Below are 72,089 nucleotides of genomic sequence, written 5' to 3' on the forward strand. Positions count from 1 at the left end.
CAACATGTGTAAAGAAGCAACCGTGTGTTTCAGATTCAAAAGTATTGTGACACATTAAACTTACATTTTTGGAAAATATTTTTTTTCTACTTTGTATGTTTGACAAAACACAGAAGAGTAATGTCTTTTTACATTAGTAACGTTTTTAAAAGGTATTTTAAAAATCAGATTTCAGTCCACAGACATCTTATTTAGTTTGCTATGGAAAAATATTGTACAATAATTTGATTCAAATGTCTCATACATTTTAATGGCTAAAAATCAAATGTCCTTGAAACTGCGTTTATTTCTGTATCAATGCAATTCAATAACTTTTTGTGTAGTTTCTCATTTCCTTGGTTCATTTCATTTATACAGCAGTCTAGAGGAAAATCAGAATATCCTAGTGAGTCTGGTGCTGCAAGGCAGCAACACAGACCTGAATTTAGCATAGACCTGAGCCCAGAACAATAAAATGTAACATTGAGTGAAATACTAAAGTCTGAAACAAATTAAAATAAGGAAGCAAAACATAGCAAATATGTTAAGCTATTTCCTTACATACCAGCATCTTCAGTTGAAATACGCTTATATGTTGAGCATCTTCTGTGTACTCTGTAGCTAAGGCAAAGAATTATAATGATGCTGTAAAAATGTTTTCCAGCCTAATGTAGGCAATTATAATAGCTTTTTTTGTTTTTTTATATATATACTGAGTTGCACACAATAATTTATATGTACACACATTGCTTCCTATGTACATAACTATATATATATATATATATATATATATATATATATATATATATATATATATATATATATATATATATATATATATATCAAATGCTTGTTATCTATATAGTTTTACAGACTGTAGAATGGCTTGAACTAAGGCATAGCCAAACCAGACCACAGTGACAATTCCCCCTTCGCAGACTCAGGTCTATAATCAAAGTACGAACCAACTAGATTGTAAGCTTGCGAGCAGGGCTCTCTCCACCAAATGTATCGGTTTGTCTTAGTCTGTCAATTCTTGTCTTGTCATATCCCTTGAATTTATGTATTGTATTAAGCGCTGCGTAAACTGTTGGCGCTATATAAATAAAGGATAATAATAATAATAATAATAACTGGTAGAAAATAAAAAGTGTTTACACTAGTTCTGTGCTCCTTCCTCTTCGCTTGTTGGGCCAAGCACAAACAAGGGTAACAACACTTTTCAAGGACACATACACATTTCACTTACTGTTACTCAAGAGCTGTATAAAATCACAGAGAGGAATCAGTTACTTAGTTATACATCCTATATTCTGCAGGGGAGCAGAATGTGGTCATCCTAGTACACACTGGCTTGCCTTCATTGTATGTCTTTAATTTATGTATACATATGTATCCAGGGTGTATTTTACAATAAAAAGGACTGATCTGGGAGCCGTTGAGGGGAGTTGTAGGTCCTCATACCATAACATTAGTACAACATGTAAAAGATATTTTCAATTGTCCTGTGTTCTGCAAAACTAGCTGATTCATTTCTACTAACAAACTTTTTCATTTTCAGATCACTAATTATTTTTAAAATTTCCCCATGCCATTATATATCTTCACTAAGCATGAACCTAATTATTTTAGCCTTTAAAAGAGAAAGGCTATGCAAGCCAACCAGCATGAGTTCTGCATTTACATGTTATTTTACATTACAAACGATGTACAGAATTCTAGCTGTTTTAGATCATTACTCCTATCATGTAACACTGTCCTCTTGCAGTTCTTGCTATAGGGTTTCTAGTACCTACAGTGAAATATACTTGACACATCCTGCATGAACCTGCTTAGACTAGCTTTGCACCTTTATGCAGGTGCCCAGGTTGTCTACATGGTGATGTAGGCTTTGCTGTCTAACAATAACTGGCATTGTAGCACAAATAGAGTGAGATAGTAGCTGCAGTTACCAAGCTTTGCTATATTGATAAGGCACCCTATATAATGCATAGTTAAAAATTGTTAAGTTTGGTAATTTTGATTACATTCAGATTCCAGGGTCATTTTATCCTAAGTCCTCAGTCTTAGAGACAGTGGGTTAACACACATATATATATATATATATATATATATATATATATATATATATATATATATATAATTTGTTTTGTCCTGCTATAATACAAAAAACTAATGTATTACAGAGCTCAATATATACAAAGTCTAAAAGGCTGATTTTTATTCATTTAGTACCGGGGGACTCTTTTAGAAGGTGCTGTTGCCACCATTATTTTGTTTTGGATATTTTAAACACATTAATAAAAAATAGCCTTTTAGACTTTGTATAAATTTATATTGTATACTTAGGGATTTAGTTCTCACAATTAAATTCCTTGTGGCCATATACAGGGTAGGTGATAATTGTGTTGAGCTGTATTACAGAGTTTGCAGATGCCTCGTTAAATAGGCTTAAATATTTTCCAATGTCATACATATAACCTGCAGAGCTCTAAGTATATTCTCCATAGCAGTAAAATGAAAATGAATACAGTTCTAGGGGGTTCTGACATGCTATTATCAGTTGCCAATTCTGTACATATAAAAAAAATCTGTTTAGATATTAAAAGCCTCAATTATTAACATGAATACTGCATTATTATCCATATAGTGATTCAATTGTTAGATGGCGTGATAACAATGGCTGTGAAATTACAAAATATGTAATTACACTACATACTGCACATGTTACCATACTGTAATTGACTCCCCTTTTTGTCAAAAATTTCAGCTAACCAGAATCAGTCCTTAGATTGTTTGGAAATGAAATTGTGTCACAAGATACCACTATCGTAATATAACGTATCTGTTTTCATAAGCTCACATACATTTTTATAATCTAAAAAATAAAAGATAAATTGTCAGTGCAGTCCCCAGGACAGGTATAACAAAGATATTATTTTTCACGAAACAAAAATCCCAAAATATTAAAATGAGAACACAAGTACATTGTTATAGTCAATACTGAGTTGTTGTTTTTTTTTGTAGTGCATTAATCAAATGTATTCAAATGCTATGAATACAAGTTGTCCTCACCAGTTCCATACATATCAGCAAGTCTTTTAAAACGTGGGCCCCAGTCACTCAAGTAATCATAATTATGTTCAGAGTTTGAGCTGACTGACTCCAGTGAACTAAGTGAGTCTGCAACTGAGCCACTCCCTTCAAATGCATAGGTCTGTAGGGAGTCATAGGGAGGAGCACATGGATCCACATCCGCTTCTTTTAGTCTTTCCCAAATAAATTCTCTAAAGATCAAATTGTCTGGAGCACTTCTCATAGATGGTCTACTTAAAAACTGAATTTCTGGTGTTACATCTCTTCGTGATTTGCTGTCTCTAATGATGTTAAGATTTCTTAATGTAGTCATATCAAAGGCTTCGGTGTCTTCTTCACCTCCACCCTCATCGTCATACCTCACAATATTCTCTCTGATATCTCTTTCTTCATCAAAAATTAAAGGTTCTTTTTTTCGTCGTCTCATTGTTACAATGAGAAGGACAAGCACTGGAATATAAAATGTAGTATTAGAGTGAAGTACCCCATGTCTGATTTTATAAGCAATTGAATATGCCTGGATTACACCTGCTTCAACTTCAACACATGACTCACTCCTGGCTTGTTATGAAAGTAGAAAAATCAACCAATTCCTCCTCTTTCTTATGAACAGTGACTTGAATCGTGCAGATTGGGGTTGGGCCTAACTTGGCTCAAGCTACTTGATGGCAGACTTACCAACTTTTAGTTACTGTATATTCTGAAAAAATCATATAAGTATCCTTTTGCTGTTTTTATTTTTAGTTGAATTAATAGTTTATTACAGTATTGTTTAAATTGTAAATTTAATCATTTAGTATGTTTATTCATGTTGTGTTTACTTTTCAAAACACCTTTACAATGAATGAAAATTAAAAGTGTTAAGCATCTTACGTTTATCAACTTACCTACCTTTAATTAATGTCAAATATCTCTGTATGGGGAAAGCAGTTCAAATAATGTTTTTCTAGGTGTGCACATTTATTTTGCTCATTCCAAGATAAATGAACCTAATTTACCATGCTTACCTTCTGTATCCTCTTTTAAAAGTATTTTCTTTCTATGTTTAAGCCTATGGGGAAAACCTTTAAAAGTCGTCCAGTTTCTCCATAATAGGGTGAAATACATTTTTTCCTGCAGCTTCCCTCGACACATATAACAAGCAATAAATTGCTTGTCATGTCGTTGCTAGTAGGCTTTCTTCTAATGATCCATCTATTAGGAGATGTCTTGCAAATGTAAAATATTGCTACTTCAGCCTTAATGTTTGCTTGAAAAATAATGTAAACAGTACTTCTCTCAGTTTTAAATTAAATAGAGAAGACAGTGGTTTCAGGCATCTCAGAAAAAGTTTTCAGAAAATGTTTGTGGATAAAAATGTGACCTTTAAAATATCATTTAAATAGTTTGTTATTTTCTAAACAAGCACAGGCAGTATCAATTATAATTAAATGAAAGGCAATTTTCTGTGAAACTCTTGCCAATTTTTTAATATTACCAGAACCATAAGTGTTGAGATTTCTAATTTTATTCTGTTAATTTCCAAGGAAGACAAAATAGGTCCTCAATTGAATAACGATTCAGTCTCTTTATTCCAATGTCATGAATATGAAAGTGCTGTGACAGTATACATCTGTCAGACAATCTGCCAATGTGTAATTAGTATAAAATAATAAACAATAAGCATTAAGTTAGCCAAATAAAAATACCCATAAAAATGAAAACCAAAAATCAAGCAATATTTGTCATTATAATACATACAAAGATATATAGTATTTTTTTTATATTGCTCTTCTATTAATTTATAAAGATGGCAATGGAGCAATAGCAGACTGCCAATTAGGTCTGATTTGATTCCTTCTGAATCATATGTTGCTCTGTGGTTTCAAGGTCCCCAATGTTCCTTCTTTTGTACTTGAAGAGCAAGTCAAAATGTTCATCATTTATTCTGATAATTTTACTTTGATTCTATTACTCATTCACCCTAATAGTGACATAGTAAATATCAACCTCAATAGTGCTGGGAAATAACTGGAGCAATTTCAATGCTAAATTTGCAAATAGTCTACTGGTTTCTATGGCATTTGTCTTAACTTTCATGCAGGGTTTCTCACACCTATATTTAATTTTATAGGAATTCCTGGAAGACAATATAATTATATTCTAACAAAGTAGTAAAACCTTGGGCATCTCCATTTAGTTCTCTATTACAGTCCTATTACACTGTAATCAGAAACATGACAAGATTTGTAATTAGGTTGCTGTCCCTGTGTGTATTTTGTAATATTTATTATGAATGAAACAGAATAGTTGGATATCCATGTGTCATTTAAATACTGCTACAGCCAAGATTTAAATATATTTAAGTAACTCCTAAATTTGTAAATTTCTTTTTTTTTTTTTTTTTTTTATTATTTTTTATTTTAGATACAAAAGGTACAAAACATACAAAAAGACAATAAATTACAATACATTAGCAGCATATGAAATTGCTTATTGCTGGTCCTCATAGAGCTCCATTATAAGTAGAGGTCTATATAGTTTCTTCATTCATTGTAACTACAATTTTCCATGCATGCATATTACAATTATAAATAACATTATGACAAAAAAAAGGACAGAAATAACTTATGGTATCTGTAAAGTCCTTTCATGTATGTATCTCCAAAGTGGGTTGATCTTCTCTCCTCTAATTTTTAGATTTTTATAATGTAAGTCTTCCCCATATTTCCCAGTATTTATGCATAAGCCCATTAGCTCTATAATAACCATATTCCATATTCTTTTGATTAAGAATTGGATTTTTGACATATGTCCAGGAGATTATCTTTTTTTGCCTCCAATTTCTAGCTATAACTAACTACCAGCATCGCTAGGATCACATGATCTATCAGGTTTTTTTGTTCTAACGGAATCATCTCCCAATCTTGAAGTAATAATGCTCTAAGCGGTGACTTATCTATCTGTTTCTCCACTATACCAGATAAATTTGTAAATTTCTAATGGTGTGTGCTCATGACAAAATGTACTACATAGAAAGGACTATGCATCTGGAATTGGTACCTTTTTGGCCATTTGGCCAATATTATTAGCTTACATGCCTGTGGACATCTTATTATTTGTCAAAACTGATTTACCATCATATAATATCCACAACACCAAAAAATAAATGTAAATAAATTACAAAACTAGACACTTACCTAACAATGTCAGTACACAAGCTAATATTGCAATGAGAGCCCCAGTGCTCAAACCAGCTGGTAAGATGTACGCTTCCGCATTGCATGTTTGGGCTATGCCATCTGCATCACAGTCACAAACTCTAATAGTCAGGGTATTTGTACTGCTAAGAGAAGGAGATCCACTGTCCACAATAACGATGGGCAAATAAAATACTGACTGGTCTTGTCTCCGAAACCCATTTCTCCTTGTTAGAACTGATGCTGTATTATCTGTAGTTAAAAAAAATACTATATTTACTTAAACATTTTCTGTACCAAGTATTCTTTTCCAATATTTTAGGTATCAACACGTTTAGGTATCAAAATATTGAACAAAGCAAGATTCCTTTCAAAAAATGTCCATTTTGTATTCTAGAGAAGACTATATTCCTAGTTATCTGCTACATTGCCAAAGGCATCTATAAATCCTGAAAGCTTGCTTATGAAAAAAAAACTGAAAAACATAGGCAGCAGTGGTATACATTTGTCAAATGCAATTCAATTGAATAGGCTACAGTAGATACAGGTGCTTTTTCCCCATAAGCATTAGGAATAAATTAGCATTTAAGTGTTGTTTGGTAACATATTTATTACTTCTTGATACATCACAATTTCTGTCTAAATACAGGCATGATACAAAGTCAAGCAAATGTCACATTGCAGTTCTTCAATCAACGAAGTGAGAGAAAAGGGACAGCCAATTTAGCATTACTTTTGACTTCTCACTGGTTGTCAAAGATTTATTACCCTTTGGCAATGCCAGAACTAATCAAACAATCTATAATATGAAAAAAAAACTGTGTGAAAAGATTTCATAAATATCTAAACTCAGATTCTGAATATGTACTGTTATGTTCCAAAGAAGCCAATTAAAACCTTGTGTTTTTATTATTTTATTTTTTTTTGGAACAAATATATATAAATATTAAATTGTTAAATAAACATATATAAACAAATTAAATTTCATTCAGTTCTATTTATAGGGATCTCAAAACACAAAAACATTTTGAGGAAAAGAATACAACTATGCTGCGAGGACAAGAATGCAAGAATGATGATTTTTTTTCTTTGGGAAATTGATGTCCTTGAAGATATACTACAGTTGATCTGTGATAGCATTGAAAACAGTTACCATGACATTGCTTTATTATATGGCTGAGCAAGCTTCTGTTTGTACAAAAAAAGTATGCTAGAGAGGGTTAGCAAAGGAGCTTGAAGAACAAAATAAGAAAGACTATTGTGCTTTGATTAAATAATTTTATGCTGTCACAGACTGTACAAAATGTCTATAAATTATTTTTGCAATGACTTTTTCTATAGTTTCTGGATTCTTTTAAAATAGGCCATAGAGATTTGGCCATAATTTATTTTCACATAATATTTATCTATTTGAGTAGTTTGACTAAATTAAAGAATGGTAAAATATATATGCAATGATTAAATGCCCTCACACACCATATCAACATAATGTAAATGCTATTAAGACACTTTTGGCTTTTCCTTTCAGTTTAGAGACCATTTCATTACATTTGGGAAACTAATGTCCATTTGTGCTTTAGGCAGTTTCATATTACTTTTGATTACATGAAAAAGAATATATTATTGGGAACTATGATATATTAACAGATGACCTTAAGCCTGAATAGATCACAATGTGACATCAATTCCCTCTAGGTAAATGTGTGTCCTATAGCAAAATTTTGTATAAAAGATGATTCTAAAACACACATTTTACATACCAGTACTCATAGAAAAACTATGACTAAATGAATGTAATAAGATACTTTATGCACTTGATGATAACAGTTTATTCTGTTTTGTGGGAGAGTAAAAAATAAAAATCTTCATCTAATGGCAGCAAATTGACACATACACTATATGTACGTTTGTGCACTAGCGCCCCTCAGTGTTTAGAAGCTAAATTGCATTCTCTATTGAATTGAATGGGCACCATTTTTTTGGATGATTACTTTAGGGTGAAGATGAAAAGCAATGGCTTAACATAATGACTGGATGGTCTCTAAAAAATTAAGTGACTGGTTTATGCCTTAAAGATATTCATCCATTAAGGACAAAGGTGAGGGACATAGATTTTTACTGTCCACTCTTGTGGACAGTGCCTTCATACCAGGGAAGGTATACTTTATCCTCTCTCTCAGGAATAGAAAGGGAGTAGTCAGAGGATGGGGAATGTGCAGGAGGTAGGGGATTAGAAAGGATGTCCCTAAAGGGGTATTCTTTTATTTTATTCTTATCTGATATAATTACAAGTTTGTGCACCTTGGTAAATTAACGTTTGTTTCATCTTCTCTTTACATTTCACATGTTTGTGTTTCATTTTATATGGATATAAAATATAAATCTGCCTATAGGTTATTGCCCATGCATTTTTTTAAGAAGGGGCAGAAAGAAATTCAGAATGTTATACATATTTATTTATTTATTTTCAGTACTCCCAACCATGAAGCGTTTGTGTATGTATAAATGTATTTTATTTATGCACCATGAGAACCATGTAAAGTGTATGCATGTTTAGCACTTCATTCTATCTTTAGGTTTGCCAAAGATTCGTAGAAAGACCGGAACCTAGACTTTTTATACACAGCACAATAAATAACATTATATAATGTTCAGCATTCACAACAATCTCATGTGCCTCGTTTACAATATTATAGCAATGCAAGTTAATGTCAGCTTTCCTCTATAAGCAATATAATTGCAAATTTCAGATGCAATCATACTGAAAATTGTAAAAAGTGAATGTATTTAGAATAATATATTTTGGATTAATTATTAACAACATTGCCATGAAGTATCAGCTTGTGACTTCATTGCAGAGAAACAGCTCGGATCCTATTTTTTTTTCAAATTTTTATCAAGTTACTAACTAGAGATACCAATCTCATGGTTAGAGACTTCAACGAACCCATGATTTAAAAGAAAAAAAATGAAAAATTATAAGATTGCTACAACACAGTGTGAAATTATCTTCTATGGGAAGATTTAAGGTTACAATACCATAAATCTGATAAATGTGGATCAGAGGTTGCATGGAGTCTCAGATCTTTACTGGTAAACATTATGGGACCATCATGTGCCTCTTCAGTACTATTAATTGGGAGTCTCAAATACTGCATTCCACACAAGAATGTAAAAAATAACATTTAAATTCGAATTCTGCCATTTTGTCCTCTACTAAAAACTTGAATGAACTACAATATAATAAACAGGCAACATCATAGGCTGTGTGACAGGGCTTATTTTATGAATTTGCTACTAGAATTAGAAACAAATTTGGTAAATTGCTACATCAGTACACATGGATAAACATGCAATTCCTGGCTCCGCTAGGCAGATATTTAAAATTTTACTATCTTGGTTGCTGTTATCTTTTTCCCCTTCAAAGAAAAATCAATGAAAATATTTTGGTTTTTAACTATATGGGAAATTCTATGTCGTAGCAGTAGTGTGTTTATAAAGAGACATTTTGTATATGTGTACCCCATCAACCCATTGTATTTTAGCTAAAAGAAACAAAGCCAGAGGGAGAAAGTAAATATTTTAGTAAAAGTAGACCAGGATGAACAAAGTAAATACAATGGTGTCTCCTTGAAACAGATTTATAAGTAGAACAAATGTATAGTTAATTTTTGTTATCACAAATGGCAGTATTTATGATATTGGCAACAGAAAAATGGCATTTCCTGGTGAGGGTTGCTATATCCTAGCTAGCAACAGACATTCTCCTCCCTGATTGGCTGCTCACATAATAGCTTTTTAAAGCGTTCTAACATTTACATGGCAGTATCTTAAAAATGCCCATATGGCCTGTTAAATTTTAAAACAATATTAAGGCAATTTGTAATGATGAATTAAAATTTTTGATCAAGTCACTTTGAAAATAATTTAACCATATTAACAAATGTGATTTAATCTCTGCAAAATAATAATACATACCTTTATTGTCTCTCAGTGTAAAATTTATATTATTTGCTTCTGGTGGTACACTAAAATAAAACCAATGACCACTTGATGGATCATCTTTATCCACTGCACTTATTTCTTGAATTACCTTTGGAAGAGAAAAACATACTCATAATGTACAATCTATATTATTCAGCAATGCACAGAGAATATTTAAGATTCCACTGCAGTAATTCCACATTTATATTATAGTATGAAATAAGTGGCAGGAGACTGATATGAACATCCATCAAACATGACAAAAATAATTAAACCAATGGATCTTCCCCTAAGATTATTTCCAGATGAATGTCAGATCAAAACTGAGCTGTAGAATGCTTAGACAGAACAGACGTAATATTCATTCCAGGTTTTAAACCAATGCATTCGGCACATTTATTTATTAAACAGCTTGTCATATATGAAGAATGTCAATTATAAGCTATAGGGAACATCTTACTGGTTCAATTATGTTTTGCTTTGTTCTAAAAGATTGGTTGCAGATGTGTGATATATCTTCTGAAAAGTTTTAAGCAAGGATTCGTCAAACAATTCCCCTTGCATTGTTAAATACACGATGGAGCTGGGGTGGGAGGGTATGATTAAAATGATTCAAGTTTGCATGTGCATTGCATTGATTTAATAAGTCCAAGAATAATACAGAATAATACTAAGATGCACTAAAACTATAGTGGAAGAGATACTTTAAAAAGTACTTCTTAGAATAAATAGTTAATGCAAGCACATTTGTTATAGAAAAAGCTGCTTCAGCACAGTAAAGAGAATTAACAATAATTGGTTTAAAGTATGTTTAATGACATAAATGAAAACTTGAGTTAAATAAACACAGTATATCATCTAAGTCTGCAATGTTATTGTTTTACAGACTAATGATGTATTGCTGTCCTCCAAAAATTAGGAGCAGAAAACTAGACTATTCATAATGCAATCAGACCCTACCTTCATTGTGATTTGACCTAGATAAATTAGATTTGTGGCATTTTCCCTAATTTATGGACACATGAAGATCTACAGTTGCAAGTAGTTAACATTATTTAGATATCTTCCTGAAAGCATTAACGTACACACGAAAACTTTAGATATTCTGCAACACCATAGTAAAAGGAATTTAGATATCAATTCATAAACTGAGGTTTCATGAAAACTTACTTGACCAGGGGGAGAACTTTCACAGACAGTAGTCTCATATTCCATGGCAAATTCAGGAGCATTATCATTAATATCAACTATATTTATAGCTACAAATCCTTTCCCAATCTGTGCTGGATTTTCTGTAACAAGTAGAAAAAGTAGATTGAAATGTATTGTTCTTTACAAGCCCTGTCTCCCCTTTGGCTTTTTTGTCAATACTTTGATATATCCTAAATGTAGACACATGGTTAACCAGTCTTTCTACAGTCCAGTGAGCTGTTCTTGTGAATAGGTTAGACTGCATTCATATTTCTTCATGATTTCCTAGCAATGTTTTATGGAATAGGTTTCCTTTTGTTGAAAACATTTACTACAATCTAAACAAACACTGATATATGGAGATATAGATGATTAAGTATATACATTCACTTGCCACTTTATTAGGTACATCTGTTCAATTGCTTGTTAACACCTCAAACCTTGAGCCACACCGGGTGCCACTCCTGTCAGCTAAGAACAGGAAAGTGAGGCTACAATTTGCACAGGTTTAACAAAATTTGACAAGGAAAGACTGGAAGAAAGTTGCCATGAGTCTCGATTCCAGCTGCAACATTCAGGTGGCAGGGTCAGAATTTGGCATAAACAACATGAAAGCATGGATCCATCCTGTCTTGTGTCAAGGGTTCAGGCTGGTGGTGATGATGTAATGGTGAGGGGGACATTTTCTTGGCACACTTTGGGCCTCTTAGTACCAATTGAGTGTCGTTTAAACACGACAGCCTACCTGAGTATTGTTGCTGACCATGTCCATCTCTTTATAACCACAGTGTGCCCATCTTCTGATGGATAATGCACCATGTCACAAAGCTCACATCATCTCAAACTGGTTTCTTGAACATGACAATGAGTTCACTGTACTCCAATGGCCTCCACAGTCACCAGATCTCAATCCAATAGAGCACCTTTGGGATGTGGTGGAACAGGAGATTCGCATCATGGATGTGCAGCCGACAAATCTGCAGCAATTGTGTGATGACATCGTGTACATATGGACCAAAATCTGTGAGGAATGTTTCCAGCACCTTGTAGAAAGTATGCCACAAAGAATGAAGGCAGTTCTGAAGGCAAAAGGGGGTCCAACCGGGTACTAGGAAGGTGTACCTAATAAAGTGCCCAGCAGTGAGTATGTGTATGTATGTATGTATGTATGTATGTATGTATGTATGTATGTATATATATATACACGAGGGACGTTTGAAAAGATTCTGTACTTTTTTAATTTAAATTATATATACAAAAGTATGGAAACTTTTCAAATGCCCCTTGTATGTATGTATGTACACATCCATATATATAACATATACACACACACTGTACAAAGGTATTGCGATACATCTCTTACTTCAGGGTTTTCAATCATACCTGTTGCCATGGGTATATAAAATGAAGCACCTAGCCATTCACTCTGCATTTACAAACATTTGGGAAATAAATGGGTAGTTCTGTGAATTCAAACGTAGCACTATGATAGGATGCCACCTTTGCAATAAGTCAGTTTGTGAAATTTTATTCTTGCTGGATATTCCACAGCCAACTGTAAGTGGTATAACTGGAAAGTGGAAGCATTTAGGAATAGCAGCAACTCAGCCATGAAGCAGAATACTTGGTAAAGTCACAGAACTCTGCTGATTCCACAGCTGAAGAGTTCCAAATTTCCACTGGCATTAATATCAGCACCGGGAGCTTGATGGAATGGGTTTCCATGGATGAGCAGCTACATGCAAGCCTCACATCACCAAGTACAATGCCAAGTGTTGTATCAAGTGGTATAATGCACACCTCTACTGGACTGTCCTGTGGAGTGATGATTCATGTTTCCCTGTTTGGCAGTCTGATGAGTGAGCCTGGGTTTGGCAGATACCAGGAAAACGTCCTGACTGCATCTTGTGCCTGATTGCATTGTGTCTGGGGCTGTTTTTCAAGGATTGGGCCCCTTACTTTCACTGATGGGGAATTTGCTTTAGCATACCAAGATATTTTGGACAATGCTATGTTTGTTCCTTTGTGAGAACAGTTTGGGGAAGGCCCTTTTCAATTCCAGCATGACTGTGTCCCAATACACAAAGCAAGGTCCATGAAGACATCGTTGGATGCATTTGGTGTGGAAGAGTCCTGACCTCAATCCCTTCGAATAATACAACTAACCATATTTCAAATCTCCAGATTTAGAAAACAAACACCTATGGATGGAACAAATATTCTGTATAATAACTGTATTTTTCTGTCTGGTTACAAATTTGCCATCAGGTTCCAGAGAATATACTGCAGTAAACGTTAGAAGTGAAATAATATCAAATTAATTCATAGATCAAGTAACAATCCATACAATGTAAATATAAAAATGAACAACTTACGGCTTTCTATGGCAAGGACTGTGATATTGTGAACTGCATTGGTCTCTCTGTCCAAAGATCTTGCTATGGTAATGAGTCCACTGTTGGCATCAATATTGAAAAATCTCTCAAGGTCAGTATTGCGATCTATTGAGTATCTAAATTAAGACATTAAAGTAATTAGGTTGGCACATATTCCAAACTTGGAAGACATATGATGAATATATTTGGCCAAATGGACTGCATGCATTATGAATTGAATACCATGATCTGGGTTAGTGATTCTCATCATTTGGAGGTCCAAAGAATAACAGCTGTAACTGACACTGTAATACACCCTCATACTGTTCAGTGCTTATGTGTGAGACCTTAGTTGATCTAGAAAATGTATCTACACATTTATATGCACAGAGAAGAATCTGGGCAAATGTTTATATAGATATGCTCTTGATCAAATAACATCTCACACATAAGCATACAGAACAGTATGAGGGTCTGTTATCTAGAATGCTAGCAGCCTTCCCTAGTGATAACTATCCACTATCATTTTAAGCAGACAGGACAGGGTTAATGGGAACAGATTTAATAGATAACCATAGATAATCCTCTGCTCATGTTTAATCTCCTCACTGCCTCAAATTGTCCCGTTCATTTTTATGAATATATCAAAGTTTTATGTTTTATATAAAACTTTTTGCTTAACTATTATATTATTGAGAAAATCTTAGTTTTCCATGATAGTTTTTACTATAGAATCATGAAGATCTTGACTACACTAGCATAATAAATATTGCCTACATACTGTCAGAAGACAAGCTATATTCAAAGCATGCAAAACAATCTAAACTACAGTTTCTGAACCCAGGTTGTGTTAGTAATAGTTAGTTGAAGTCCCCAATTTTAATTCATTCTATTATAATGTGTGAACCTTCAACATGTTGAACTCCATAGTGGTGAATAATTTAGGATGACTTCACAGTATGTTGAAGGCTGCACAGTTACTGCTTTTGTCAATTTCACATGTCAATGTTTCTGCCATTTTGCAATGAGATGCAAGGTTTCCACAATGAGAAATTGCTTAATTTTCAACATGGGAACATGTCCAATGAGGCATTGAATTAATATTTGCCACATGAACACTACATTTCTGGAGGATAGCCTAAATGTAAAATGAGAAAGGCATGTGTGATATATATGATGCAATAGTTTTTGGCGTCATGATTGTTATACATTGGATTTAAAGAAATGTATTGTTTTGTTAACTCAGCTGCTACACTTGTGGAAATATATCAGCATCCTACAGTATACCCCACCTCTAATACTGTAACAGACTGTATAGAGATTATATCTATAGATAGAGAGTTTTTAAATTATACATATGCATTCCAGGGAACCATATTATGCTTTGCTTACCTCATTTACACTGACTAGGTTATTTTCAATTCCAACTATTGTAAAGACTTGTAAAATATATAACTATTTGGACCTAATTTAAATAATTGTTTCTCAATAATGTAAAATGAATAATGTATTGATAATATACAGGTGTTTATGGATAAGCAAATTAGCTAAATGTATGATTCTTCCTTTTTAAAACACCCATACATTTCAATTTATGTTCTGTTAAATAATGTTACTATTGGTTTGAGCAAGACCAAGGTTGCTTACCTCACTGGACTATTTGCTACATCTGGATCATGGGCAGATACAGTTCCAATACTAGTGCCAACTTTTGCTGCTTCTGACTCCACCATGGTGTATAAGCGCGAAGAAAACACAGGTGGCTCATCAACATCCTCTACAATAATCTTCAATGTTGTTGTATCCACAAAGGGACCTGCACTGATGAATCGAGTGTCCATATTTTTGTTTGATGCTTCTATTCTTAGAGTATAGCTGGTTTTTGTTTCATAGTCTAGTTCCTGTAAGACATGTATCCCAAAATGCTTTATCAGCGACAGTCACCAACTGTTGCATTAAAAAATATATGACGGTTGTGAGATATTAAATGTTTAAACTCTAAATGGTATTCTTCTTTTCAGACAAAATGTTAATTGCAAGCAACACAATAATTACATTTTTCAGTGTTGACTTTTGTGTCACACGACAATCATAAACTTAAGAAAGGTTTTGCTTGACTTAAGATGCTCTAGGTCATTTCTCCCTCATATTAGATATGCATGATATACTAATTTGTAAAGGATCGTTTATATATTTTACTAAATATATATATATCCAAATATTTATTTCATTAAATAAATATCACAATGTTTAAAGATCTCTGTATTATACCTCACCTAAACTGATTCAGCATGGTGGATGAAGACTTGACTATTAAAGACTGATTAGGGCCACATTTTGGGTTTCTAACACCATCAGTGAAATAGTTTCCTGTTCCAGCATACAGAAGCTTGCTAGCATACCTAAACATTGGAGATCTCTACCATTTTAGTGGCCTGGTCAAAGCTAAGATTAGTTGCCAAACAAAATACTCCAACTTCTACATTAAATCTCTTCAAGCATTGTGTCAGGACTCGGGTGATCAGGTCAGGTAGGAGCCCATGCGCAGGGGATACCTGGGGTTCAGTATGTAACCCACGGTGCATGATTATGCAAACAAAGACACCACAAACAGAAATCCAGGTAATGCAGTGTATTTCATGTATATAACAGGACCAGCAAATAAGGGTAATATAGTCTAAGCAAGTAACCGGATGTATGGCAAAATAAAATACAGGTAATAAGTCTTTTGGCAGGGAGCCCGCTTGGAAGGGCACGACAGACAGAGAGCCCGCTTGGAAGGGCACGAAAGGCACACAGCCCGCTTGGAAGGGTACAAAAGGCACACAGCCCGCTTGGAAGGGTACAAAAGGCACACAGCCCGCTTGGAAGGGTACACAAAGCAGGGAGTCCACAAAGCAGGGAGTCCACTTGGAAGGACACAAAGCAGGGAGTCCACTTGGAAGGACACAAAGCAGGGAGTCCACTTGGAAGGACACAAAGCAGGGAGTCCACTTGATCAGGACACAAAGCAGGGAGTCCACTTGATCAGGACACAAAGCAGGGAATCCACTTGATCAGGACACAAAGCAGGGAACCAGGAACAGTACAGGTGCAGAGCCACAGCAGGAAGGTCCATAGACTTAAATACAAAGGCCCTGACTGAAGGGCAGGGCAGGTTCATAAAGGCAGGGTAATCCAGGTAACAAGGCCCAGCTGGATGTAGACTAGGGCTCAACCCAGGTAACAAGGCACACCTGAGTTCTGAGTGCTCCAGAGGGTGGAGGGTGGCCACTAGTGGTCGCAGATGTAAACACCACAGGTATAAAAAAAGCCATGGTTCAGGCAGTGAAAAATTGATTCCTGACAGTACCCCCTCCCCAAGGAGCGGTCAGTGAACGCAAACAGACTGAACAAAATCTGTACACCTTTAATAAACTGAGCAGAAGGGTGTACTTAACGGGATTTCTTCTTCTTCTTTTTCGGTAAAGCTTGTTCACAGATCTCCAGGTCTTCCTTTCTGATTATATTGCCGTTAGAGGTAATAACACAATCAAAGGAAAGGTTATCTGTGGTGCAATCGTTGGTCAAAGTAGGACTGGATGCTGAAGAAGTTGATGAGAAGGTATGATTCAGTGCTTTCTCTTTCCATGTACCAGGGGTCACATAGCTGCCCTGTACCCAGGGCACTACTGGGGGCAGTACCAGAACTGCACTGGTTCAAAACTGGATTGGGAGACATGGTATGGGAAGCACTGATGGAAGGCCCCTTCTTCCTCAGAGATGGAATAGGGTCATGTATCTTTGCTATCAGTCCAGAGGAGATATTAGGGGCTATGGTAATCTCTGGTGTATCACATTTTGCTGAGGTAGGAGTGATAGGAGTTGCAATCATGGATGAACAGAAAGCAATAGGAAGTTCATCCATATGGGAGCAACCCACACTGCCACAGACTGTAGGATCACAGAAGCTGCATTTAATCACAGAACAATCATCATCATCAGGCTTCAGCTGGACATCCACTGGAGTTTGAGAAGCACCAGGAATCACCAGGGTTGGTATATACTCCATGGGTTCACTGTCCTGGGGAATAAAGCTACTTCCCCTTTTAGGAGAGGTCTGTAATTGTGACGTAGACTGTTCAATCGGGTTTCGGAGGTTTCAGAGGACATTGGGTGATCCAGTGTCCCTTTTTGCCACAGTAAAAGCAAGCCTCATCATCACGCCTTTGTTGCAATTCGGTTGCGGTAAGGGGTTCACGTTTCCTAGATGATTCCTTTTTCATACTGGTAACAGGCTTGTTGGATTTCTCAGGTGATGTAACAGGTGTAGGTGAATGGTCTTCATGAGAGTGATTGGAGTTGGAGTTCCAGATTTGCACAGTTCAAGCAAGCATTCTCCTATCACTTTGATGACTGAAAGTAACCCCGCTGACTCCTTGTAAAGGCCTTTGTATTCTGTCAGGACTCGGGTGATCAGGTCAGGTAGGAGCCCATGCGCAGGGGATACTTGGTGTTCAGTATGTAACCCACGGTGCATGTTTATGCAAACAAAGACACCACAAACAGAAATCCAGGTAATGCAGTGTATTTCATGTATATAACAGGACCAGCAAATAAGGGTAATATAGTCTAAGCAAGTAACCGGGCGTATGGCAAAATAAAATACAGGTAATAAGTCTTTTGGCAGGGAGCCCGCTTGGAAGGGCGCGACAGACAGAGAGCCCGCTTGGAAGGGTACAAAAGGCACACAGCCCGCTTGGAAGGGTACAAAAGGCACACAGCCCGCTTGGAAGGGTACACAAAGCAGGGAGTCCACTTGGAAGGGTACACAAAGCAGGGAGTCCACTTGGAAGGACACAAAGCAGGGAGTCCACTTGGAAGGACACAAAGCAGGGAGTCCACTTGATCAGGACACAAAGCAGGGAACCAGGAACAGTACAGGTGCAGAGCCACAGCAGGAAGGTCCATAGACTTCAATACAAAGGCCCTGACTGAAGGGCAGGGCAGGTTCATAAAGGCAGGGTAATCCAGGTAACAAGGCCCAGCTGGATGTAGACTAGGGCTCAACCCAGGTAACAAGGCACACCTGAGTTCTGAGTGCTCCAGAGGGTGGAGGGTGGCCACTAGTGGTCGCAGATGTAAATGCCACAGGTATAAAAAAGCCATGGTTCAGGCAGTGAAAAATTGATTCCTGACACATTGCAATGCTAATATGAAATAAAAGCAAGTACTGATCTGGTAAGAGGTTTCCATTTACATGTTACAAGGTCCCATTGTCTCAAATAAAATATAGCACTTTGTAGGGAACTGAAAACCAAGTCAAGTAGAAGCCAAGTACAGAAATGATTTTACATACAGCGCATATAGATTAAATAAAAATAAACAAGAGAAAAAAACAAACAATACTAGATACGGGCAGCATAAATAGGAATTAGTCATCTAAAAACAGGTACTTTATGCTTTTAGATGTTGGGAGAAACTCAGGAATTCTGAGATTTCAGGGATTTTAGACTATGTGATGATTTGATGGAACCTGTGAGGCTATTCCACATGTGACAAACTCTGAAGGAGAATGCACATAGTTTTGTGGTGGGGCTTATACTGGATCTGAGATTGTAGGGGAGTAAGAGTGAGTTTGCTGCTCAGTTAGCATCAGCCAGATTAGCTCTTTTAATATCCCACAGCGCGTTGTACAGCATGTGAAGTTTATCAAGCTGTGTCTACGGTGCAGAGTTACAAACCACGTCCTTATATTCTAAGACCGCCATTAACTGCACTGCAGATCTCCATAGGTGGTGATCCATGCTTGATTTTTTTCAGTACAGAGAGCCCATCCTAGGATAAAGCTTTGAGGGTATCTAGTTGAGTTGTTTCTGCTTGTTTGCATGTTGGTGTTACGGCTTTTTGGCCGTAAGTATTCCAGTAGACAGGCGTCCCTGTTTTCTGCTAATCCTGAGATGATGGCACTGCTGCACATCTTCCGATTGCGAAGCCATGTAAGCAATATCAGACACTGAGGATAAATTTCATCTGCTCCACTAAGTTTCCTCAGCTTACCACTACGGTTCTCAACATTGCTCAAAAGAGCTTGGACAGAACATCTGGAAACCCCTGCCCTGAAATTCCTGCTGGAGAGAGACCTTGCTAATGCAATATAACTACCTTGTGACTTGTTGCTGTGCTTGGTCTTGCCATGGTGTATGACTTTTGAAACTAAATTGTCTTCAGCAACCTCACCTTTTCAGTGAGTTTGGCTGTTCCTCACCTAGTTTTATTCCTCCTACACAACGGTTTCTGTTTCAGTTAATGATTGCATTTCACCCTAAATATTAAATTGATTATCATTTGGGCCTAACAATATATTTATAAAATACATTGTACCTAGAAGAATTGATGCTGTTTTGAAGGCAAAGGTTAGTCACACCAAATATTGATTTGATTTACATTTTCTTCTGTTCAATCAATTTGCATTTTGTTAAATGATAAAAATAAACTATTAATTAACGTGTCTGTTTTTGAACACATTCTTACATTCCAACACCAAATACTCACACACACTTTGCCCGCCATACAATAACACATTCTCATCATACACTTAGACACACACTAACTCTAACACCATACACTTACAGATTCCTACATATAGAAAAAACTCTCTCTCTCTCTCTCTCTCTCTCAAAAGCTCACCCCCACTTACCTTGCAAAGTGTACTGTCTTCATTGAAGCTTGCACTCCCAATGGCATATGTGTGATTGGGGTCATGTAATATGAGTGACATGACCCCACTGGATGCCTTGAACCAGCAGCACTCACCTTAGTGCCCCCTGTACTCTATGCCATTGATTTAAACAAAGTAATATTGCCCTACAGTAAATACTAAACATGTTCAAATGAATTACTTTTTTTCTTCAAAACCCTTCTTTTAAAAAAGACAGACACATAAATTATTAAAACATGTAATAATCCAATAATAAACTTACTTTCTGAATTGTTACTATGCCTTCTTGAGTATCTTGGTCAACAGATATTTTAAAAACTCCATTCCCATCACCATCCATAATTTTATAATCCATCTCTGCATTTGGTCCCACATCAGCATCAGCTGCTTTTATCTTGGCAACAACAGAGCCAATCGGCAAAGATTCTGGAACGTAGTATTGATCAGATCCTAAGGAAATAAAGAAAAAAAGTGTACAGTTTACATTTAGCATTTGTTAAAATACACTCTCCACATTATTAAAGACGCACTCTAGTGTGCCATGCAGCCCCACCAACAAGGATTGTAAGTAAAAGTACTTTAATATTTACTTTAATTTAACAATAACTGTAATGCAGGTCCACAATCAAAATGCACCACCCTCTTCGGCTCTGTTGTTTCACCACTGTTACATACTAGCACTGGAGTTGGCTTGGGATGAATACAGTATGGATGCACTTAAGTATTTCTTCTGCAAGTTTACTGCTGCCTCATGTATGGGCCAGCCGTCATGATCTGCCTTCTCTATTGGTCCAGCCTGTTATCTTTCAATAAACTTGAATCATATTTACTTAAGATGTAAAAGGACTGCTGGAGGATACAGTATGTTGTTCACAATGAATTGCATTAGATATAATCCAAATTTATATGGAAATGGTTGCAAAGTAGTTTTTAAAGTGTAGCTTACCACTGCTGCAACAGACAAAAACAGCAAAAATGTCTGGTTATATAAGAAAACTGAAAAATAAATTAGAGTAATATTGCCAAGTAGACTTGGCCATATCTAATATGTGGTCCTATATATACTGGGAATGGAAAATGTATAGTCATATTGCCAAACATGGAAACATTTTCTGGTTTAATCACTCACTAGGAAGTAGCAATTGCAAGTTTGCAAAGCACATGCGCTTCTGCACAGAATTTTTAAAAGAACCATTAAGCCCTTATATACATGTGTTTGACTGCATCGACTCACATTTTAATGGAAGTGTTACAGCATCTGTGCAGGAAAAGTGTTTAAGAATGCAGCCAGTGCATAAGAAAGCAGCCAGAAGGGAGGAAAAATGAGACATACTGACCGTCTTATTTTCAACCTCCAATAACTAAAGAATGCTTGCACCAGTTTGCATACGCTCAAGTGCATTGAAGTCCATGCAAAAGGCCCATTAAGAAATGTGGGTGTTAATTTTAAATGGGTGATATTACATACAAAATTAACTGTAAAACTCCAGGATAGGTGGCTTCAACTAGGGCTGTGATTGTATGACTCACTATGAACTCTTGTGATATCTTGTTCAAACTGTTCATAATAACATAACCTCCATCTGACGAAAGAGATCGCTAAAGTTCTTAAAGCTTATGCCTCACCTATGACTAAAGACTTTATGCTAGTAATTAAGAGAAAAGATGTAAGCATTTTTTGCAACCCTGACAAATTACACTGTTAAATGTATTCTACCAGCAAATTGTAAATCACAAATATGTAAAGTATAGACTGTAAATGATTGTAATATTCTTAATTATATATTGATTTCCATTTTATTCGATGCTTTTTCTGTGGTGCCAATGACATAAGGCTAAGGAAGGTCTGGGGTTATTTAAACATATAAACATACTTTAGTAAACCATGAGGCACATTCTACACATATTTTAAGTGGGATCAATAACAAATAAAGTAGTTTCTTGGATAAATCTATCCTCAGTGTCTGTGTATTGTTTCTAGTCCTTGTGTTTCTATAAAAATATACACTGTTGTTCAAAAGTTTGGGCTTAATCTTTATTTATCCTCTGGAACTGTATCTACAACCTTCAAACATGCTCTGATCACACCTAAATCTGTCTGACTAACTATCACCCTATCTCTCATTCTTTTTACCCCAAACTTAACTTTAACTTACGTTCCCTCTTCTAATTCCCTCCTTGACCCTTTACAGTCTGCTTTCAGACCATTTTACTCTGCTGAAATGGCTCCAACAAAAGTATCCATTGACCTGCTCTCTGCCAAAGCAAAAGGTCGCTTTGGCTTCCAGTACCATCTCATTTGGCTTCCAGTACCATCTATATACAGATGATACCCAAATCTACTCTTGATCTTCTCCTGATGTTTCTCTCTGTCTCACATGTCCCATATTACGGCCTGTCTGCTATTTCTTCATGGATTTCACAACGCAACCTGAGGCATAATCTTTCTATCTTTATCATTAGTTTAGAGTTAATTTAACTTTTATCTTTTGCTCTTGAAAATTGTAAAAAGTGAATGCAAAGTTATTTTAGGTATGAGGTGCAAACCCAGCACACACCAAGCAAATACTACAATAGTAAACACCAATCTGACGCATAAATATTTGGGATTACTTCACATTATGTGGCCAAATATTTCTCAGCCTGCCACTACGTCAAAGTACCCCAATTTTGGCAATTCCTTTCTAATATAATATGTGAATGACTGATGTGTTAAATTGTATTATATATTATTATTGTTATAATTATTATTATTATTTCATTGTAAGCTAGAAGATGAATTCTAATGATTATATATCTCTAACAAGTCTGGGGTCAGGAAAGTCCCTGTTTTGGACTTTATTTGCCAGCTCTCCAGTGTTAAGCTTCTTCTAAAATACATATATAACAGATATTTATTTGCACATATAACACTTGGTTAAAAGGGCTGTCCAATTTAGGTAAAATATTAAATGATCTAGCATGTTCAGGAAATAAACACTGACATATCTATTTTTTCTTTATTTGTTTAGTCAATTATACAAACAACAGAGAAGTGTTCATGAAGCATGTTCCTTTTTATTGCAAAAACCAATTAGTGCCTGCTTTTGTTTCAGATGACAACTAAGCATTCTCTTAAAAATATTCTGTTGGCAATGTTGCATTTTGTTATATAATTGATGAACAGCAACTTAAACTAGACTTGTGCATTCGTCTTCGGGCGAACATGGAAACGAACACGAAGAGTGCGTTTTCGTGTTCGTTCCGAAGACACGCCGAAGAGAAGACGGCGGCGGTAAAACGTAGGCGAAGACGAAGGCACACACCACGAAGATCTTCGTGATTGTCTTCGTCTACCATTCTCCCCCCCTCTTCTAACTTTGTCTTCACGGCTTCGCGGCTTCGCAGCAGTTCCCGGAAGTGGAAATCCGCAGTTTCGCCGTCACGGGTTACAGGGCAGTGCGAATGAGCTTATTGGTCGCCTACAGGGACCTCCTCTGGCATCAACCAATTGGTTGATGCCAGAGGAAGACCCTGCAGGTGACCAATAGGCTCACTCGCACGGTCTTTGTAACCCCTGACAGCGAACCTATGGATTTCCGCTCCCGTTAACCCCTTCGATGCTGCGTTATCTAACACAGCATCGAAGGGGTTAACGGGAGCAGAAATCCATAGGTTAAAGGGCCGTGCAAGCGACCAATAGGCTCATTTGCACGGCCCCTTAACCCTTTAAAAAACAAAGTTAACCCCTAACTAATTGAACAGGGAGGGAGACCAGTGGGATGTGCCGGGTAAGTTGCAGCATTGGGGTTTTAAAACCCCAATGCTGCAACTTACCCTGCAGATGCCACTGGTCTCCCTCCCTGTTCAATTAGTTAAAGACCAGTGGCATCTGCAGGGCAAGTTGCAGTATTGGGGTTTTAAAACCTCAATGCTGCAACTTACCCTGCAGATGCCACTGGTCTCCCTCCATGTTCAATTAGTTAAATGTCCGTACGAGCGACTTTATTGGTCGCTCGTACGGACATTTAACTGATAGAACAGGGAGACCAGTGGGATGTACCGGGTAAGTTACAGCACCAGGACCCTAAAAGTCTGTACGAGCGACCAACAGAGTCGCTCATACAGACTTTTAAAATCCCAATGCTGCAACTTACCCAGCAGATCCCACTGGTCTCCCTGTTCTATCAGTTAATAAATGATAGAACAGGGAGACCAGCGGGATCTGCCGGACAATTACGGCACCAGGAGTTTAACAGTCTGAACGAGCGACCCTATTGGTCGCCAGCAGGGGGCTCGTCTGCCATCAACCAATGGCAGGCGAGCCCCCTGCTGACGACCAATAGAGTTGCTCATACGGACATTTAAACTCCTGGCGCCAGAGCGGCTTTAACCCCGTTTTAACCCCTTAACCGGGGAAAACGAAGAAATCCCGAACCCGAAGAATGTCCGCGAATATTCGCCCGAAGAGAAGACAGGACCAGGCGAATATTCGCGGAATACAAAGTTTTTTTTTTTGCCGAAGACGAGCACGAAGACGAACACGAAGAGCCCCCTGGTGCCCAAGTCTAACTTAAACCATTAGCATGTGCTCTGCAGGCCAGGCATAGTGTTTTCTGTCATCAGATCAGCATACGATGATGAAATGTGGCATGGCGAGATATGCTGTTCATAGGGCATTACTCATTCTGGTCTCTAAAGATATCAGAATCAGCTATATAAAATCAAAGCTTGTCTCAAATTTTTAAATTCAAGGAAAATGAGACATAATATTAATATATGTTATTAATTTATTTTAAAAGCATTCTTCTGTTCTCAGTTATGAGATGTACATTTAAAATAAATCAAAGTAATGACTTTCATTTTTGGAGCTTAAACATTTTTTAGCCTTATGTATATTTAATACATTTAATATTACAAGTTAAACTCTAGTCAAGCCGTTAAAATAAATATAAGGAAACGTATAAGAATTCAAGTAACATTTATTAATTCAAAAAAATCTCAGGGGCTCTTTAAATAACAATGTGAGTACTTTTGAGATACACGTTATTATGAAATTAGTTAGAAACCTGTAACTACAAGTTAACCTTTTACCGATGACCGCCACCCAACATTTGTTTTTGTCTGCTTTTTTGCTGCAATTCATTCCAGTAATCACTGGGATTGGATCCACTAAAGGCAACAATGCAAACATTACATGCAGCCCACTATAATTGGTCATTTACGAAAATAGGAACAAAGTCCTTACGTTGCTCGATGAATAGCAAGTACTTGTAGTACTTAAAAAATCAATCATTGTTACTAGAAAGATCATCTCAACTGCAAATTCAGCCAGCAGATCCGTTTTGATGAACAATATTAGATGCTACTATTTAAAGATGTCTCTGCATGTCTGTTTAAAGGAAATCTGTCACAAATTTATAGCATGGCTGTACTGTAAATATCTCTATTTCTGACTCACACAGTTGATTAGCTAAAACTCTGTCAAATATATAAATCTTGAGATGTTTTGGAAGATTTTCTGTTTGTGGTTCTATACTGTTAGCACAGTATTATTCAGGGCACCCAAAGGAAATGTTCCAAGTCCATTAACGATTTAGGGACAGAACCCAACAGTCCATCGTGTTAATCCAACAATGTAATCTCCATGTTAAAAAATAAATAAATCCAACCCTCTCCCTCCAAGGCCTTAGTTCTAAATAATTAAAGCACCCTCTCTGGCCTTTGTTACAAATTCATATTTCTAATATAGCCCCCTGTTATAGCAAACATTGTTTTAGCTTCAACTAGATATTCAATTAAAAGATTCATACATTAAATAGATTTCAGTGCTATGCTGACATTATTGTACGACAGAAGAATAACAAAATATACTTATAAAGCACTAAAGGGTTATATATATAGTTGCATACAAATACTAAAGTATGCAAAATAAGCTTTAGAGGTTTTAGGTTTGATTCAAAGTTGCTAGAAAAATACAATATACATGCCAGCGTTTTGACTCTTAAAATCTATGTCTATGTCATTGTCTATGACCAGCTGCAGTAATGTCAATAACCATATGGTTACAGAGAAGATGACAACATGGCAGGAAATAATAACACATTCTGGTGCTCAATACAACAGGGGATAAGTAAGAGCCCTGGCATGGGCGAGTGATAACTATTCTGCAACTCACTACTAGGTTGTGACTGCAAGTTTGAAGAAAACCCTGGTCTATGACTCCAGATAGGCTACAATACTGATCAGTCTAGTTATTTTAAACCTGTATGCCACACATAATCAGGAATAAAGTTTTTACAGCACTGTATCATGAAAATTAAGACCATATACCACATTTAATTCTGTGAAATCTTGAAATGATTATTTAATTCTGTGAAATCTTGAAATGATTATTTACTGTAATTTTTATAATTGAAATCATAACATCACAATATATTGTATATATTTTAATTAATTACCTTAATGTTTTCAATCATGCTATCTTACATATCACTTGCTACTTAAGAATAAGCTTTGCTTATTCTTATAAAAAAAAAGGCTTACTGCGTGGAAATCTTGGCGGATTGTCATTGACATCAGTAAGAGTCACTGTAACAGATGTGGTTCCTGATAGTCCACCCATTTGTCCCACCATATCTTTTGCTTGGATTACTAACAAATACTGATCCTTGGCTTCCCTGTCCATATTAGGTAAGGCTGTTCGAATGATACCTATGGTTAAAAAAGAAATAAAATAATGAGACTCTGAATTCAGATAATTAATTTAATGTTGTGATAATACCAAATAATTAGTATTTAATAGCTTTTGTCTACTGTGAGGTTTTACAGGAAATATTTATCATCATGTCATTTGCGGAAACATGTACATTTTTTTTTTGTAACTAGCAAAAATACAAATTTTAATGTAGATGAATATGCCCTCATACATTATTTCTTTAAGATGATTTAGATCATTAAACGCCTCTTCATAAGGTTAAAAATAATTTAATTTTATGTCAGTGTACCTACTTTGTCCCAGAGTTCCATGTCCTATAGGAGTTCCTTGCCAGGAAGAAATGGTTTCTTGGAACTCATAAACCATAGCTCATAATTCCCATATTGAAAGATTATTCAGCATCAGCAAATCTTAGTAGGGAACTCATACAGATAAGAACAGTGACTGTCTGGTCCAGGCAGGTACTTAATACTATAAATAAATTAGACGCCTCAAAAATGAGAAGAAAATTACTTTGAAATAATTATTTTTAGTTCTGTTACCTACTAGGAACCTCTAGGAACATCTACTGTCACTTTACAAAAAGCTACAAAAAAGGTAATAGTTTTTCCAACGATAAGAGTCATGTTCATATATTTCAGGATATACAGATTAATGTTTAGACAGTAAAAAATATCTTCACTAAAGATTGTGTTGACGAAGTCATGCAATAATATGAAAAAACTTGCCTCATAATATTGACAGTACAACAGTATAACAGTCTTCTCTTCTCAGACCAGAACTAACTAAGCTAGTTCTAATGATATATATTATTGCATCTCGCCTACACCCAGACCCGGACTGGGACAAAAAATAGGCCTGGGCCTCTACGGCCGCATTAACGCACCTGCCCCTTAAGCCCGCCGCAACTGCGACCGGGTCCGCCACTCTAAGGGCCAGCCTTAGGGGTCTGCGGCCGCACAGGGCTTACATTAAAACATCGGGTTTTTTTTTTAACTTTATTTAACATCCTCCATGTTAAATAAAGTTAACAAAAACTTTATTTAACATGGAGGATGTTAAATAAAGTAAAAAAAAAAACCCCGATGAAGCCTGGTGGGGGCTTCCCGACCCCTTAGAGTGGCGGACCCGGTCGAGGTTGCGGCGGGCTTAAGGGACAGGTGCTGCAGCTCCATCAGCCCCTAAGTCAATCCGGGCCGGCCCACCGGGCAAACACCCGGTTTGCCCGATGGCCAGTCCGGGCCTGCCTACACCTAATTGTTTAATGAATTAACCATGTTATTTATGCACACAGATATAAATTCATATAATTACCTAGAATCAACAGTATCCAAACCGTACAAAAAAATACAAGAAGTAAACATTATGACACTGAACGGTATTTGCATTTACATTTGTTTCCTCTGAATACCCTGGGCATATGAATATTTTATTTTTGAAATCCATAAAATAGAAGAAAATGTTTATCACCATTTGTATATTTACATCAATAACTAGCGTGTTGAGAAATCCAAATGGTATTTTATGAATTAATCAATTAGGTTTTGTTTGGACCTGCAATATTTTAGCCAGAAAAGTTGGCATTTGATAGAAAAGGTACCACGAATGGCACAAACAAAGTAATAGTATTGTTATGCACACCATGGTTTCTAATTATTTGTATTAATGTAGGTAATTTCAGGAAAAAAACAGAATATCATACAATGCAGTAATAACATGCCAAAAGATCTAAAGAACATTAGAGTCATATATTCAACCTACTGCTACCTCAACCCTTTCTTACCATTCTCCCCTATGGAGGTTAGGATTATCAAATTATTTTTTGCATGGAAAATCAGTTGCATATTTACCAAGATAAAGTATTCTTCACACATTTAAAGACATGAATGGCATAGCTTTTTAATTGCTAACACAAGTCATAGGAAAATACATTATATTAAAGGTGTTGCTCCACTTACTCATCTGAATGTAATAACTAAATGCATTACAAACATCATTCCTAATAAATGTTCACACATTTCCTATAGATATTTGTGTAAAATGTTGCCTCATTCATATTTTCTTCTGTGTGCACTGTAAAAGCTTCTTAAAAATCTGTGTTGTTTTTATGTAATTAAACCACCACAGGAAATGATAAAAAGATGCATGTGCTAAGGTTTATTTATCAAACTCAAGAGTGTAATAAATGTTTTTGATCATTTTTTACCAAATCACCTGATTTTAATAACCTTAATATTTGACAGTAATAGATAACATTAAATTACATTGGTTTTTTTTCCATTTTTTTTTCATCTAAAATTGGGGCCTGTTTCTCCAATCAGGGAGTGGGTGTGTCTGGAATCTCTGCCCTTTTGCAGAAATGCCCCGTGAGGCCTGTTCACAGAGAAGCGGACAAAGAAATGGTGGGAAGCAGATAAAGAAAGAAGACAGAACAATAAGAAGAAGATGAGCTATGGGAAAGAAGACAGGGACACGTAAACAGTCGGCAAAGAAGGTAGGGATACAATGAGAGAAAATAAGATAGTGAGAAACTGGGCTAATTAGGATGGCCACACAACAAATTAATTGGTCAACATTAGCAGAAAGGGGTTACAACTAATTCAGTAGGATAACTAGAAGGCTAAAACTAATGCGACTAACTACAATGGAAATGCACCCCAATAAAAAAATAAAAAGTAATATTCTCAATATTCTGTTTGCTACTGTTTTGGGGGGAATAGTTTTGGTATCTAAGCCTAATTCGTTACTTCAAAAACATCTCTCTCTGGGTTTTATTTCGTAGAATATGAATCTACATATATCTAAAGATACTAATTTAGGCTCATTAGATATTCATTAACCTCAGAATTCAGATTAATAATTAAACTTGTTCAGTACTCATATATTGATATATTAGTATCAAAAGATCAAAAGAGGTCTTGAAGTAGGTTGACTTCTTAATTAGATGGGAAAAGAAAACAGAAGAGGACAGACTAAACTATGCTTCATGGTTAATGAGACTGGCATGATTATTTACGTATTTTGGTCATTTACACAATTTAGCAGATTCATCTTTTCATAGTTTTAAAAGACAGAAAAGAAACACATATTAATACTGCCATCCTTGGAGTGCAGGATTAGCCCATTGAGCCCCTTCTGAAGGCTTTTAGCACCAGACACGATAGCTTTTTTTACATGCCGTGTGAATGTCATGGTAACTTGTGAAAAGGAAAAGCAAGCATACATACCTTTTTGAATTTTTAAAATGTTCACATATCCATTTTCATCAATTATACATTCTCTAAAATTGCTAACAATTTAATGTACTGGTTAAGAATTATTTCTTAAAATATTTGCATTTTCAATTGTACTCTGGCATGGGCATGTCATACTTTCACAAGTTTACTAACATATGTTAAAAACCCTACATGTTAAAAAAAGATCCAATTGCCCTTATTCACAGCCACTGAGGGCAGCCTTTCTCTATATAGCAAAGGATTTGTATGACTCAATTTACCAGTTATTCCGCACATGAGTGTTTTCAGAGAGTTCAGTTTTAGAGAGGGGTTTGTTCAGTTAAAATGTAAGAGCTTGTGAATTAGAAAAAATATGAATTAGCAAAAGTCCAATTAGTAAATTTACAAAAAACATCTTGGGGCCCAGTAGAAACCTAAAGAGAACCCCACCACTGTGCCGCCACCCTCATGTCTGTCCCACCCCATGCTCGCAATAGGGGAACTTAGCCCTAAAGCTCATAATGAGGCCACTAGGCCAAAACAAGATGAAAGCCCCAAGGGCCCAGTCCTGGGTAGCAGGCCACAAAGGTACAGCCATGCGTAGTGGGCCCCTAGGGCTAATGAGGGGAACTGTGATCAAGAAGGATCAGGAAGGAACCCCCCCTGTGTAAGGCACTTACCTGGCAGACGCGGGGAAGTTCCTCTCCGTCCTCCCGGCAGAAACGCCGGCATCATTCCCTGCTACATGAAGCAGCCGCTCGCACGCGCGGCCACTTCATGAATATTTATGCGGCTGACCGCCGCCTGGATTCCGCTGCGTCGCTATGGCGACGGTGGACGCGGTTACGTCAGGGACGCCGGGGAACGCCTCCCCGGGCTATTTAAACTTCCCAAACCTATCCACCGGTGCTCAGTTGTACTGGTGCTTCCGTACCTATTGAGCCCCTCGTATTTTTTCCTGTATCTTGTTCTATTGCTGGTATCCTGACCCTGGTCTGCTCAACGGCTATCGTGAACTTCTGGAATCCTGACCCTGGCTATTCTTACGACTTTGGGTATCTCTGGCATCCTGACCCCGGTCCGCTAAACGGTTATTGTGTATCTCTGGCATCCTGACCTCGGCTTTCCATTTCGGCTCCTGTGTATTTCCGGTATCCTGACCCTGGCTTTCCTGACGACTCTGAGAACCTCCGGTATCCTGACCCTGGTCTGCTTAACGGCGCTGTCCTGATCACCCGTGCTTACAGCAACACCGCCAAGTGCCCTGTTATCCACCTCAGGCCCCTTGTGCGTGTCCTGTACTGAGCAAGCGTGTTCCTTTCCTGCATCCCGGATTCCTTCTGGTAAAACGATCCTTACACCCTGCTTGCTTGGGCTCACACAGGGGTACTGTTCATAACTCAGTGATGGCAGCCATGTACACTTGTTGCATACATTTGACTGCAGGTGAATCAAGCTGATACAAATTGATTCTAAGGCAAGCAAACTATGTCTTCGTAAACCCACGAGTTTCATGCAAATTGCAAATGCGAGTAAGAACTTGATTCCAAATTTCACTGTGTTAGGAGGAGAAGATTGTGCTTTTATAATAGGGGCATAGGACAAAGCCGCGCTGAGGCAAGTGCACAGGGAGGGGACACCTCTGCACAGACCCTCTCCCAGATTGGAGGAACAGGACTTTGCTCCTTCCATTCATGGAATTACATGAAGAAGCCAGAACATTGTAGATGGATTCACATAGAAGAAGAGCTGCAGAAACATTTCTCTTTCTCCACAGTTTTCAGGAAGCATTCTGAGAGGCCAGGACAATGGAGGTGATACCGGGAAGAAGAACAAGAAGAGGCAATAGAAGAAGCGGACTGTGCAAAAAGACACATGGACATGGAGAAGGTAGGGAGGCAATGATAAAGAGCCTGTGAGAGTGACTGAGTAAGAGAGAGATAGAGTGTGAGTAAGAAAGTGAGAGCATGAGTAAGATTGAGTAAGAGGGAGTGAGAGTAATAAAGCAACTAAATGCAAATGAAAATATTAGGAAAGGCTAATGGATTTCTATTAATATAGTTGGGAAGAAAGAGGAGAGATATAATGAGATAGAATCATTTAAATACTTAAAGGGATTTAACAGTACAGAAGGGAGTTTTTTTTCGAAGGAGGATAAATAATAGAACAAAAAGTCATAATCTAAAAACAGAGGGTCATGGGTGTTAACAAATAAAGTTTTATTTTACTAAGAGGGTGGTAGATAAATGAAACAGCCTCTCATCAGAAATGTTAGACACTAATTCAGTGAGGGAATCTCAAGTCAAGCCGCCATTAGTGGCCATTAAGCAGGTTAAAGGCAATTGGGATCATAGGATATCTATGTCATTCTCCCTAATTAAACTATTTCTTACCTATAAAAAACAAATTAATTTAATCATAAGAATGGGATGATAAAATTTATAATTTTACTACTATTAATTTGTTCACAAATATTATCTTTCAGTAAAAAGCTTCCTTAATTCTATTTTCAATACTATAGACCTCTAACGCCAAGGCTGGAAACTCTTTCCTATAATTTTTTTTTTTTCATATCTCCAAATCGTGTGGCAGTTTGCCAGAGGAAACAGAGTCCTTGAAGGTTAATGGCCATTTTACCACTTCCTAACTCAGCTCCTAAAGTATTCTTGGGTGTAAGCCATTTTCACACTGTGATATTTCACTTTCATTTTATCAGTCACTTGTATACTTCTTTGTATAATGTTGTCACTTTTTACAGCACTTTAAAATGTAGCAAATTTAGCAACATCATAATGACATAACCATTTAGATGAAACAGGTCACAAAGCAGTATTTACGACAAAAAAACTCTTATTACATGCATCCTTACAAATGATAATTTACTGTACATACAACCAAACCACACTTTAATTTTCATTATTTCTGAATCTGTAGTCCTTCATATTTTTGTGCTATCCCCTTTTTCTATATTTGCAAGTTCTGACCAAACCTTACAGTTGAGCAGCCCCACCTGCCACATTAAGTGCTTTATTAACGGTGTCCAGAAACGACTTTAAATTGCGTGAGCTTTCCCTTGGCTTACAATATAGCGCAGTCCCACTGATTCAGCTCCTTGGTAAGCAATATAGCCATAGATTTCAGCAGCGAAAGACACTGAATCAATCACAGTAAACAAAAGTATGGTAAGATTTGTTTTTTTCATACCTGTTTTTGGCTCCACGGAAAAATAGGGCTGACCCTGGAGAATGCTGTAGACCACACGAGCACTGTTTCCATAAGTGGGATCATCGGCATCTGTTGCTATAACCTGCAGCACGGACGTCCCTTAATAAAATGGTATTGTCTTTCAGTTAAGCAGATCTCAACCTATGGCAGTACATTGTAAAACATTTGTAATATTGTAATTCTAGAAACCTATCTGAGGCAATGAAAAATATATTTTGATTCAGATATAATGCACCAACAATACAACAGATATTTCAATATCATTATTACATAAAAGTAATTATTTAATCATTTATTGGATTATGGTATCTAATGCTAATGTATAGATAGATATAAGTGTTATAATATACATCTCTGCTTTTCAGGCATGATTAGTACAATATTACCTATAGGAATTTAAATATTGCTTCAAGTTATATTTACTTTATTAAAATTGTTTAACTATACATTTAATTCTTATAATAAATATTCACTTATATAGATATGAAAGGCTCATTTAACTATCTTTTTATTTAGGTTATGTTAGCAACACATCACTGTATATCATATTATTATGCTTATTTATTAAACTAACTATTTTTCACAGTAAGTTTAGCATTGTAATACTGTTCGTATTTTCTAACATTGTACAGAATATCATTGTTCAATAGACAGGAAGCTATTTAAATGATCAGGAAAATAATGTTTGGAATATACAATGAGATATTAAATAAAATGAATGTTTAGAGGCTAGTTTAACTTATATACAACCCATTTTAAAGGCTTAGGAAATTTAGGAAAGAAAGGTTAATTTATTAGTCTCTAGCTGTGGGATGGGCACTGGCTATTTAACTGGCACTTCCCTTCCACAACATTGCTGCAACTTTTTCTCGATGCTGATCTAGAAATTATGTTAAGACGCGTCCATAAGTGGCATCGCAGCTAATCCAAGAAGTCTAATTCTTCCATGTTCTTTAAAATTTCTGACTTATACTGAGTATTTGATCACTAGGTTTTATTCCTCACTAATAGTCCTCACTAATAGTCAATACCATAGCTAGTCATTTTGGCCCTTTTAGCAGTCCAGCTTTGATTATTTTTGGCAGATAAGCTTTTTTTCCATCACACCACTATCCTCAGTTGCAGTTGCCAATATGTAAGAATATTATTGACCAGGATAAGCCTTTATCAACTTGCATATTAAAGGCACTCTTGAGGATAGGTGCATCCCCCACGTCTTCCAATAACAAAGTCCAAAACTGGAATCCAGTAGGCATTTATTTCTCTTACCCTGTAAGCTAACAATGACGGGTTTGATGTACTGTCAATAAATTCACGTTTTGGATAACCTTGTTTGTGCCCTCTTCAAGGCCTACCAGGTACGTTGGTTATGGCACACAGATCGACTTTTCAATTATCTCTGTCCTCCTCTTCTCCATTCCTTCCCATTTGTCCTTACCACAAATGCAATTATGGCATTTAACCAAATCACTTATATAACAGCATCTAATAATACGGTAAATAGTAGTGTTGAAGTGAGAAAATGGCTCATCTCAAAATGGGTGTAAAATAGTATTTTCTGCCCCAGGGAAATTCTTACAGCAAAAAACTTGTTCCTCCTGTTGAGTTTTGACAAAGCTACAGGCTTTTCAGAAAATGTTCAATGTAATGAAATGTATTCACTAAAAGGAGAGTGGTTTCAGCTCCTTGATTTCACTATGCATTATGAATGTCATGGTTTAGCTTCTGCTACAGGAACATTTTGGCTGGCTGTGTATAATGTATGGTTAAATTAATGAGATTCCTCTTTCCTAATCCATTGCATTAAACTATATGCATTCAATGTTGGACTTTCATAATAAATAGCCGTATTGGGGGAGTTAAAATCACAACTCTCTTCAAAGATTGCTACCAACTCCCCCTTAAGAGACTAATCCCTATTTGACATCAGTAGGTTGAATAGTTTCTCACTAGTCAATGTTTTTGCAAGTGTTAACATCAAAAGCAGGGGAAAAAAACATTGTGTCATAGTTTCTCCTAGGATAGTGTATTTATCAGTATTTCTCCCACCTTTTGTATATACCGTATATTTACTCCCAACCCCTAATTCTCTATAAAGAGACATTTTAAATGTAGTTAAGTAAGACAGCAATATTAACATCAACAGGCAAGTAATTAAAGGCTGGTTTAAAATAAACAAAATAAAGTAAAACGTTAGTTTGGTCTATTTCTGATCGAACACAGGCAATTCATAAGTGCAAAGAGTCAGGAAATGATAAGAAAGAACTGAAAAAAAATCGTCAAGGAAAATCTATATATGTGTTAAAGCCTTGACAATTACAAAACAAATGACATTAAGACTTTATGTTGATCCCCTCAGTAAAATCTCAGTCAACAGGAGAATAATTACTTCCGTTTAACTAATATGCAGCCAAAGAGCCCAAAAACTTAATTCAGTATAAATCTAAAGCTAAGTAGCTTATCCTGGAAACATTCTGAATAATAAACCAAACAACTTTAAAAAAGGAAGAGAAAGTATACATATGTTAAAAAGGAACCACTAAATGAGCAAGCAATATATTCTTGCTATATTATATTTATACCTCTATTATGCAATTATAATCACAGAGAATGTGTCATGTTTTTGGTTTTTTTGCACGATAAGTTATACTAGGCTACACTGCTTTGTTTTGTTTTAAACTATGTTTCACATTAGCTTCCTTGGACAGTTACCTCTTATGTTAAACTGTTTTTGCATTTTTTTATTAACAGTAGTTTACTTTGCATATTGACATGATTGTCCAAGCTGACATTCTGTTTACTACAATAATTGCTTTACTAAGGGAGCACCAACATGTTAATATATTGTAGGTGCCTGTGAAAAATCATAGCAAACATTTAATTTAAATATACAAAAATTAAAAATAAATAATTCTGTTTCATTAAACAGAATTAAAACATTGTCACATTAATGTTCAATGATACCTGCATTATTTATTAATTGTAATGAATAGTAATAATAATATATACCCCGACCGGCCATAACATTATGACCACTGACAGGAGAAGTGAAGAATACTGATAATCTTGTTATCATGGCACATTAGGCAGCAAGTGAGCATTTCATCCTCAAAGTTCATGTGTTAGAAGTAGGAAAAATGGGCAAGCTTAAGGATCTGAGCGACTTTAAAAAGACCTAAATTGTGATGTCTGGACAACTGGGTCAGACCATCTCCAAAACGTCCAGCACAAGTCCGATCTATGAAGGCCCTACTTCGCAACTCACAGGACTGAAAGGATCTGCTGCTATTGTCTTGGTACCACAACACACCTGAGGTCTAGTGGAGTCTCTGCCTCGACTAGGGGGGACCTACACAATATTAGGCAGGTGGTCATAATGTTATGGCTGATCGGCGTGTATTAATTATAATAGAAACATACACAATTCCAAAGTCTCATATGTCTACTCAGTTGTGTGTACAATTAGTGTAGCATCTTTACCTTCAAATGTTACTGAACCTTAGTATAGAATATAAAATTCAAAATAAAAGGGTCAGCAGTTTTCTTCTGTTAAATGCCATTGAAATTAATTGGATGGAGCACTAAAATAGTGCTTCGCTTCTTTTCATAGAGCGAGCCACTTATAGTTACATTCCGACAGATTTATTCAATGTTAAACTTAAAATAATGTGTTCTTGCCCTGATGATCTAACTCACTTTATTAAATAAATAAAATTATTGTTAGTGTGTAATTAAGAGATGGTGTAAATGTAATTCAGTCAATTGCAGCAAGGACTGTAAATTTAAAATTTTGGACGATTTGGTCCATTCTTCAGACATATACTAAAAATAGTAGACGTGCAAATGGACCAAAAACTACTCTGACAAATGTTTTTGTTTCATTGTTGGTCAATTTTGCTTCCTCCTCTTTCCTTTTTGACAAAATCTGAGGACATTTTACATATGGAAACTTATCACTCAAGCTGTCTCACACTCTCATTCTCTCATTCCACCAGACATTCCTCCATTTTGTAGACGTTCACCAGGAGGCCATGTCCACAGAGAAGCAAAGAAAGAAAGACACAAGGAGCAGTGCAGAAGAAGCAAGAAAAGAAGATGCAAGAGGAGACGTGGGGCTGCATGTCTGGGACATGAAAGCAGTCAGTGACGGTAGGAAAACATTCAAGGAGAGTGTAAGAGAGAATAGGTGAGAGTGAAAGAACCAGAGAAACTCAAATGAACATTCAGAGCTCCTTGTTTTAATTTTTGCTAGTTTGGAGTCCCTCCTTATTTACGTAGATTGGACAAGTTGACAAAATTGGCAAATTTCATTGAAATTTACATTTGTACAAATCAAAATTAACCTTTAGGTTACAAACATCTTTTTTCAACCAACAATAATTATGTATTTTCCTACTTGTGGTGTACTGTAATTATTTGTATAGTGATGTATTATATAGCTACACAACTAATTAGATTCCCAAAACACCCTTAGATCTTGATATAAAAACACCCAGGCATCACTAAAAGTGCTGACACGATAAGCAAACATTTAAGAGCGTAGCAAGGCACTATATTGTATTATTTATATAACCAATAATATAAGGTTTTTTTCTGGCTCTTGTGTTTTCTTATATATTTGTCTTTCTGATTTTTATTGTCTCTTACAAAGTAAGCTCAATATTGTTTACAATAACTATATTTGCCTTTTTAATTTATTCATTGAACCATACAAATGTATATTATTCTTACCAACTGGAGACATTTCAGGAACTCCTGCAGTATAAGGCCCATCCAGAAATTTAGGCTCATTGTCATTTATGTCCTGCACTTTAATGACAAACTCTGATTCAGGCTCCACTGGTTTATTTGTTATCCTGTCAAGAGCCTGCGCCCGTAGCGTATAATAGGCTTGTTCCTCACGATCCAGCCTCTTTGTAGCATGGATATCCCCAGTATTTTCATCAATATTGAAGATAGAACTTGCTCCTTCCCCTGACAAGACATATTTGATGGAACTATCTCCTTTGTCCACATCAGAGTGAAGCTGTGAAAGAAATGACAAGAGCTGATATTAACGTACAGAATTTAGTGACAGTAGACATGCAAAAATGATGAAGAAGTGCAGCGATTGCCTTACTTAAAAGGACAATCAGAACATTTTGAGTTCAAGGCAGAATATGAAGATATGCCAATTGCCTTAAGAAAGGTATCCTTTGCGCACTGTATATAATACAAAAATATATATAAAAAGACAATAGTAATGAATTTTACAATTAATTTCAAGATTTCCAAATCTTTCTACAGCAATATTTACATATAATTTTGTGTTCTCTAGCGTATAATAAAGTATTTGTTTCCAGTTTCTCTTACTGCTTTTAATTGCTGCTGTTTGTAGCGTGTATATTTAATGTAAAAGTCCTGCTTGAACATCTGCAGCTTAATTTTGAATATCCTTACCTCCTGACATGTTATAATTTGTATAAGGACTGTTATTAAAACTATTTGATTGCATTTCATTTACACAGTCAACAATACAATATAATCATTTGGCTATTAAGAGTTAATAATTGAGAAACCACAGGGTCACTCATTTAGGTTTTAGTGTTTGCATATATTTGCACATTAATGGTTAATTTTAGAACCATAACACTATGACAATATTGAATGCAATTATACTACACGTTAATAATGTAAATTATTATATGTATAGGAAGTCTTGCCTTTTCAATTGTGTATTCAACTATGGAAATTTACAAAGAGGGGAATTTGATAAAATGATATTTTTCTTATTAAAACTGGAAGCTAAAAAATTTATTCTGTAAAAACCTATGAATTGAAAAGCCTTTTTCTACATTTTCACCCATGTGCCATTAACTAAACAGCATTATTTCATTTTTTCCACACTAATGGAAGTTTTAAAACCTGTCCCGTTGCTCTTTTTTGTGCCATATGTGGACATTTCAGTGCACTAAACTTTTTACGGTATTACATTTTGTCCACATGATCACTTTTCCAAGTTATTTAATGCAAATGAAATGGAACTATTACATGTTTCCAAAGTAAAAAAAAAACACGACTATGCCTCAACAATATTTAATATTTAAGGACAAAAATGTTATTCATGTATTTATGTACTCCACGTTTTATTTATACATCTAATAATTTACTTTTGTAAAATACATTTTAAGACGATGTAAAGCAAATTAATTAACATCCCATATTCAGCCTTTTGACACCTGGCTCCCTTTTATTAATTATCTATCAGAGAAATAGCTTTAGAAAAAAAAAAAAGGAATATTAAAGGAAGAGAACAAGCTAAACAGCCCATGAATGCTTTACAGGACAAATAGTAGAAAAATTGCTAATGTGGTCGCCTTACTATTGCATATATATAATTATCACATGTTTATAACTTACACAAATTAAATTCTACCCTATAGTAGACATATAAACTCACAGAATTATTAACTTAATTATACATTCAACAATTTGAAAACATGTGAAATGAGTGGGACAAAATGATGGCTGATGTTGTATTTATGGAGGTAATAAAAGATGATACAAGATTTAAAAGATAAAAAATGTTTAGCTATAGCAGAATAAGTAAAGTATGAATAACATTTTGGCATGGGAAGTATTGTTCAGGTAGATTAACTCTTATATGCTATTGTAACTTTGTACATTCACTAATGTGTGAACTTAACGCAACAAACTAACTGTCACGTTACCGAGCACTGGAGCACTCACCGCAGAATATCTTCGCCCAGTAAAGCTGCAGCAATAGGTAGATACCCCAAGGCAGAAAACTAGGGCTTGGTGAATCCCAACAGTGAGGAGGCCCTGGAGAGGGTTAATATAGATAGTAGTCCTAGAGTAGGCAGGCAGATCAGAAAATACACTTCTGTAGAGAACGTTGGTTTAGGGCACGATTCGCTAAATAATGGGTTTCCCACGAACAGCAAGAATACCAAACCGATCACCGGATACATAGAGGATATACACGAGCAGGTAAGTAGACAAACCAGGGATAATACACGGAGCTGGGAGGCAGACAAGACAGGTTCACAGATGGAGCTGGGAGGCAGACAAGCGGGGTTCATACACGGAGCTGGGAGGCAGACAAGTGGGATTCATACACGGTAAAGGATTCGAGGTACAGAATCCTCAGACAAAGGAAGGTAAAAAATTAGCCGAAATCAATATACTGCAAAGTAGCTCCAAACAGGATACACAATAATATAGACCCTACCAGGGTACCAGTGGAAAGGACTTCCGGGTGATAAATCCAGTGCCTAATTGAGACACCCCTCGTCCGCTAATCACGTAATGGGAACATGCACCCTGGCAATCTCTAAGGGAAGTGTCTGCTGCCTGAAGCCAGAGCCGCGTGGAGAGCGCCTACCTGGCAGCCTGGTCTCAGGAGAGGGATCCTCAGCATGCTGGGCAGAGGTAAGGGATGCCCATGGGATCCCAGGGACACATGTGACACTGTTGGAAAAAAATGTCCAACTTCCATATTTACTATTGTCAACTCGCAATTTTATATAACTGACTTACAACGAGTCCTTGAATAGCTTGCTAGCTGTAAATATAAGTTGGAACATTTTTAGTGGGTGAGGTATGAGTAGGTTCCATGCCTCTCTTTAGGGTAATTTACTTAACAACCTGGCACTTTAAGGCTTATCTGGCATGTGGCTGGTGGCCAGTCTAGGCCTCACACCAACAAAGTTCTGTATAACATTTTCAGTTTTACATGCTGCTACATACCATATACAATTTGCTAACTCAACAAAATGCACATGCTTCTGACACATCAAGACATGACACAGCTGGTTAAAGTATTAGAAATTGTTTCTGTGGGAGTTACCACAAAAAGTAGGCTTTTGCTATTGTGCCAATATATAAATGCTTTTGCAATAAAATTGTCTGAAATGAAACAGTAACAAAAAAAAAATAGATTTATATATGAAGGCTCTAAGTAATAGTAAAACCATGAAGAATATTACATTTCAAATTGTTTTGTGTCCACAAAATCCAACAGAATTATCCTCCAAATCCAAACTGGAGGTATTGCATGTATATAGATTTGGTAATTATGCATATCTAATTATGTAGAAAGCGTGATTTTATACATCACACTCTTGGGGTGACCACAACCCTTAATTCTGAGAAGATGATTTAAATAAAAACAGGTAGATACATTGGATGATATTTGTCATTTTATAATTGGTATTTGTGCTGAACCAATAGGACCTTTAACTATACACTCTCCTTACACCAGCTGGGACATTTCTATGTATTTTGCCGATAATTGGATTATGTGATTTATGCTCGATAGTTTTAACCTGCATTTTAACATTTTTTTATATTTTTTTGTTGTTATTGAGTGCATTGGCTCCCTGGATACATGCACAAAATAATTACTTCTCCTAATCTCTCATATGCATCTTATTATTTATTCAGAAAAAAAGGTTTATAATGTAAGACTGTTATTTTCACCCTGAAATGGCTAAATTAGCTTTGAGCATTTTGGATAATAAAATATTTTATAGGAGTGATGCCTGAAATTGGATTCCTGAAGGTTATTCCTTTTATGTTCTAATTTTTTAGGTTGTAGCTGCAAGTTCTAATGATAATACATTTCCTCTATTTTACATCGCCTCTCCGGCCAGCAGAAAGAATAATTACTACTATAAAGAAGTTAAGAACTGTAAAAGGTGAAGATGTAAACCAGCTCACCTAATAACTGTGACTAATTGTCGCTATATAACAATATAAACTACTGGAGTGTAACTATTCTGAAAGGTTTGCAGGGTACAATAATTTAATTTATGGAAGATTTATTATATATAAGAAAAAATATTTCAACTCAAAGTCACAAATATTTAATCACAGAATAAAAGGCTATGATACAGGTTTTTGGGAATAATTTATGAGGAACTAAGACCTCATCCTTGCATGCTTACATGACTAAAATGTATGGAATCTTAATTTATTAAAATGTACATCTATGGTATTTTCTAGTAATATTAGTTTAAGGATAGGATTGTTAGGTAGATGCTATTGTATAGGGCATTGTGAATAAAAAATAACCTAAAACCAATTTGGCATTATATATTAAAAATGTATCTAAAGATATTAGCTTTGCAAATTCTTCTCTGGCACCAAACAATGTAGGTGTTATGTAGCAATATGATAAATTTCAAGGCTAGACCAGGCCTTGTGGGCCGCTGGTCAACATCACCACATGCTCACTCCAGCGGCAGATCGGGTGCTGCAGTGTGTAGCCAGAAGCTGCATATGCCCAATGGCATGTTACATGAGCAGAAAAGGTAGCATTCAAGGGCCACTTGAGGGCCGCCTGGCCTTCGCCTGTCTGACCCTGGGTTAGAGCCTTTCATCCAGTAATGTATTCTGTAAAATAAAATGCTACATAGGGCCGACCCTGCCATGGAGCAGAGTGGGGCAATTGCCCCAGGCGGAACTTTGCCGCCCCTAGCGCCTTTTTTTTTTTTTGAACCGGAGGAGAGAGAGGGGCGCCGAGTGGTTTTCGCTTATTAAGTTTTCAGTACCCGCTCGGCTCCCCTCTCTCTCCTCTGCAAGCCCTCTAGCTTGGTCTCAATGCCAATATGATGTCATTTCCGGTGCTCAGCAGTGAAGCAGCGCGCACTGCGGCAGAGCAGGGAGACTCTTTCCGCAGGACTGCTGGAAGGTAAGTGAAGTACTAAGGGGAGGGGAGGGGATAATGAGAAAGTAGGGAGAGGAAGGGTAGATAATGAGCAGTGGCGTCAGCAGGGGGGGGGGACATTTCAAACTTCGCCCCAGGCGGCACTATGTCTTGGGCCGGCCCTGATGCTACATCTTACTTAAAAGATACAAAAACTATGAATGGTTTCCTCATATTTTAGGAATCTATATAGATCTTTTATAATAAGAGCTTCTTGTGCAGTAGTACAGTAATTATAACAACCATTTGATTATTCTTGTTGATCAGACTATTCTATGAATTGTAATGGTGACTGTTCTACTTTTACAATTTTGTACCACCCTGACTGAGTCAGTGTGTGATTTTTTCTTCACCACTGACCTTGTTTTGCTCAGAAAGCCCAGGAGTACAAAAGGGCCAGCATGCATGTTTGTGCTTTACTCTTACTCACAATGCAAATATATTACTAATGACTTTTCTATAGAAGCATATACATTAAACACAAACATATCTTGAAATAAGAGTTGACATAAAACTGTGCTGTTGGTATTTTCAGCAGGTCCAAGGCATCCATTTATTTTGTTGAGGTTGGGAGCAGAAAGAATAGTGAAAGCAAATCATTTTTTTATCCTTTACTCCTTCCTTGATGTATGGATAATGAGTACTGCATGGAACCATCACCATGCATCAGACCACACAGCCCATTGGTTGTCTGTGATGTAACCTATTCAGATCATAACCCAGCATGATTTGAACGGATACATTTTGTTCAGCAAATCATCACTGTTGAAACAAACATACTGTCTAAGTGTTCTGTCTCTCACGTGTCAATTTATTTTCTTTTATAACCAACCAGTCTCAAAAATATTTTTTTCTTAAACTCTTTAAAGTTAAGATGAATTTACAATGTGTGGCATGTTATATAGCATTACATTACATTACATTTATTTATAAAGCGCCGGCCGATTCCGCAGCGCTGTTACATTCATTAGAACAATTTATAAGCAAACACAATAACACATACAATAACAAACTGGTGCAAAGGAGAAGAGGGCCCTGCTCTTGCGAGCTTACAATCTAGTGGGTGGTTGAGGGGAGTGAGACAATAGGAGAGGACAGCTTGGGTGAGGATGAGTTGATCTGCTTCTGATGTGTTGAAGCCGTTTGTTCCGATGGCTGTAATTAGGATGATGGTTGGGAGTACTGTAAAGGAATGTTGTACGCTTCCCTGAAGAAGTGGGTTTTCAGAGAGGTTTTGAAAGTTGTGTACGAGGCAGAAAGTCTGACTGAACGGGGAAGGGGATTCCACAGGAGGGGAGCGGCACGAGTGAAATCCTGAATACGGGAGTGGGAAGAGGTAACAACAGTAGAAGAAAGCAGCAGGTCGTGACAGGAACGAAGAGGGCGGGTAGGGATGTATTTAGGATAGGAGGGTAGAGATGTAAGGGGGTGCTGAGTTGTTGAGGGCTCTATAGGTCAGGGTTAGAAGTTTAAATTTGATTCTGAAGGGTATGGGGAGCCAGTGAAGTGATTGGCATAGTGGAGCAGCAGTTGAGGAGCGGCGGCAGAGAAAGATTAATCTAGCTGCAGTGTTGAGGATAGCATTAAATGTATTTATTATCCAAATACTCACATATGATCAGATGGAACAGAAACTGTTTCTGCCTAGTGAGCTGTCACATTTTTAAGCTTTGGCTGAGCTACATACATTTTTTATGTGCAGTATTTTGTAACTTGGTACAAAACATAAATAAAAGCAGTGACTTAAAATTTTTTATTAATGACAACATATAATGTTTGTAAATTTATAAAAAGATTGCTTTATGTTTTATTATTGTCTTAAATGTATTAAAGATCAGTATTTGATACATCCAATATTAAGAGATATTATATGGTAATTATTATACCGGCTTGCCTCTATTGTGAGTTTTTTAGTGCACAGTAGCATTCAGAAAAAAAATATATAAATCCAAAAGCATATTGGTTAACAGTAGGGGAACCATATGTACCATCCTTATTAAAACAGTATGCTGTAGCTTTAAACTGATGAATGTATAATAACATATACTCGAAATGTGGCCTATGATATTAAGTATGCATGTACTGGGATGACAACAATGAAAACAATGAAATGTAATAACCATTTTCAAACCTGTAAATTTTAGATACACGAAAAACTTAATTTAACAACAAGAGTTTGTGATACATTTCTATGACAGCAGAATTTCCCCATCCAGTGGCAAAGTACAAGACAGGAGTACACTTAAAGAGTTAAAGATTAGTATCCAGTTAATGAAACCAAATCATACAAATTGCAAAAAAGGTTTAACAATGTTAGAAAAGATAAGTCAACAGAGAAAGTGACAAGGTAAATAAAAATGCTAACTGTAACTGTTATGTAACATAAGTGAAGTTTGCATAGTAATTATATTTTAAAACACAAAAGACCATATGGCTATTAAAATCCTTTTTTTATTTAATTTTATAAAAAGACAAATCAAAATACACTTCAAAAGCACATGTTCTACTTCAACAATTTCATTTTTTCATCTATTTTATCATAATTATTATCAATGTCATAATATATTTATATCTACAACAGCAAAAACACAGTAACTATAGTACAGTATGAAAACCAGTATAGTAGATATCCAGGATCATTTTCAGTCTTACAACCTAAAGTCATTAAATTTGCATTTGGTTTATTCAACTAATTCATATTCTTGTATTTCACTCATAGGTTAAGACCTACTGCCTGTATTTTAAGATACTCTAAACAGCTTTTGGTAAATATTTGGTTTAATCTTTCAGTACGAAAGATTAAACCAAATATTTACCAAAAGCTGTTTAGAGTATCTTAAAATACGGGCAGTAGGTCTTAACCTATGAGTGAAATACAAGAATATGAATTAGTTGAATAAACCAAACGCAAATTTAATGCAGGGCCTTAACTGGATAGTTGAGAACTTAGGGAGAGCAATAACTGGACCTAATTAAGTTACATGGGCATTGAGAGCATTACTATAATTAAGAAGTGGATGACATAAAATAGACGACGGTTTGTTTGTTATGGACAGACCATTATTTTGGGTACTATTTAGCGATACGAGAATAATGTATAAAGGATGAGTGTTGTGCTATTTTTACACGTGATGGTTCTTGGATCTACTTTTATGCTTTGAAGTAAGAAGCCAGTTGTTTTGCAATGCACACAACCAAGTAAGAAGAATGCTGATCAGGGGAAGCTGGTAGATAACGAAGGAGTGAAAGGATTTTTGATTAAACTTAGCTGAGAAATATGAGGTTTCAGTAATACTATTTCCTAAAAATAGTCATATAATTAGAGGGATTGAACATTTGGGCATGATCTAATAGGCCCTAAAGCATCCTGCAATGGTAAAAGTTATCTCTGTTTAGGAAAAATTATGATGGGACACCCAAGGAAGATGGCAGTTTAATATTTAATAATGCGTAAGTGTCTTGGACTTTGTGTTAGCATGCTGCTTGTAACAGTTTTTTTATTTATTCCCAGAATTATATTCTTAAAATTAATATAATGATATGTGTATTACCCTATAAGTTTATTTTATTGATCCCATTATGCATTTCTTGGGTTTGATAGTGTTTAAGTTGTGTTTCAATCTGTTAAAACCTACCTACCTAAAGATCTACCTCCCTACCTACCTAACCAAAATACTAAAAAGCATTTCATGTGCAGTCTATAAGCAAAATCTGTTTCCAAATCTGCACAAGGAACAGCTTTTCAGCCATAATATATCAGTATTGTTGTGGGATGAAGAGGACTTGTTCTAAATCATTAATTCCTCACTCAGTCCTTAAGACACACTAACAAGTGTAGGATTTTAGCAATCTCAATAGGGAGATTCAAAAAATTTGGAACATTGGAGTGCACCGAAGACAGGTCCACTGGTCTAAAGAGCATACAATTAGTTGCTTTTGTTCCATTGGTCATTTTTTGCTATTAACCACACTAATAAATATTAACATTCTTTCTCTCTTATCTGTCATCATGTGCATTGCCAGTTACAAGTATTAGAAATATTTAGTAATTCTAATAATAAGTATTCCTGTTTTAGAATTTGACTTATTAGTTTACTGTTGTATGTATATTCAATGCAATTTATGAAGCCAGATTTGCAGTTTCTATACTCTTCTCCTGTTTGGTATAAAATATTGTCGAAAATGTAATGTCATAAAAATCCACAAATGGTACATTTTATTCTTATAATTTTGAAACTTTAGTAGGTGATAGCCATCAGCTGTATAGGTTACACTTTAACACTAAGGGACCAATTAAATATATATGCTGACACTTATTCCCCAAAGTGTAAAAATAAAATAAAATTTTATGTCAGCACTTGCATGATCTATAACCTACTTTTCTAAAATAATTAAAAAAATGACATTAAATCCTACGGAGAGAAACATTTTTCATTGAAAGAGTTTAGCAGTGTCACAGTAACAGTTTCTGAACTGGATTAGGTATAGGAGATCATATCACAAAAATAACCAAAGGTAGAGAGTAAGGAAGGTCATTGAATCAAGACTGACACCCCCCATATTAGAAAAAATAAGAATATATTCCTCAGAGCAAGGAAAGTGAGAGAGGAGTGTTATAACGCAGAATTCTGCTATAGTATCAAAATGCAAGACAACGTTCCTAGACAATTCAACTTTGGAGTGGACCATTTCGCATTATACTGGAGCTTCTTTTGAGGACACTGCATGGGTAATGGTTGTCTTGTTTAAATGATACAGTAATACCTTAAATTAAACAGGTTTCTTACAATTTGAACCATGTTATTCATTTTTTAATACAGAGCTGAGAACTTTTATCTGAAGTAATTGTACAAAGAAATCTTGTTCCTAGTCAAATTTAATTAACTGCTGAATCTCCTAAATACTAATGAGTTTGAAGTATAATATTGTAATGATCCATAAAAAGACTACTTGAGAAATAACATTGTCACAATATAGTGTAAATCTATTCACTGCCAAAATAATGTGCATATGACTTTATGCCAACCCATATTTTATTATAATTATCAATAAAATGTGCTTAATACTCTAGGAAGCATATAAATGTGTGTGGATTCCTATTAGGTTTAACTAGTCTCCATAACTAAAAAAATGTATGTAAAAATGAACATGTCACCAAAGTGCTAATAATATAACCATAGACCATTGAAGATAAACACATGTTGATTTTGTCCTCATGTATAACAACTTGAAGGTTAATCCAAGTGAGGATATATGAAGGCCCTGTTATAAGTAAACATTATATTTCACTTACAATGCAATGCATCAAGAAGAGCCAACCACAGAGAAGTTAATGGTCTCAATTGTCTAGTCTGGTGACAGCCAGTAAAAACTCAACTCTCTAACCTATTAGAGGTAAAAGGGTTGGCCGTAGCTTTCATAAGTTCACAATCAGTGTAAAAAAAAAATCAGTGGCATTTTATACCAGCCTGCTAAACCTTGATAGCATTTTCTCTGCAGTTCCAAGTAGGATAAGAAGTACAGAACAACCTCTGATGCAGCAATGCACCAATAGCTAAACTAATCAGTGGTATATTTTGGTTGATGGTTGTTCTTGGTCTGATGCATAAAAATTGCAGAAGAGTGTACGCCTTAATCAATTACATATAGGTCTTCTGGCCAGGGCAGATCTTAACCCCCAGTTTAGTATATGGTACCACGTCATGAAAATATCCCACAACTGTATTTTGACATCTTTTGACATCTTTTGACAAGTTTCACTAATATATCAGTTGCTACTGCTACAAACTAACAAACATTTCTTTCAATAAATATATGAAATTCCAATATAAGGCTTAATTGTGCAGCCAGTATGTAACAACTTGTTTACTGCTTCTGGAAAAATGAAAGTCCTTGCCATGTACTCATGACAAAAATATATTCTGGTATTCAATTAAAAATTACACAAATTTTTAGTTGCCATATCATCATAAATACAATCATATTTGCCACAAAGAGCAGAGATTTGTCCACATTGTATATTGGTAAAATAGGTCAGAAATGTAAAAAGTATATAAAACACAAGATGTTATTTTAAAAAATCTTAATTTGGGGGATTTTTTTATACAACTGTTCATCTTGGAAATGTACATCTTTATTAAATAATCTTACAAGAATCACTAATAACTGATGATAGTTTAACAAACTTAACCCCTTCATGACAAAGGCTGATTTTACTTTTTGTACCCTTTGTGACAATGGCCGTTTTAACATTTCTGCGCTGCTCGTGTTTAGCTGTAATTTTCTTCTTCTCCGTTTACTGAACCCACACACATTAGATATTGTTTTTTTCAGGATAAGAAGGGCTTTCTTTAGATGACATTGTTTTGCTCAATTATTTACTTTTAAAAGAAGTATAAAATATGGTGAAAAATTTAGAAAAAAAATACTGTTTCTAACTTTTAGTTGAAAAATCTTTTACTCATCTATGAAAAAACCTGCTAAGTAGATTCTACTATTTGTCCTGAGTTTAGAAATACCCAATGTTTTTATGTTTTTTGTCTTTTTTCTACACATTATGGGGCAATAAGTACAGGTAGCGTTTTGCTATTTCAAAGCCATTTTTTCAAAATCTGGTAATTCTTCCTCCCATGTGCCATTTCGGGTATATTTGAAGCCGGCCCACGTAATTTACCCCATCAAATCATATATTTTTGAAAACTAGACAGCCCAGGGTATTCCAAATGCTAGTATTTTAACCCTTTCCAAGCACTAATTCTACCATCAGCCTTTGTCAAACTTTATGGTAGTACCGTATTTGCTCGATTATAAGACGAGGTTTTTTCCAGAAAAAAACTTCTGAAAAACCGACCTCGTCTTATAATCGAGGTCGTCTTGTAATCAGGCCTCAGATCATCCCCCACGATACCTCACAATTCCATTGGCAGCCGCCGCCGCCGTATCAGCTGCAGCCACCGCCGCCGCTTCTGTATTCGCGGCAGCTGCTGCCGCCGCCGCTTCTGTATTCACGGCAGCCGCCGCCGCTTCTGTATTCGCGGCAGCCGTCGCCGTTTCTGTATTCGCGGGAGCCGCCGACTCCGTATCCGCGGCAGCCGCCGCCTCCGCCTCCGTAATCCGCGGCAGCAGCCGCCGCCTCCGTAATCCGCGGCTTCAGCATCCTCCGATGCGGCCGAATCGGAAGCTGTGACCATAACAGATGCGCGGGTCACGTGGGTCGCGCTGTTCTCACCTGACCCAGCTTCGTTTTTTACGTTTTGTGCCTATGATTCTATGCAAATCAGTCCTACCTGACAGTCTGTACTCCTGTTCACAATTTGTGAAGAGGAGCATAGACTGTCAGGTAGGAATGATTTGCATAGCTGGTTCAATTAGGGGCACAACCTAGTGAACTACATTTCCCATGATTCCCAGACCCCTTTAAGCGTGACTGAGGAGCATGGGACATGTTGATGGGACATGTTGATGGGACAAGTTGATGGGACATGTTGATGGGACATATAGATCTACTATTCCCACTGACAGGTGAGAAAGAAAAAAGAAAAAAACACAAAAACAGTGGTTTTGATTTTTTTCCCATTAGGGTCGTCTTATATTCAGGCCTTTTCTTTTTTTCCCCAATAAGATCCAAAATTTGAGGGGTCGTCTTATAATCGGGGTCGTCTTATAATCGAGCAAATACGGTAATTCTTTTTGCATTTGTTTTTTCACACACATTTTACTTCAGGTATGAATAAACAGGTTCTGGTATATGTCACAATCATAAAACACCCCAATATGTGTTTAGCAACATCTCCTGAGTACAGCGATACCTCACATGAATGATTTTGCCTGGCTGTTTGGGGGCAAAAGGGCCACATTTGGGGCATGCGCATTTTTCAATGTTGAACTTTGGCATTTGGGGATCCACTGCCCATGCCCTATTTGGTACATCTTTGAGCCGGGCCATTTCAATGTGCCCAACAAAACCATATATTTTTTAAAACTAGACACCCCAACTCTTTGCATGCACACATTTTACCACCAGAATTTTTTCTAAGTTTGCAGTAGTATTTTTTTGTGTGTATTTTTCCCCCACACACCTACTTTATGTATGAATTTACATTTCCTGGTTTATGCCGCTGTCACACGACACCCCAATATGTGTTCAGCAACATCTCCTGAGTACAGTGATACCCCACATGCATGGGTTTGTCATTGTTTGGGGGAACTAAAAGGCCACATTTGGTAGGTGTGCATTTTTCTAATTGGAAATTAGATGTGTGGCCATCCTTCCCCCCGTGTTATTTGGGGCATTGTTGAACCCGGCCAATTCATTTTACCCCATCAAATCATACATTTTTTTAACGTAGACGCCCCATGGGCATTTAATATGCCAGTATTTTAACTCTTTCCATGCGAGATTTGTTTTAAGCTAATATGCTAATTTTAGGAATTGCTCACAAAAATATATTTTTTATATATATATTTTATTTTTTTTGCCTTTTTTTTAAAAAAGTAAAAAAAATTTCAACTTGAAGGTTCCCCTGATAGTGACATCAGTGGGAAATTATTTTTACATTTTACTGTTTTTTTTACTATTTTTTTCTAATTATTATTAATTTTATTTTATTTTTTAATTTATTTTTACTAATCACACTGTGATTAGAAAGCTGGGCTCCATTGACTTGCATGGTTGAATGCAGTACCTGTATTCAACCTGCAAGTGGAGCCAGAGTTCTCTAGAGGGTCTGGAGACCATCTAGCGAACTTTTTCGTCTTTATTGTTTTTTTTCCAGAGGTAAGTGGTGTCGCTGGATGCCTCCTGATCGAGGCATTCCAGCGACACCATTTAAGTTTAGGAGGTGATCGTTGATCGCCTCCTAAACGCTTTTAAAACGGGCGTCCGCCGCCATACAATGTATGGCAGATGTTGACACCCCGGGGAGGGGCCAGAGATGGCCCCTAGTGCCGATCGTGGCGTTGCTGAATGCCTCGAGGTCGAGGCATTACAGCAACACCGTTTGGGTGCAGAAAGCGAAAGTAGATTGCTGTCTGCACCCGTTTAAAGACGTGCCGGTCCTGGCACGTCAATTGTCGTTAACGACTTGATTTTCCGTGACGTGCCTGGACCGGCAATTGTCATCAAGGGGTTAAATATTTCCCATTCATTTTTTAGATGTGTAAAGAAAAATCGACTCTGTCTGTACTCTGGACTTGGTAAGACAAACTGGCACCATTTGAAGCAAATAGAAGATATCATAAACAATTAAAACTATCATTATTTTAGTGATAAACCATAAACCTATACCAGCACACACGCCCATGTTAACAATGTAAACTGAAAATACACACATTCTTACAGTGAATGCAAACTCACACTCATGCTAACACCACATAAAAAACTGAAATTCCTGAGAGAATGGAAGATTCAACTTAAGTGTGCATGCCTGCATTTAACTCTGTATCCACTAAACCCAGGAGATAACTTGCCAACCCTCCCCTAAAAATTCAATAAGTTAAAAAAAAAATATTAATAGTAAATAAATTGAGTGGGGGTCCCTAGAACCCTCTATTACCCGAGGAGTGACTATGTGCAGGGGGTAATTAAATTCACTGGAATTCACTCAATTAAATTAATTGATCATTTTTTGTACCAGTGAAGACATCTTCTTAAAGGAGGAGACATGATTAACAAATACATACATAAAGACAATATGAATGGATTTATATACGTTTGCTTTTCTTGGGATCTTTTTTGCAAAATATTCCTAACTCTACTATACATGCATGCATTGCGGTTGTTTCTCACTAATTTATCAACATAATATTTTTGATACTTGAATCAAATTAATATATTTAAAATATTTATATAGTGTGCAGTTCCGCTTTCTTTCAAGTATTCTATATTTGTTCATAATTTTACTGAACAAGAATATGAAAATGAAGGGCAAATCAATACATTAAATGTAGCTCAAAAGCATAGTTGAAATAAAAGTGATTTTTATTGATTAGTGGTATAGAGGGATGAGGCAATTACATCATGCTATTGGGTGAATTATATGCTTCTATGAAGAGGAGCTTTTTATATTATATTTTCAAAAGTGAGAAGGGGGGAAAATAACAGGGGCATGTGCTATTTCAGTTCCAGAGAAATTGGATATATTATAAATTGTCAATAAACTTGCAAGAACTCAAAGGGGCGATTAATAGACAAGTGCAACAACACATCATGGATAATCCCACTGCACAGGTTCATACAAACTAAACATATAATAGTTTTAATGTTGGATTGTCTTGAGTCATGATTATATTTTGACAATCTATGTTATGCCCATTTTAAGGTCTATGTGATGTTAGTCTCATTGCAGATCATAGCAGATAGATAAATAATTTTCTAGACGGTATAGTTTTATAATTCCCATGATACACAGTTAGCATCATAAAAATATAGTAACACCCGGAGATACCTGTTTAGCTTCAGGATTTTTTAATCTGTCATATGGTCAAACTAAACAGCTGTTGCTAAGGAGTATTTCAAATCTGTCAGGTAAAAATAGATATTCCGTAGAGAAACAGTTTACTACTACTACTTTAAAGAATGTTATCTGACATGCAGTATATCTAATTCAATTAATTATGGTACACACCTAAACTAACCGAAGTATTTGCTAAATTGTAGTGTATGTAACAGACATAGTAACTTTTTCCCACAGGGTTTGTTTCGTATAAAATGTTAACAACAGAAATGATGTAATCATGTTTACCAGGCAATATGACATTCATACCACAAAGCAGTTCAAAATAGTTCTCCCCTGAACTACTTTGGCAATCCCTAGGATGTAGGTTAAATGACATTCAAGCAGATGTGTAGTGTTGGCAAAATTTAATCTTATGAAAACATTTCCAGGCAACCAAGTTTCTTATTATTGGCGGATTAGCAAAGGTGGCTTTTTCATAATGACATAAATGGTGATTTTTCCAACTCAACACATTAAGAATGCGTGTTGGAGAAGAAGATAGCAGACACTACCTAATCCATTCATCCATATGGAAATCCAGCAAGTAGAGATGTACTCCTTCTGTCTAAAATCCTGCAGTTTATAGAGTGATTAAAACAAATCCAAAACCTCCAATAAATGAATGGCAACATGTTTGCTTTTTCATGAGCCACCACATTTTTCTGGCCATGTTGTTTTTTGAAACTGAAAATGTATATTATAAACTGCGATTGTTTAGGTTCAATATGCCTATTGTTGTTTGAAACTGCCATTCACTTAACTAAAAATCCAGTCTTGCTTTTCCACTTAAGGCATACAGATTTGCATTTGCAAAAGACAAAAGACACCAGTAAAGCTCTATTACCGAAACCAGCAGATTGGTTTCTTAACAACCGAAAGAAAAAAAAATCTCAGAAGTTAATTATATTGCTAAGCAATGTAATCACTTGTTTGCATCTGTCACACTTAGATTGTTTACCACTTTAGTATGGTTTTCTCCTATTTTGTTAAACTAAAGCAAACTGTTTTGTTTTTTTGGTTGTTTTTTTAATAATATGTTAGGATGTTTTCATGCCTTCTTCTGCAATAAAAAGCCCAAAACATTTGTAGAAAAGAAGCAAAGAACAAAACAATTTATTTTAATGAGATTTTGGTTAAATAAAATGTAATGTATTCCTATAGACTGCAGAAATTAACTAATGTAATGACACAGAAAAAATGAAGTAACAAAATAAAAGAAATCATGCTTAGAGCCTCAGAATTCCTGATCAGACTCTCAAAAGTCTCTTTTTCACTTTATAGACTTGGGTAAATGGGTAGCAAAATAGGGTACTGAAAAGGCAAATCACAATGAGAAAAAAGAAAAGCAATAAAGCCATATATGAAATGTTTTTGTTTTTTTTAAATGCATTCATATTTTCAATTTAGTATAATTTATAAATCTGTGTGTCAGTATTTTCTAGATTAATATAGGCAACATTTAAACAACTAACTTTATATATATATATATATATATATATATATATATATATATATATATATATATATATATATATATATATATATATATATATATATATATATATATATATATATATATATACCAAGGAAGCAGTGATGCTGCAATTTGGTCAAAGGTTCTAGTGGGCCTAGAAGGTAAATGTGAAGAAGAGTAAACATAAAATTTTCAGACTTAATATCTCCGACACATTCGTTTTTAAAATGAAACATGAAAAGATTTAACACCACCTGTCCACAACAAGTGTAAACTGTTGGGAGTGTTTAATATTACTTGTCCATTAGGGACCTGTCAATTGAAATAATGGGAGAAACAGTGTATCAACTTTGAAAAGAGCAAGCATGTACAAAAACACAGAGCATCTGCAATCTTTTGAATTGACCTATAGGTATATTGTTATGCAACAAATGGGGTGACAACATTGATAATATAACAGTGAATAGGCTGTTATGGGTTTCCTATACAACTTTGCAGAAAATATTTCTGAATCCTTATATATTTACAAATCTAAAAAATCAGTCTGATGATGATCAAGTATTTTTGGCCCACTTCCACATGTCTAATATATATAGATAAAGGTTCAAGAACCGATGCACAATGGGGCATCCTGGAGGAGGATTTTTTTTGTTTGTGAACTTTAGTAACTGTATAAAAGATGGGTACAATAGTTATATTAGTAGTAACATGTTTAACGTCTGTTTAACATGTTTCTTCTGTAATGATACCCATAGTTAAACCCATTTCTAATGGGTTTAACTAAACAGTGTACTTTTGCTTTAATATGATCAGTGGGAATAATTTCTAGTTTGCAGTAATAGTTTATGTCCATTAAATGTCTTTCTCATTCTGAATCATAATCCTTGGTGTTTGTCTTTGAGACGCTTACCTCTCCCAGTTTTATTTTTGCTATGCAAAAAATATATAAACATAATATAAATGAGAGGTTTTGGTTATATGAATTGGCCAAAGCATAATTAAGCTCACCCGCCACGTCAAGGCACACTCTCAATTTTTTTTGGATACATTGTACAGCCAACACACTGTATTTGCAGCATGCTCACACTGTTTGGTAGGCCCCATATTATACATTTGTATTGTTTGAGCCTGAAACTAGCTTAGCGCACCGACATTTTTTCTTTTCCTTATTTTTGCTATGCCACAGGTGAGGCCACCTTAACTTCATATTATTATGATTTACATAATTCCTCTACGTAACCTATTTTTGTTATGCAGCTGATTTTGTAGATTGGTCCTGGCTGCTATTATATAGGTACTTGGATGAGCACAATATTTGTTTGAAGTAACATTCTAAAATGTATCATTGCTAAATTGTAGTTATAGGTATTCTTAAATCCTTGTTGGAGATACTTTAGTAAAAAGACCCACATGCATCATAAAACTTGGAGTAATGGTTCATAACATATTTTCCTCTACTAAGTTTTACAATGGCTGAAACACATTGCAGATTTTCTTGATTTGTTGGTTCAAATCCAACAAGAGACAAAAGAGTAGGGTATGTTACCTTAGCAGTGAATGAGCATTGTAAAATCATCGCAATGAGGGTTGACAGGTGTGTCTTGTAGCTATCTGGATTATGAATCACAATGAAGCCTTCAACAACAGATGTCAAAAAGCAGAACATCCACAATGGACCATCTACTGAACTGAATCCTATAACTTTATAAAACATCCTTAGAGGTCTTACATTCAATAAAGAGTGGAAAGGTGACATTTTACATTACCTAGACTTTAGAAACTGCCAAATATACTCATGTATCTACCTTTCACTCTATCGTCATAGTAGTACTATGTTGTACATTTATTTTTAACGTCTTACAAGCCATTATATTTTGAAAATATCCAAATGCTGCATGTCTACATGAACTATATACATAATATGTACACAAGTTTTGGTATACCTGACCATTACACCAACCAGGACATTTATTACTTTGCATTCTAAATACATAGACATTAATATGTAGCCCCCCCCCCTTTGCAGCTTCCACTAGAGTACTCATTTCAAATTACACTGAAGAATCATCATATAGTATTATGTACTAAAATTGAGTGCTTGAAAATTATATTAACTAATGAAATGGTCTAATCAGCAGGAAAATTATTATGTAAGATCACCTGTATTGTTATGTCTCCTGATTTAATGAAATTCATTTCATAATTACGTTTGACAATAATCTAACATTTCAAATAATGTGCACATAGGTTATATATTGACTAAAGTATATATATCTGTCTAAATCTGAACTGTGAATTTGTTTTATTATGTACCTCTTTTTAATCAGAAGCACACCTCTGTTCCCAGTCCTTCTTGATTGCCTGATGGATACCCAATAAAGGAAACTTTACATCTCCTCACAAAACTTTATAATTACATGTGTTACATTTGTTCCTCTAAATAGAGAGTTATGGTGGTAATATTCAATATTATGATGAAAAAATAAACACATATACAATATTAGGCTAAACGTATAATCATCTGATTATATTGATTGTTTAAGGCACACATTACTTATTTGTGACCAAAATCCCCTCTTTCCCTTCTCGACGTGCACCTATATATACAGTGTGTGTGTATATATATATATATATAACTAGGAATGTAATGAGCACATGTACATTGCTCCTGTAAAAGGAAATATAATTTCTTTGAGCTATTGCCAATGGAAATTAAAAAATCTATATAAAAAAGTTATTTGTTAATTGGTTTAGGTTTAGGAAAGTATATGAAATGCTTACTACTGGTAAGACATCATAATAATAGTTTGATTTTAGCAAGCTGATGAATGTAAACTGTATCTGTCTGCCTCTCCTTCCATCACTCTCGCTGTTTATTCAAGACAATAGTAGTAGTAAATGAAGAAGAAGAAGGACACATATTTGTAGATCAGTTTCAGGAAACATTCAAAATGCTTTATGTTGCATATTCTTCATATAAATAGATATGAGTATCTTGATTCCTTACCTTCCCAACGTACAAAGGATCTGTACCAGTATATTCTTCCAATACAAAGAACTGATTCCACACCCAGCTGCGCTTTGATCTAGATTTCCCAGGCTGAATGTAAGGCTTGGATGTAGACATTGACAGCTCAGCTTGAGTTATTCCAGAAAGACAAAAGAAAATAGCTATAATTTGGAGATAATGACACAGTTCAAGTTTACCCATCTTCATTTCTCTTTTTCTTTATTTAACAGTCCAAGAAAGTTTCGACTTGATAATCTCAGTGGTTCTTCAGTAGTTAGGAATAGGAGGAACTACCCCTCTTGTATTGTCATTGAGAGTTCACAAACCTAAAAAATAATTATAGAAAGCACTGTCAAAAGAAAATCTGTCATGTTTTTCTTATTAAGGCAATAGTATTGCGAAAGCATTAATGGAAGCTAATGACTTTAATCTGCTAATTGTTGGTATTTTGTAATAACTTTAAACAATTATATGATCCATAATGCATAATATTTGTGCACTAAATCAATCATTTATATTGAGTATGTAAAGCAAAATGTAAATATTATAACTCAAGAATAATTATGACATGTTCTATGCATTTTCAATGGCATATATAAAATAGATAATGTAGTTAACTGAATGTCTTCTCAAATACAAATTGGTTGAAATACAATGCGATGAGACATTCATAGTATATGAATTATTACAATGGCTAATATACAATGATATCAGTTAAGTTTATTCACTAAATGGAGAGTGGACAAATGAGTCTGCAGGAGAGTTGTGGCTTCAACTCCTTGATTTCCCTATTCATGATGAAGGTCCAACCCCAGTGAGATTCTACTGCAAGAAAATCTTGACTGGTCTTGTATAACGCATAGTTAAATCATTGAGATTTCTTCAGTTAACTCGCCTATTGAATTATGTGCTACATATACAGGGCTTTCTTGCTGGAGAAAATTTCCAGTGGTGGCCCTTCATAATGAAAAGTGAAATGAGGGAAATAAAACTGTTGGAAACTTTCTTGCCTACATCCCATTTGGTAAATTAACCAAATACTGATAAATACTGATATTTGGCAGATATATCCTAAATACGTGCTTGGTTAGTATTTCCCAAACTAGTCATTACCAAATTACTTGCAGTACGGAATTTATGTATTGCACCATTATGTTCCATTAATGAAAGGGACCATTAGTGTTCCTTGTTGACTACTTTTGAAAGTGATGACTTAGTCTGTTTTAAAGGCCTACCCTTACACTAGCTATACTAATCATATGCCACAATAGTCATCCCCAGGGAATGTCAAGAGAGGGTAGTTACCAAGTTTTTTAATGTTCCAATCAAGTGTGCATAAAGGGCTTTAAAAGAGCTGCATGGCATTTTTATGCGAACATAATTCATAGGAATTTTATTCAAGCAAAAATGTACACTCTGATGTCCCAAGAAAATACATTGACATGCTAAAAGGGTGTAAAATGAAAAGCATATTTTATACAGTATTTTTGGTATCTGATTTGTCTGCAACTTAAAAGGAAATTTACATATATATATTTATATCTTGTAAAAAAGAGTTGAACGCAGCAATCAAACTAAATGTTTACTTGCATAGGTAAATACAATAGTATTTTGTCATATTTTACTAACAGAAAAACAGATAACTCAAATAGAAACATTAAAAATAGCAATAAACTAAGAAAACGGTAAATAGAAGAAGCCTGCATGAGCTGGTTTAATAAAATATGTTTATAGTATAATTCATTGCAATATTTACTGCACCCTAGGCTTTAACAGTTTTGTACTTTTATTCACACACCTGCCATTTGGAATTCCAATAATGTATCATAGATAAACCTGTTAGTAGTAGAGTTTTTAATGAAACAACAATGTAGACGTAAAAGTGATGAATTGCATATTTGACAAATATTAACTTTATGTAATAAGACCATCCTGTGCATTATTTGTGGCTAAAATATTTGTAGAGATACATGAATATACAGTAGATATACAATCTACAGTCATGTGAAAAGAAAGTACACCTTCCTTGAATTATGTGGTTTTACATATCAGGGCATAACAACTTCTAGGACCCAGACCAGCAGGTCGGGTAGAAACCCAATTGCAGGGGATATCTGAGGCTCTGTCTGTACTCTGAGATGCATATTGACAGACAAGACATTACAGTCTCACACCAGGCTGATATACAAGAATAGATTGTACTGATGAATAGGAACAGAACTGGTATATACAGTGGATTAAAGCTTAAACAGGATTCAGTTAATCATAACACATGGAGTAGAAAGTCTTCCTGGACAGGCCTGGAACTGGAGGCCCACTGGCAGGGCAAAGGGTGGGAAGCCGACTGGCAGGGCAGACAGCGGGAAGCCCACTGGCAGGGGAACTGTAGCAAGGACAGGGGAACTATAGCAAAGGCAAAGCACAGGGCTTGGAATCCCTCAGGCATGGCACATTTCTTGGAAGCCCTCAGGCAGGGCACATGGCTTGGAAGCCCTCAGGCAGGGCCCACGGCTTGGAAGCCCTCGGGCAGGGCACACGGCTTGGAAGATAGGTAAGTCTGGGACACCCCGGGCTCTGGTACACGAATTAAGACCAAGAATGTAGCCAAGTTCACACACAGGAAATCAGAACAGGAAACCAGATCTTTAGCTGCAAGCAGACTAACAGGGACCCAAGCCAAACAAATGCAAATGCCCAGTCTGAAGGGCAAAGCAGGTATATAAACTCAGGTAACAAGGCTCAGCTGTCTCAAGTAATTAGATATGGGTGCTCCAGAGAGGGTAGACATGATTAGGGCTGCAGGTAGACATGATTAGAAATAATTATTGCATAGTCCTGGCAGGCAGGGTGGACCCTGACAATAACGAACAATCATCTGTTCCTTAGCGGGTCTAAAAATAAGGTAAACAACAACACATGGCATATTACACCTTGTCATGAGTTATTCAATAAAAATAAAGTCAAAATGAAGAAGCCATGTGTTAAAATATAAGTACACCCTATATTATATCTCAGCTCAATTGGCAATGCTTCTATCTCCCGATAAACACATCAACGTTTTATGAAAGGGCTGTCCCGCAAGCCCAGAGGAGCCATTTCTCAACTGTATAACCATATAATTGGGGTTAAGTTCCCTACCACACCTTCGTTTGAACAGAAGTGTGAGTCAGACCTGGCTCAAACACTCAAACCTTCGCAATGGGGTGAGATCTATGAGAACATCTGGATGGTCACTGCATGCACTCTTGTTCAGGAGAATTGCTTTAAATTGCACCACATTTCCATCACAGTCTTCGCTTTGTTTCAGAGGGTGCAATGAGGAGGGGACACCATTACACATGTGGTGGACATGTCCCAAGGTCAAACCAATCTGGTCACACTTTTTTCAATAAACTGAGTGAGGCTCTCGGAGAACCCCTATAACCGGAGTCCTGGACAGCCCTCCTCTGTAGATTTTACCCCTCAGACGCTGTGGACAAGCCGGCTCCTCAAATAATTTCTCGGATATGTACAGCGGTCCGTCTGGCTATAGCTCAGACCAGGAAGGTGCATGTCCCCACGATTCCCGTTATTGAAGCTAAAATTTGGCATATACTAAAAATGGAAAAATCACTGCATATATACATGAAACATCACATTTGTTCCACCTCACCTGGGAGCCTTTGATGAAGAAGTTTGCTCCGGCGGATGCCACATTGCCTTTGCTCTGAAAATGGGGGACGTTACAAGGCCGGCTGGGACCAGGGGCTGGAGGCCGGGACTGAGAGGCTTCATTAATTTATAATTTTAGGCTTTTTTCTCCCTTCCTTTTACCTTTCCTCAATTTTTCCCTTTTATACTGTCAGGACCAAATTTGTATTACCACGTGCACAGAATGATTGCATGGATCTCATTGCATGACCCAACTTTATTTTATGTTATTGTTGTATACTTATGCAAGGTAGTCTCTCGAGTCGTATGCATTTTACCAGCTGCAATATGTTGTCCGTATATACTTGGAAATCATCTTATATACTAATAAAATAGTACTTAAAAAAAAGCTAAGTACACCCTTACTGCTTCCATAGGAATTTAAGATCAGCAAGTATGACCACTTCTGTAAAAGCCGATGTTTTAGCAGTTTTCTGGTCTCGAGCATTTAGCTGTGTGTTAACACAATGCCAAGGAGGAAATACATCAGCAATGATCTTAGAGAAGCAATTGTTTCTGCCCATCAATCTGGGAAGAGTTATAAGGCCATTTCCAAACAATTCCGCAACACACAAGGTCAGAACTTACCTGGCATGTCCAGGTCCCACACAGCAGCCCTATCTTCAATGCAAATAAACAATTAAATAAAATAGAAACACTCTTAGAATAGGCGTGATGGGGATATCAGGAAGCATAAAAACCCACGACACCTTCAGTGCTATTCTGAGCCTTTATGCAGAAGATATCCCAGCAGTCATATTCCTGTTTTTTCCCCAGTTTCGGTTCCGGTCCCGGTTCCTGTTCCTGCTCCTGCTCCCTTCATCTTCTACCAGACTTCCCAGTTACCAGACCTCGGCTCTCCTTTGGACCTCGTTACCTGTTGCCTGCCTTGACCTCAGAACTGTTCCTTACTATGGCTTGCCTACTCTTTCTGTTTAGACGTTCCGGGCCTTCTGTACCTTTATCTGATCCTTGCCATTGGGTTCCATATCCAAACACCACAAGATACTGCCTCCAAGCATGACATACAGTGAGAAAGATTGTTCCCAGGAGTTGATGTCAAAGAAAATACACCCCAAGGTGCAATGGTCAGAGAAACTGCAAAAACTCAAGAGTAACATCTCAGGCTCTACAGGCCTCAGATAACATGTTAAAGTGCGTGGCAGTACAATTAGAAAAAGACTGAACAAGTATAATTTATTTGGAAGATTTGCCAGGAGAAAGCCTCTTCTCTCTCTAAAATGAACATGGCAGTACAGCTTAGGTTTGCAAAGTTGCATCTGAGCAAACCACAAGACTTTTGGAACAGACAAGAACAAAGGGGAGATGTCAAGCACATAGGTGGAAGGGTGACAACTTGGGCTTGTTTTGTAGCCACAGCCACTTTGGTATGTGTTTTGATAAACATAAATACTAAATAGTTTTTTGTTAAACTAAAAAAGTGTCTATAAATGTAAAAATATTCATATAATATTAAAGATAGAATTACTGGGAATATAATTAAAATAAACATAAATGCTATTAATATATATATATTAATTTTCCATGCATTTTAGATGGAAGTTATCTAAAAAGTGAACATGCATAAATTAGTGTTAGGTACACTAGATAAAAACACAGGATGAACTGTATTTCAACATTGTATTTAAACATTGATCGTTGGGGTGGTGATCTCAAAGTAACAATGACTGTACTTATTTAAAGTAGCTTTCACATAGAAAACCTAAAGGCTATTTCTTGCACATTTTAGTATAGAGCTTAACTAACTGTAATGTAAAGGTTAGTGTATTGTAAAAAAGTGGAAGTGGAATAAATGACATGTAATTTATACTTTACAGACTGCAAAAACAAGAAATAAGTAACAATTCATTAAATCTTACAGTCTCATGTAAAATACATATTAAAATTAACAATAGCAGGATGGATCTACTGTATGTTGCACAGAGCCCCCTTTACTGTAAATTCTAATCCAAAGCACTTTATTGCATTTTATGTGATATAGCATTTCCAGCATTTTCATTTTTTTGTAACCTCATAACGCTTTGGAAAGTTTTGTAGAAATCTTTGACATTTTATAAATAATAAAATGAAATAAAGATTTTGACCTGTAATTTCAGTAATAAAGTACTTATGTGAAGAATAGAGAACAGAGGACAATAGTATGGGAGAACAAAAGGTAAGAATGCAGGTGTATTTTTTACTTTTGATAGAATACTATATAATGCATGTAAATTGTGTCTGACTGTGCCTGCAAAGGATGGAGTTGTACAGTGATTCAAATATATAGCAAACATGCTATTCTCTAAATATATTTTTATTATCTCTTGAAAACACCCACATGTTATAATCAATACATTTTAGATTTTACACGATTATAATAAATTGTGGATAAAATCAGCCCACTTTCTTAACTGGATATATATATATATATATATATATATATATTTGATACTTTTGTTTTTAAAAGAATAGCCATGTTAAAGCCTCTTTTACCCAAATGAATAGTCCCTTGGGTGTTCTACAACCCTAAAAGGCACCTTGATATGTATGGAAACTAAAAGAGATTGTTCATACATACATTGCTCAGTTACATAATGAGATTGCAATATGTCACATAGTAACATAAAACATCAGGTAAATCCTTGCACCAAGCCATCCTTCAAATTCTGTTCTTTGACCATTTAAAATATTGGAAGGTACCACCACCTGTAATTTGCTGAACTTATTCAATGTGAGTGTTATAAAAATGTCTGGGCCAAAGGGGACTGCATTTTAGGAATCTATATAACATATTCATATTTGTTTGTGATAATCAAAAAATACTTAGAACACTTAAAAGGATATATCATCATAAATCAGTTTATACTGGTTAGTTTTATTGGACTGAGCCTCTTGACTCCATGGATCAATGTTTCCTTTAAAAGGTTTATGTCAACTTTCGAAGGTTCTGTATTACGACTCCTCTCACTCCATTGAGTCTCTAGGTAGTTTCGTGAGAGACTCATATATTTAGGGACTTTCTGTGCAAAGAGTCAGCGTTTACACCTAGAAAACTATATATTTCACAAAAAATTATTATGTTTGTTTGATTTAATGCAGATTAAAGGTGTAGAATGATTGGAAGTGAAAACATTATAGTACAGAATATTTTTTTTCATAAATATATACAAGCATTAGTGTAGAAGAAACATTACACAATGGTAACCCAATTAAATTCAGAAAATAAATGTAGGGGTAAAAAGGAAAAGTGCCTGAAGCACTGTTTTAAAAGAATCAATTAATAATATAATGTGTATTCAAATGTTTTTCAAAATTTGACTGATTTTGAAATAGAAAAAAAATTTAAAAGGGTGGAGCACGTGGGATTCTGTAAATTTGGATTGGAGACAAGTGATCTTATAATGTGTGAAATTCTTCCCAGCTAACTCAGGGTGCCCACATGCTGCTTCAGTTGCATATAAAGATACAGAAATTTGTCTTCTGTATCCTTTTTAACACCACTCCTTGGGAGTGGTATTAAAGATGCTGTTCCACATACTTCGTTGAATTTAACACTAACACATGTAAGTGCATGCAATAATCATGTCAAATTTTCATTCATAAATTTTGCCCGGGTCACTTAATTGTCATTAAATAGGTTGTAGAAACTGAAAACACTTTTTAAAAGTGTATGTGTTGTATTTGTGTGACTTTACCTTCAGTTGAAAAAATAACATTTTAAATGATATTTCCAAAGCAGGCTTATTATGTGTATCACCAACTTTCGTCCTGTGGTTGTCTCCTTGCTCACACTGCTTAACAAAACATAAAAATCTCTCCAAAGGAGAATACATAGTTGCTTTCACTTCCATCCCAGTATCAATTCTTCATTACAAGTAAAAACACCACAATATCCCCTTCTAGTCCAAAGGCTTGAGGTTGTGTTTGCCCTCCCCTTTATCACTCACAAGAACCTACCTAAACCTGAAAAAGAATGTCTGCATCTACCCATACAGGATGACATGAACACTATTTTTTACTCCAAGACTCAGCTACTGTAAACATACAAATAGATGGCATTCATCTGACTCTTTCTTGTAATCTTTCCAGAATTCTGCTGCTAAGCTTATCCTTCTCACTCATCATTATTTATTTGCTGGTCCACTTTTCATGACATGAAAATACATTATGGAGATGATGGTTTTAGATGATGCTGACCATAATATGAAAATTCTACTTTAGGAACAAGCTTCTTGAAGTAATGAATATCTCACAGTGTTGCTAATTTAGCCACTAAGGAAATACTCCATCAACTAAGCACATGAAAAGGAAGCAATCCAGTTCAAGGCTAGCCAGAGTGAAATACTGGTAAAAAAAAAAAGTATAGAATAAGAAAAAAAAACTTAAAAAATAATCAGTATCAGATCCAGGTGTTAAATACTGCCAAGTAGTATTTATTTTACCAATATTTAGGTAAACATTACGAAAATAAAATATAGTACCCATTTAACTAACATTTTCTATTGTATATTATGTACTGTTGCAATTTTATACTGTCTTATCTCGGAAACACTCTTTCAACTGACCCTTTAGTTCACAAAGTAACCTTTGTTAGAATTGCATAAAAGTGAAACCCTCTGTTCACTTTTATGCAATTCTAACAAAGGTTACTTTCTTTCAGCTCTATCACTTTCAACTATATATATGTAATGTTACCAGCAGTTCACCTTCTCTCTCGATCTACTTACTCATCATAAATGTGACTCAGTTTGTTTCATGACTATTTATATAAGATAGATGGCATTTGCATGCTGTGGTTTGATTTCTAGGTATATTTGAATGAGTGACATTTTTATCTGTGCATGACATCAGCTAGTCTACTCTTTGTTAATTATTCTAGTGTATCTTTGCTTTTTGTGCCAGGACAGGCATTCACACAACCGTTCCTTTGCATTGTGTGCAGGCTGGTGATGTTAAGGAATAAAATATGCAGGGCCTTGTGTGACCTGTGCAATCGCACTGGGCACAACCCCTGAAAGGGTCCCTCCAAGGGTCAGGTTGGCCAATATTTTAACAAAGGGCTCGTCAGGAATGGAGCAGGGTCACATAACACAAAGTCAGTGCAAACTTTAACGTGGGGCAAAAGCGGCCCCTTTAGCCCATAGCAACTGCAGTCACAGGGGTTGCGACTGGGACAGGGACCATCACTCTGTGATTACTTCAAGACAGGCCCACTGCTTACCTCTGTGTTGCGTGCAACCTCTCTTGTATCACCCAGGAGAAGCAGATTCATGTTACGACACATCATATGACTTTGCTGCATTCCTGTTTCTCCTGGTAGGTGAAAGAAGGTGTGCAATCAATGCAGAGGTAAGCTGTGGGCCTGTATGGAAGTGTGCGACCACCACAGAGAAGTCAGCAGTTGAGGTAAGGGTGTGGAGAAGTTTGTATGAATGAATATGTATAAATGAGTATTTGTGAATGAGTATGTATAAATGAGTGAACAAATAAGAATGTGCATGATAGCATGGATGTGTAAGTGTGAGACAAGGATGGCACAGGTAGGCTGTTCAGGGCAAGCATGGCACAGGGAGGCTGTTTGGGGCAAATATGGCATGGGGACGCTGTTTGGGCAAAGATGGGACAGACTCTGTGTGCAGGCTCTGTGCCAGGGCTGGCTTTTGCATTATATATTTGATCTATACTTTCAATGCAGAGTTTCATATGTTTGTATGCCTAATACAGGGGACCTAAACCGGCAAAGCTGTGTTTTCCTGTGTTGTTTATTTTATCTATAACTGAACAACATGAAGGAGGAAAAGAAGAGGGGACAAATGAACTCTGGGGTTATGACGACAGGTGTGGCCGGCCTTCATCACGAATCGCACACTGGCCCAAAATAAACGGAGGGAGGTCAGTTCATGCAAACTACCCACACTCACACTACTCCCTTGTAATTCCTGCTGGCTATTAATGCTGCGCACAGGGATATGAAGTCATATTAAGAGGCAAGTACATCTAAGGGAAAGCAAGTCCTGTGGATGCAATCTAGGTGCTGTAGCAAATCCTATGTGTGCAATCTGGGTGTTGGTGATGTTTTATGGATGTAATCTGGCTGCTGGACAAGTTCTGTGGATGCAATCTGGGTGTTGGTCAACTCCTATGTGTAATATATGTGCTCGGGCCAGTTCTATGTGTGCATTCTGAGTGTTGTACCATTTTGAGGATACAATCTTGGTGCTGGGGCCAGTTCTATGTGTGCAATCTTAGTGCTGGACACGTCCAATCTGGATGCTGGGGCAATTCTTATGTGTTTGATATGTGTTTTGCAATTGAGGGTGTCCATGCCTTATTTATTTATCTATTTATACCTTCAATCCTGAGTTTGCTGGTGATTTTTTAGTTGCTCTATACTATGTGAGGGAGATGAAGAGAGATGTGGCACAGTGAAGGAGAGCACAAACCTATTCTGGGGTATGATGGCCTAAATTCCTAAGAATGGTCCTGAGAATATGATGTCAAAATACTGGTACCAGTGTGCTAATGATACTAGTAAGGAAATATATAGTGGGAATAGATACACATACAGAAATCTTGTACAAATAAGTTTGCATTGCTGTTTTCGACAAGTTGGGTAAAATAATTTCATGAAAACACTTCCGAGTAGGTGGTTGCCAAGAGACATAGCATTTTATTTTGTCAATACACAGAAACATATAAAACATGTTTTAATACAAAAGTATTGTAGATCTAAGATATAATTTCCCTTCAGACTCAAAAGATGCAATATAAAAAAATATATACTTTTTTAAATGTATTTTTATGTGCTCTTAAAAACACCTATTGGTTTAAGTGTTAAAATAACACTAAGTAAAGATAATTCAATACAATATACTTAGAAATCTTTAGAGATCCCTCAATAAGCATGGTTTGCTGTATAAATTGTGAGAATTTTTAATTATAATGTGAATTCTGTTACAAGAAACCTACTTAAGAGCTAATTCTAAAGCCATTCTGCAATGAAATAGATTTGATTCTGTTGAACTGTGCTAGTCATAAAAGCCGAGTTAAGCTCAGAAACCAGAACCCACTAAAAGTGCCAATATATGCTAGAAGTGGAAGAAGCGGAATTCTATATTCTCTGAACCCTTTCTCTTTTTCTCAATTAGTGTCTCCTTTCTTCAGTACGACAGTGACACCCACTGGTTAACTATGACAGCCTTGAAGTTTCCCTGCAGAGACATCATCAATGAGACAAAGCAGCTCAGCCATTCCTGGATCAAGATATTTTAAGTTTTTTTCTTACTTAAGATTCTTTAAACAAAATAGCATGATATTAAATGCAACTTGTTACTAAAAATTCAAAGCTGTACGTTATGTCTAGGTTATATAAAATCACCAGGCCTACCCTCTCTTCTGCCATATAACATTATACCAACATAAAGTTTCTTCACTTGCTCTATTAGTTTGTAGTTTTTTAACAATCACGTAGTTAGAAAAAATGTATAAGCAATGGATATTTAATCATAGCACACATCTATTGGGTGCTGATACTATTTTTAATGTGTAATCAACTTATAATTTACAATACTAAAAAATTTAAATATATTTAATTAGACAAAAAAAGAATTTATACAGCTGTAATGCTTGATTAGTAAAATAATCAACCCTTTCCATTGTGGAGGGGAGTATGTACTTTGTATTGTGTTAACCATTACACCAAATTTGACAAATATCTAAACCATATTTATTTATGTTTCTGCAACATTCATATTTGCGCTGTGTAGAACAGAAACATAAACTGTATGGTGCAACTCCCATTAGATCCATATACATTGCATCTGTAACAACAATTAATACGTATACGCTACAAAAGACTTGGAGGTCCACAACAGTCAGGATTCCAGACATTAAATATACATATGGCTAACCAGTTGTTGATCTAATCAGTTGAAGTTGCCTATGTTATGTAATCCACTGAAAAATGAAAAGCTGAAGAGCTCCTTGCTAATATTGGAATGAAAAAACCCCATAAATGGTCAGCTGGTCAGTTAGAGCCTAGTGTTTTTAATATAAATTATTTAATTATTGTAATATGTTTAAATTATCTGTATACCTTGCATGACATAGCTGGAGCAATAACTACAACAGGATGTACAAACGGTTAACATGAAAACATGTGACAAATTACAAACTAATCTTAATCACTAGTTTGCTTAGAAAGAACAATATTTTGAGGTAGGAGGTGTTAAAGAGAGAGGAATATTATTTTAGGGATGGAAGCTCAGAAAGGTCTCCAAGATGTTCACAAGGTGAAAACTTCACTATTAATTAACCATAGTGCTTACCAGTTGGGTAGGTGTCAATTTATGAAAATAAGACATTCAAGAATAAAAACTTTTTTTTTTGTAGAGAAATATCTATTTAAATGGAAGGAAAAAAGACCTAGAAGAGGGAGCCAGCAAAGTAGTAGCACTGTGAATAACTTGGTCTAATGTATAATTTAAGCAGCTGAGACATGAAGCAAGAATATTAAACTATTTGTTTTATGACCACCCGACTGGAACACAGAATGGAATTAAAATCATTTTATATATATATTCATGTTATGCAAAACTAAAACATAATAACAAATATTATTACATGCACTTCATATCGCAATATTGTTTCGGAGAAAATAGATACTGAAACTAGCCCCTACCAATATAACATATGATGTGACAAAAAGGTTATTTGGAGCCCTGCAGTTCTGAAAATGACTCCTACAATAAATGTGCTTCTGTGAGCTGTATGATGCACATCAAAGCAATCCTGGCAAATCTAGGTGCATGATGTAGTACAATACTGAAAAAACTAGCAATCCGAAAACTTTCTATATTTATTGAAGATATATATAGATTGTTCCATATTACATTGGTGAATGATCATTGAAAACAACAGTTTTTTGAAACTATACTACTAGCACTATTTGTCATTATATAATTTCAACAATAATCCTTTTTTTCAGATTCTGGAAATAATTGGAAATTGACCAATACTGATTTGTTTAAGATGATGAATCTTTACTTATTGTTTAATAAGATTAATCTTTACTTACTTCTTGGCCCTTCACAATATTACCACGTTTCAACTTTTTATATATATATATATATATATATATATATATATATATATATATATATATATATATATATATATATATATATATATATATATATATATATAAAACCACAACTTTGTCCTTGTAATTACCATGAAAAACAACATAAAGCATGCAAGCCTTCACCTTCAAGGTGTGTTGGAACACAAAATACTGGTAAGTCCTATTCTTTGATAGCAAAGCATTTATTTTCATCTGATATACTGGGCATGCATCTGGATGCGTTATACACACAAAGGTCATGTGTCTGTATCAATACCTCAAATATATATATGTTTGTATCTATGTATCTATATATATATATATATAGATATATAGATATTGATACAAAAATATATCTTTAAGATATTGAAGGTATATATATATAGTTTTATAATATACAATATGATCGCACTTATACAATGAAGCAGTTTCCCTGCAGACATGTAGAATGTAGAAAGGTATACGTTCCCATATACGTGTATCGTGACAAATGACTGTACTGTTAGAGACAGTGATGTGCTCATAATTGTACACCAGCGTGAACAGAGGGTATCCTGACACTGTCTCGTGAAGTCATGCTTAACATAACCCTCTGTGACCTTAGCTACAGCACGCACTGTCAGAACACAGTGATAAAGTACTGAACCACACGCACTGGAAGTCTTAGGACTTCACAATGTGAACAGTAAGCCTTCTGACATTTAACCTGACCTGCATTATACTGCAAAGTAAATAGAAAACCTTCATACATTTATATAGGATGGAGATGTTGTGTACAATTCCCAAGAGCATAATCAGTACAGAACTACCTTTCAAAATAGCAAGATCTGCCCCAAGGTACATTCCTGCTTTCTCAACAGAGGGAAACTTAAATGTAGATGTTTAGCATCTTTGGATATATTAACTTACAACAGGTCAGTCGATTAAAGAATACATATTTACCTTGCT

At 35.8% G+C, this 72,089-nt stretch overlaps 1 protein-coding gene across 2 annotated transcripts; it reads right to left on the reverse strand.

The window, feature by feature from the left end:
- Positions 1-3,031: 3,031 nt before the first annotated feature.
- Positions 3,032-58,537, reverse strand: LOC149289633 (cadherin-7-like). Of its 2 annotated transcripts, XM_089490457.1 has the most exons (11): positions 58,328-58,537; positions 38,373-38,667; positions 33,621-33,740; positions 27,030-27,197; positions 20,767-20,954; positions 15,452-15,705; positions 13,805-13,941; positions 11,409-11,530; positions 10,233-10,347; positions 6,255-6,506; positions 3,032-3,525 (listed from the first exon to the last, which is right to left on the reverse strand). In XM_089490457.1, the coding sequence occupies exons 1-11, from the start codon at positions 58,535-58,537 to the stop codon at positions 3,032-3,034; spliced, it is 2,355 nt and encodes a 784-aa protein (XP_089346583.1). The 2 variants fall into 2 exon arrangements, with proteins under 2 accessions (XP_089346583.1, XP_089346584.1); XM_089490458.1 differs by lacking the exon at positions 33,621-33,740 and having other exon boundaries at positions 58,328-58,396.
- Positions 58,538-72,089: the final 13,552 nt, after the last annotated feature.

This window comes from Sceloporus occidentalis, unplaced genomic scaffold (assembly GCF_023333645.1).
Source record: "Sceloporus occidentalis isolate IW3139 unplaced genomic scaffold, rSceOcc1.0.p SCAF_44, whole genome shotgun sequence".
In the NCBI taxonomy this organism is placed as follows: domain Eukaryota; kingdom Metazoa; phylum Chordata; class Lepidosauria; order Squamata; family Phrynosomatidae; genus Sceloporus; species Sceloporus occidentalis.

What these genes read in the sequence shown, in the direction of transcription:
- LOC149289633 (XM_089490457.1), bottom strand. Translation starts at nt 58,537, where the DNA reads ATGAAGATGGGTAAACTTGAACTGTGTCATTATCTCCAAATTATAGCT. An exon ending in AGTCCTTGCCATAGAAAGCC is followed by an intron (nt 11,531 to 13,804) that starts GTAAGTTGTTCA and finishes TACTTGTTACAG; the next exon opens with AAAATCCAGCACAGATTGGG. An exon ending in AAAGTTCTCCCCCTGGTCAA is followed by an intron (nt 10,348 to 11,408) that starts GTAAGTTTTCAT and finishes TCTCTTCCAAAG; the next exon opens with GTAATTCAAGAAATAAGTGC.